General features: G+C 35.2%; 2 protein-coding genes and 3 pseudogenes across 2 annotated transcripts; 2 read left to right on the forward strand and 3 right to left on the reverse strand.

The window, feature by feature from the left end:
• The first annotated feature begins 20,409 nt into the window (after positions 1-20,409).
• LOC114732402 (probable galacturonosyltransferase-like 2) lies at positions 20,410-21,020 on the forward strand (annotated as a pseudogene).
• A 2,897-nt stretch (positions 21,021-23,917) lies between these two features.
• On the forward strand, positions 23,918-24,394 carry LOC114732403 (uncharacterized). Its single transcript, XM_028919686.1, has one exon. It carries the CDS (start codon positions 23,918-23,920, stop codon positions 24,392-24,394), a length of 477 nt encoding a protein of 158 aa, XP_028775519.1.
• Positions 24,395-32,528: 8,134 nt separating this feature from the next.
• Positions 32,529-36,091, reverse strand: LOC114732404 (polyphenol oxidase, chloroplastic-like; annotated as a pseudogene).
• A 5,006-nt stretch (positions 36,092-41,097) lies between these two features.
• Positions 41,098-45,710, reverse strand: LOC114732405 (polyphenol oxidase, chloroplastic-like; annotated as a pseudogene).
• A 17,576-nt stretch (positions 45,711-63,286) lies between these two features.
• On the reverse strand, positions 63,287-66,502 carry LOC114732384 (polyphenol oxidase, chloroplastic-like). Its single transcript, XM_028919668.1, has 2 exons — positions 65,523-66,502; positions 63,287-64,511 (listed from the first exon to the last, which is right to left on the reverse strand). Exons 1-2 carry the CDS (start codon positions 66,470-66,472, stop codon positions 63,623-63,625), a joined length of 1,839 nt encoding a protein of 612 aa, XP_028775501.1. The 5' UTR covers positions 66,473-66,502; the 3' UTR covers positions 63,287-63,622.
• Between the last annotated feature and the right edge of the window lie 5,587 nt (positions 66,503-72,089).

Below are 72,089 nucleotides of genomic sequence, written 5' to 3' on the forward strand. Positions count from 1 at the left end.
CAGTTGAAAATGCTCCAATTAGTATAAATAAAAGTGAGACATGCTTGAAGCATGAGAGATTAATCGGTTCCGATATAATTATATTGAACAAAAAGGAGCATGAAATTTAAAAGTTATATTAAGGAGGCATGTGCTCTAGAAGAGTACTAAGACATAACTAGTTGAAAAAAAAAAAAAGAGCCCCAGAAGAGGTTCAGGTACCTGAAAAGTAATGAAGAAATCTCAATAAGTTATGTCACAAGAGGAAAAATGGAACCAAAAAGATAAAGTTGTCGACAACGTTTTTGATAATAATATCACGTGATTTTAAAGAGGATCTTATATGAAAGTAGAAATTTGGCCAAAAGCAAAAGGAAAGGAGAAAAGATGCAATGGAAATATAATTATTATTTTAATATGTGAAAATTATGGACCCGCAGTCCAAACACATCAAATACAAAGTTATTATGTGACATATGAATATTTTTGTGAAAATAAAGAATTTCACAAAGGTCCAGTGATTATGATTAGGCATAATATTTTGTGATGGATGCAATAATTTTTGCATATATTACTAGTTTGGCAGTATATGAAAAATGAAATATGCGTCTGTTAGATATCGTTATAGCCTATACATGTGGCTCACTAAATAATGAAGTTTACATGAGAATTCTTGAGGGATTTAAAATGCCAGAAGCATTTATATAGAAGAAAATCATCCAATGCTTAAAATATTATGTTGAATAAGATAATCTGAGTATACATATCTGGCTTAGAAAAATGTATTAGAAATAAATAATTTCGTATCTTACTTGACCCGAAGATCAAGTTATTGAATGCATCAATGATTGCAAAATGATTGATTTTTTTATGATAATTTTGTTTGCAAAATATATTCAACTAAATAGATTAGAAGTCCCATATATTTATTCTATAATAATATTTACATATATTGTCAATATTATGGTAAAGATAAGTTTCTGTAGGTATGCATGTGAATAATGAAACTGAGATTGGATATGTAGTTCTATAAAATTACATGATATCATTTTATTCAAATTAAATTAATTATGTCGATACAAGATATATTATAGTATTTTTCAGAATAAACTTTCTTTGCAGTTTTCTCAGTGCAAGTAAAGAATATATTGATAATTCCACATATCTAGAAGATATGTTAGAGGAATACATTTCAATTAATTTGATGACGACGTACTATGCATAGTTAAGCTAAAAAGAAGATATGCTTGAAAAGCCATTGGACAACTTGAGAAATTAGTATACTCTATTATGATAAATGATAGAAAGTGATGCTGTTGACAGGGGGAGTAAAAGTGATGTTGTCATTAGATGGAGTAAAGATCATGTTGTACTCTTTTCCTTAGCCAAGATTTTGTCCCACGAGGTTTTTCTATTAAGATTTTGTAACGAAGCAGCTTCAATATATATTGTGTACTCTTTTTCCTTCACTAGGATTTTGTCCCACTGGGTTTTTCCTAGTAAGGTTTTAATGAGGCACAATATTTGTTTATGAACATCCAAGGGGGAGTGTTGTAAATATTATGTTGTGTGGATGTTCATAACTCCTTAGCCCTTTGGGATTCCTTCTCATGGTTAATGGCATTATACCTTATAACTCCCAAATTGAAGGGTTTCAAGTATTGATTTCCTATAACCTCCAATTGTACAATTATGTCGCTTAATTTCTTTCTTTATGTACTTGTAACTCTTTAGGTTAGTCTTCAATATTGGGGTCCTATAAATAGGAGATGATGTACACACATTTGAGACAATGAAGTAAATGAGAACTCCCCCTTAATTTCTCCTCTAATTTCCTCTTATTTTCTCCATCTCCCTCATCTCAATCTTTGTACTTTTCTCATTTTTCATAACAATCTCAGATTAATTCATGAAAATTTTACCTTTAGTTATCTTCAATTATAAAAATCTAAGAACTTAAATATAGAGTATCGATGTATTGAATATATGGGTAATTCTGATTAGGTAGAGACTTGTGATTGCAAAAAAAAAAAAAGAAAAAAGAAAAAAAAAAAAAAGAAAAAAGAAAAGAAAAGAACACAGCAGAGACCCACAACTTCCAGTAATCGATTGAGCTACATTTGGTGTTTTAGATCCCACGCTACACTCTAAGTGTGAATGCCTTTTGATTCTATTATACTCAAAGTGTTTCAAATCCTACATAATAGCAATTCCAGTGACCCAGAGCATATTTAACTGAATGAAAACAACAGCATAGAAGCAAAAAAAAGAAGAACTGCAAATCTGCAACCTTGAAGAACAAGGCGACGTGCAACGACTTGCAACGAGATCGAAGAAGAAGAGAAAAATAGAACAGCGATTGAAGGATTTGGGCAGCCCACTACCATGACAGAGAAGAAAACCATGGCTAGCAATTCAGTGATTTGGGCGACGGCGCGACGCAGTGAAGATTGAGGATTGAAGATGAGAGGCTAGGGATTTTTGATTTCAGATTTGGGGGAGGGAAAGAGAAGAAATGAACTATCGGAGGATTACGAGAGGCTGCCCGTTGCTGTTTTAATTTTTTTTGTTTCTTTCTAAATAAATAAAACGACGCCGTTCTCGAAAGGGGAAGCTTAAAAAAAAATTAAACCGGTAACCCGGGTTACCTGGTTTTCCCAGTTTTTTAACAGTTAGACTGGTTTTATACCGGTCTAATCATTGACTGGTTTTGGATCTAAACCAGACCGGACCAGAGACCGGTTCACCGGTTTTCCGGTCGAACCGGCCGGTCCGGTCCGGTTTTTTTTCAGTGATAATTTGTTATGTTCACGCAAGATGAGACGTGAGATCTTTATGATAGGGTCACGAGGGGAAGGCGATGAGCGAATAGGAGCACGGCCTTGTCTAACCTTATCCATACTCTGACCAATGTAGAAAGTTTTCTATTCATCTTATCCACTTGCTATTTTAATCAATACATGGAGAGTTTTTGGCACTTTGAAAAATCATATTGTCATTGAATTATTAAAATCCCATGTGTCCTTTAATATCGATGTTATTTCTAAATCTTATTTTCTTAACTTTAATTTTGCTAAAATAGGATTGTTAAGTATTTGTAACTTGTAAAAATCTTATTTGCTATGAATGTCATTTTGTCTTTGATTACCCAAAAAAAATAAATTAAATCCAATGTGTGGAGGTGAAAATTCCTTAATAAATAAAAGAATAAGAGAAAAGAAAATTAGTTGGGAGGCAAGAGGGATTATGACATTATATTTAGGATCAAACGCAGAAATTATAAAATCAACCTCATATTTAGAACCGGATAAACTATTTTCTTTATAATTTATTAACCCTACCAATTGAAACCAATTTATTTATATCATTCTAATTTTATCAATCTCACCAAGGAACAGATTGGAAAGAAGCTGGGACAAGGAGGGGGGGAAAAAAAAACTCCATGTGCGCGATTACCACTAGCACCATTATTGTAAGATAGTGAACAATAGTACATTATACATAGTTTACAAATATATGAAAGAAAATTCAAAATTATCTATTACTCTTCAGCTTACATACAATGACAAACGAGTTATCCCCATCCAAACATGCAAAGATAAGTTCTTAATGAGACTTTAATTCACAAAGATCATACACGTAAGTATCTATCAATTATTACTAAACGAATTATTTTAAAATTACTTTAAAACTACTCTAAATCTACTTTCTTTTCTTAAAGGCTATCATCTAAAAATCACTTCCTCTTTTGAATCCCTATATGTCTCTTAGGCGTGTTTAGCTCAATTAATTTATTAGAATAGTTAATTATATATTAAACTCTAATTCAATTCCCTGAAATTCCCAAATTTTGTATCCTTGATTATTCTAATCTAACTCAATATTACTTGAGTAGCAGTGGAGATCATCAAGAAATTTCTTATTAAAATGTAATATTGTTAGTCGATGATAGAAATCACCTTGGGATGGTAGGAATTTAATATTAACATGTGAAAGTCGTGAATATATAAAAACAAAGTTTGAAATTCATTCAAAAAAAAAAAACAAAGTTTGAAAGGATGGATTGTTTTTTCTTTGTTTGGCTTTTCAGTTGGAATACGGAATGACAGCTAAATATAAGACGTACTTCGCATGTGATACAGAAAAGGAGGAAGAAGACAAGACAAGAAAGACGAGAAGCACGAAGACAAGAGAACCGAATGATACAAACTACAAAAGAAGATTAGCAATAGCCATACGCAACGATGAGACGCACACATCAAAACAGAAGAGAGAGAAAAATATATGAGAATGGCTCTGACAATGATGTGGAATGATGTGGTTTTTCCCCCCTCTTATAACTAGGTTATTATTTTGATAAATAAAATCTAATACTCCTCCATTCCTTAATATAGGATCTAATTCTTGAGTTGGTTTTCCGAAATATAAGACTCATTTTTCATATTTATCAATTTTCTCTAAATTACCCCTATGGATATTCCCTCAATCATAATCAAGTAGAAAAAGGAGAGGAGGTATTAAGAAAGATAATTATGGTGTTTTAGGAAAAATGTGTCATTTTTCTTATAATTAACTAACTTACCTAACTTCTTTAATCTAATCAAATTACTTAAATGGATATTATATTAAGGACCGAAAGAATATATTATTATAGGAAATGTTTCTCTTCACCTCATCTTTACTCTGACCAACATTTAGAGTACAGATCACATATAGCGGGTCCCACATATATATTTTTTGAAATTACAATCAAGTCCAAAAAAATTACTGAAAAGTCCTATTATGCTTCTCTCTCATTTTATTTTTTATTTATAGACCAGAGAGAGAATATTTCTTTTATCCTTCATCTAAGTCATCTTATTAAAATTATTATATGAATATATAATTTTTTGAAAATTTCAGTTCTCACTCATTTCTAAAATTACAATCTGGCAATGTCTTAATCCTAAAATTTAATTTAATTTATCTATTGGTCCCAAATTGTTATTCCGCCAAAATCAAAGTTAACTGGAACGTGTCAAATTTCCTTGCAGCGTTTTCTACCCTTTTTTTCCAGGAACGAGATCTCATTTTCTAGTTCTAAAAGTTTTATATGTTGTGTAAAGAGTAAACAAGTATATGGACCCGATCTTGGGGCCCACACAATTGAATATATATTTTTATATATAATAATTTGGATTTTCATTTTATAGAATGCATCCTCTGGTTGAATTCGTTGGATCAGCGAAAGAGGAAAGTGCATCAACATTTTGGTTTGGACAAATGGAAAAGTGGAAGGAAAATTGAGAGGAGAATATTATGAAAGAAAACGTGACTTTGAAATTTTAATATTTTTAACAATTATTCCTTTCACTATTTTTTCCTTTAATTTTCTTCCTATCCAAATAAAGGATAAGAGATTTATATAGATGTAAAAGTTTTCAATTACGCCGTAGCACTATATTGTATGCCGAATTTTATGCTTATATATTAGCATTATTTAACTTGGTGTGGAGAGTTCAATAATTTACGTTTTGAAAGTTTGCTATTATCATTGACACGAAAATATATAATATGGCACATTATGGTAAGGTAAATATGTAATTTTATCTCCGATCTTATTTCTTATGCACATCTATCATCCTCATCTTTTTAAAGGTGCAGTTTCACTCGTAATTTTTTTTGTGTGTGTAATTTTACCCATGATAGTTTTTTTCTGTTTTTGTGTAAAATTTTACTTTTGATCTTATTTCTCACGTAAAAATAATAATAATTAATGCCTTGCAGACTTGTGACTTGCTGGTTAGGTGCCATGCTCTTGTCTATAAAGTCAAGAGTTTGAATAGGCATGGGACTGAAGAGAAAAAATAATCATAAATAAAATTGTACAACTAAAAAGACTAGGGTATTGGACTATTGGATGCATTTAAGAAATAAGATGAAGGATAAATGTTATATCGAAGAAATAATGAATTTTTTCAGTGTTTTAGTTTGTCAAACCTCTTTTATTTCATGATGGATCAATATATTATGTATTAATCATAATTGTTACTCCTCTGATATTTAATATAAGATCTAATTAACTAATTTGAATATATTAAGGATATTAGTTAAATTAGTTAATATGATATATTTTTTCAAAATATCCTAAGTATCTTCCGTAATTCCATCCCTTCCTCGTCCACTTAATTATTATTAGAAAAATATTAATAGTGTTAATTTGAGAAAAAAGTAGTACAGCTGTTATGTAATCACGGGAAGAACATAGTTTTAAAATTAGAAATTTTAGAAGAGTACAGCAAGGCTGTGGCAGCTGGCTTTGAGGCCATTATGGCCAATGCCTTAAGCCTCAAAATAATTACTTTGCAACTATTCATCCTTTAAAAATAAAAACCATTACATGTAGATAAAGCATACGTATATGTATTTAGAATGAAACTGTAATTTTTAAAGTATTCATTTTAATCCTTCAAATAGTGGTCCACCATACTTTTTATACATGGTAGTATTTATTCCATTAGTGGGCAGTTGTATTCCTGTATGCATTTACTACTCCTTGTTGGTCCTAATTCTAAGAGGAGGGCAAAGTTGATTATTTTATTTTATTTGATTGCTATTTAACTTCTTGGCGGTCCTAATAATTTATTGTATAATTGAACGTATTAAGAGAAGAGCTAGTATTAAGACATTACCTCATTCATACATTTTCAGAAATACAAAAAACTCATTTTAATAATAACCTAAAATTATATATATATCATGAATTTAAATGAAAATGGTTAACGAAATGTTTATGTACATATATATATAATTGTAATATGTATTAGTTGTTAAATTGTATAGGACTTATATATATCAGAACAAATTAGGTGATTGCAAATGCTTGTGGTTCTAACCTTTTCAGAAGTTTTGGTCAAAAGAGAAAACTGTTTTAGAAGCAATCCGCTCATCCCATTATTCTCTGTTTTTTTCCCCCTCATGACATTGTGCTGGTGCAATTAAGAATTGGAATTAATTAATTAGGGACAATGAAAATTTATGAAAGACGCCGGAAACAAAACTATAAAACCGTTGGATATGCGCTGAGTCACATGCTAGCTAGCTAGTGATGATGTAGTTGTGAAGCATTTTCATATAATACAGAACCTCCTATATTTAATACTGCCTCTGATTATTAATATAAGAATTAGTTGACTAATTTAAATAGATTAAGAAAACTAGTTAAGTTAGTTATTTATAATAAATATGTATTATTTTTCTAAAATATATTTGCTAATTAAGTATATTAGTTAGAATTACTATTATTATAAAGACTACCTTAGAGAAAAAAAGGATAGATACGAGAGATAAAGTAGATTGGGAATTTATATTTAAGACCAAAATAAATGTCAAATAAGCTCTTATATTAAGGACAGGAGGTAGTCCTAAATACAATATTTCAATCCATTTTTTTTCCAAATTTATATATATTTTAAAATATCTATGTGTGTTTGGATTGCTGTCTGCAACTCCAAAGCGTACATGGAAAAATATGCAACTATGGTTAGTGGCTTATTTTTAAAATATATATAAATTTGAAAAACAAAATGGATTGAAATATTGTATTTAGGACTACCTCTTGTCCTTAATATAAGAGCTTATTTGACATTTATTTTGGTCTTAAATATAAAATTCTAATCTACTTTATCTCTCATATCTATCCTTTTTTTTCCTAAGGTAATCTTTATAATAATAGTAGTTCTAACTAATATACTTAGTTAGCAAATATATTTTAGAAAAATAATACATATTTATTATAAATAACTAACTTAACTAGTTTTCTTAATCTATTTAAATTAGTCAACTAATTCTTATATTAATAATCTATAGGAGGTTCTGTATTATATGAAAATGCTTCACAACTACATCATCACTAGCTAGCTAGCATGTGACTCAGCGCATATCCAACGGTTTTATAGTTTTGTTTCCGGCGTCTTTCATAAATTTTCATTGTCCCTAATTAATTAATTCCAATTCTTAATTGCACCAGCACAATGTCATGAGGGGGGAAAAAACATAGAATAATGGGATGAGCGGATTGCTTCTAAAACAGTTTTCTCTTTTGACCAAAACTTCTGAAAAGGTTAGAACCACAAGCATTTGCAATCACCTAATTTGTTCTGATATATATAAGTCCTATACAATTTAACAACTAATACATATTACAATTATATATGTACATAAACATTTCGTTAACCATTTTCATTTAAATTCATGATATATATAATTTTAGGTTATTATTAAAATGAGTTTTTTGTATTTCTGAAAATGTATGAATGAGGTAATTTCTTTATAAATGAACTTCATCTTAGATTTGGTAAAACTATAACGAGCTAGTTAGAAACCCACAATACGTGGGAAAACAGTATAACTTATAAAAGAAAGCAAAACAAAGAATTAAAGAACAGAACAATAATGTCCAATATATGCTATCACTGTCTCATATATTATTTTTAACATATTCATGGGAATTCGATCAATGAAATTAAAGGACCAAGAGATTTGGTTAGAGAACAAGTCGTTTATGGGTATAACTTAACTCTCTCATACGCAGTAACTCACATTATTGGCGGTTTGGCATAAAGGGTAGGCTCTCATGCCTTAAATAGGTAATTAAGGGTATATAATGATTTATGAAAAAAAAAATATTTTAAAAGAAATTCTACATATTAAAAATTATAAACGAATATCAGATAAAATACCTCACTAGAATAACTGTTTTTAAGTATATTATTTAGAAGTGAATTAAGTAGCAACATCACAGTAGGTAAATAAATATAATTATAAAATTTAGAATAATTATATATGGGGTTATTTATATATGTCTAATCAGTATTTAATATTTAGATGACTTATAAAATAAATGGATTTAGATTTTGTTTATCAAAATAATAACCTAGTTTTTTTTTGGGGTTTTTTTGGGGGGGGGGGGGAATCATTCTCCTTTAATTTTCCTTCATTCCACACGCCCACATCATTGTCAGAACCATTCTCATATCTTTTTCTCTCTTTTCTGCTTTTGACATGTCGGAGCTGCATCTATTGCGAGTATAACTTGCTAATTAATATAAATGAACTATTGTGCATATGATAATTCTCCGGAATTTAATAAGCGAAAATGTTTCCACTTCTCTAAATTTTCTTCAATGACCAGCTGCTTTTATTGGACAATTTGTCATCTTACAAATTTCTTCTTTTTGTGTGTGTGTGTATTTGAAGTAGATAGTTCTCAGTCCAGAAGAAGGAAAAAAAGAAGACAGTTGTGTTTGTATTGTAACCAATTCTCGAGGAGGAATCTTTCTCCGTTTCTTGCGTATGAAACTTGATTACTGCTTCTCTTGTTTCTCTGTGACATACTTCCTCCCTTCTTTCTTGTAAAATGTGTTGTGAAATAATGCAATATGTGTGTCAAATAAAGTCCCACATGGGAAAGATGAGAAGAAGTCTAAGTGTATAAATGAGATCAAGCATCCTTGGGGGGGTAAATGGGCCAAGAGGGAAGTGGGCCTCGCGCACACAACAACAGGCCACCAGGAGGGAAACGCAGTTGTAAACCGGCGATTTCCCCCCCTGCGCGTGAATTAAACGCGGTAAAGCCTCATTTTACGAAAATTATTTTAAACTTTGTTGAATATTTTTTAATAAAATTATGCTTACCAGAAAAGCCTTATTTTGGACCTGTTAAAAGTCAAGAGGCTTACTGTTTCGTTTTGTGGCCGACCGGACGCGTCTCGCAGGGTGTAGGCGAACGTTGTGTGCACCAACGTTCGCGTCGTTCCGTCTCCAACAGAACCTTACGTTGCTTCGGTCGTACCCGCTCGGCGAAACAGAGGGATGCGTCCTCCGGTGATGTGGCCATTCGCGCCTATATAAGGGACTGTCCAGGCAGCGTGAAGAGACGCTATTCCATCCTCTTCCTCTTCTCTCCCGCGGGTGTTTGCTGTTACAATTGCTTTCGCTGTTCTGCTACCTTGCTTCGCAGGAAGGGTTCGTTTGATCCTGGGGAGTGCCGCTGCCTGTTACACCGAGGGGTTGCGGAATATCTCTAAAGGACAGTGTCCTTATGACGCGACTCGAACCGGATTTGCTATTCCTAATTTGTTGCCGCCAACAATCTTGAGAGATACCCTGAACAATGGCTGCAAACAACGATGCTGCTGGCTCCAGTGCTGTTCCTGTCAGCGTTCCCCTGAACGTCCCGGCAGCCATACCGCTTCCTAGGCCATTCCCTGACACATCCAAGATAGAAATGTTTGATGGAAGCAACTTTAGGCGGTGGCAAGAACGTGTCTACACAATTCTGGACATGCATGGAGTTGTCAATGCGCTAACTCAATTAGAACCTGCTGCAGATGCTGATCAAGGACAGAAGGATATGTGGCACCAGGCCAACAAAGTATGCAGGCACACCTTGATCAGTACACTCTCTAATGATCTGTTTGACATCTACAGCGTCTACAAAGAGGCCAAGCAAATATGGGAATCATTGGTTCTCAAATATACTGCTGAGGACGCTGGGAAGCAGAAATTTGTGGTCGGAAACTTCTATAGGTGGGAGATGACCGATGACAAAGACATCAAGCTTCAAATCAATGAATACCACAAATTACTGGAGGAACTTCGGGCTGAAAAGATCAATCTTCCTGACGAGTTCATCGCTGGGGTCCTGATTGAAAAGCTACCAACCTCATGGAACAACTACAAACAACAACTCAAGCATAAACAGAAACAATTGTCGCTTACCGGCTTGATCACTCACATCATCATTGAAGATACCAACAGAAGGACAATACAAGCAGCGAAAGAGAAAGAGACGGCTGCCAAAGCAAACCTAGTGGAAACAAAACCACGCAACAAGAGGTACGACCCTAACTCAAAGAAACAGAAAAATAAGAAACCTGATTACAAACCCAAAGGCACTAACTCCAAATTCAAGAAGAAGGGCAATTGTTTTGTTTGTGGCAAACCTGGACATTATGCAGCACAGTGCAGGAAGAGGGCTAAGGGAAGTTTTCAAAAGGATGAAAATCCTCCCAAGCCAAATGTGAATTTGGTTGAAGGAGATGACAGCGACAATGATGAAGTAATTGCTGCAATGCTTTCTCAGGCCCTCCTCATCTCTGATGTGAGAAAATGGGTGGTAGACTCTGGGGCTACCAAGCACATATGTGCAAACAGGGAAATGTATACCTCCTTCGAAGAAGGGGAAGATCAAATTTATCTCGCTGACTCCCGAACTGCAAAGGTTCAGGGAAAGGGAAAAGTGGTGCTGAAACTCACATCTGGGAAGTCTCTAGTGCTAAATGATGTTCTGTACGTGCCCGATATGAGAGCAAATTTAATTTCTGTGGCTCTCTTGGGAAAGGCTGGGGTGAAAGTGTCATTTGAGTCTGACAAAATTGTGATGACAAAGAACAATGTTCTTGTGGGGAAGGGTTACTGTAATCAAGGTCTCTTTGTACTGAGTGTCGATATGAATGATAATGCATCTTCTTCTGTTTACTTGGTTGATTCTTATGATCTATGGCATGCTAGATTAGGGCATATTAATAGGAAATACATCAAAAGGTTGCAACACCTTAAATTAATTTCTGAAACTAAAAGTAATAATATTGGTAAATGCGAAATTTGTGCAGAAACCAAAATGACGAAAAAATCACATTTTCCTACACAAAGAGAGACTGAGTTATTGTCATTAATACATACTGATTTAGGTGATTTGAAACAAACAGAGACTAGAGGTGGTAAAAGATACTATATCACTTTCATTGATGATTATTCTAGATACACTAGGGTGTACCTGTTAAGAAATAAAGATGAAGCCTTTGAAAAATTTATCTTATATAAGGCAGAGGTAGAAAATCAACTAAATAGGAAAATTAAAAGAGTTAGATCTGATAGAGGAGGAGAATATTTATTACTAAATGATTTTTGTGAAAAAGAGGGAATAATACATAAAGTAACACCTCCTTACTCACCTGAATCTAATGGAGTTGTAGAAAGGAAAAATAGAACTTTAAAAGAGATGATGAATGCTTTGCTTGTGAGTTCTGGTGCACCTGATAACTTATGGGGTGAAGCCTTGTTATCTGCTTGCTTTTTACAAAATAGAATACCTCATAGGAAAACTAACAAAACACCTTATGAGTTGTGGAAAGGTTTTGTACCTAATCTTAAATATTTGAAAGTGTGGGGGTGCCTTGCAAAAGTTTTATTGCCTGATTTTAAGAAAAAGAAAATTGGTTCTAAAACTGTTGACTGTATGTTTATTGGTTATGCTCAACAAAGTGCTGCTTATCGTTTTTTAGTTTTGAACCAAAACACAATTACTGAAACAAAGGATGCTGAATTTTTTGAAAACATTTTTCCATTAAAAGTTGAGCATATTCCCAAAGGTGTTGAAAATCCTTCTGCCTCTTTCCAAGAAAAAACAAATCAAGTTTTGACTGAAGAATTACGGAGAAGTAAAAGACAGAGAAAGGAAACATCCTTTGGAGATGATTTTTACACATTTTTAGTACAAAATGAACCTAGAAACTTTTATGAAGCAATCTCTTCTCCGGATGCAGAGCTTTGGAAAGAAGCAATTAAAGATGAAATAGACTCCTTAAATAAAAATAAAACTTGGGTTTTGGTAGACTTGCCTTCAGGAGCAAAACCTATAGGTTGCAAATGGGTCTTTAGGAAAAAATATTTTCCTGATGGAACCATAGATAAATACAAAGCACGGCTTGTAGCTAAGGGTTTTACCCAAAAGGAAAATATTGATTATTTTGATACATTCTCTCCTGTTACAAGGATATCATCTGTTAGAATCCTTATTGCTTTAGCATCAATTCATAAGCTATTTATACATCAAATGGATGTCAAAACAGCATTTCTAAATGGTGATTTAGAAGAGGAAATTTATATGGTACAACCTGAAGGGTGTGCTGTTCCTGGGCAAGAAAACAAAGTATGTAAGTTAGTAAAATCTCTATATGGCTTAAAACAAGCACCCAAACAATGGCATGAGAAGTTAGATCAAGTTTTAATGAGTGGTGGTTTCTCTACTGTCGAAGTAGAAAGATGTGTTTATACCAAAGTTATGAATAATGATTGTGTGATTATTTGTTTATATGTGGATGATATGCTTATTTTTGGAACCAGTATGAATGTGGTGCTTGAAACAAAAATGTTTCTTAATTCAAATTTTGATATGAAAGATCTGGGTGAAGCAAAAATAATCCTAGGTGTTAAAATCACAAGAAATGAAAATGGCATCTTACTTTCTCAGGAACATTATGTTGAGAAAATACTGAGAAAGTTTGAACATTATGATGAAACTCCTTTGAGTACCCCTTATGATGCTAGTGTGCATCTAAAGAAGCATAAAGGAGATCCGATTGCTCAATCTATGTACAGATTATTGGGAGTCTGTTGCACTTGATGAATTATACCAGGCCAGACATAGCATATGCTGTGTGCAGATTGAGCAGATATACTCACTGTCCAGGCAGTGAACATTGGGAAGCTCTGAAGAGATTATTACGATATCTGAAGGGTACCATGAATTATGGTATACTATATAGTGGATTTCCCGCTGTATTAGAAGGATACAGTGATGCTAATTGGATCTCAGATTCAGACGAGACAAAGTCCACTAGCGGTTATGTTTTTACATTTGGTGGTGGAGCTGTCACTTGGAAGTCAGCCAAACAAAGCATCATAACTCGATCCTCAAGGGATTCTGAGTTAGTTGCTATGGAATTGGCTGGTACAGAGGCTGAGTGGTTGAAAAACTTCTTAGCAAATATCCCATTGGGAGACAAGCCAACGCCATCAATATCATTACACTGTGATAACCAGGCATCAATAGCCACGGCCAAAAATAAAACATTTAATGGCAAAAGCAGACACATTCGATTGAGACACAATATTTTAAGGCAGCTGCTAAAGGACGAGGTGATCTCAATCGATTTTGTGAGGTCAGAAATGAACCTAGCAGATCCATTAACAAAACCCCTAGGGAGGAAACAAATTATCGAAACATCGAGGGGAATGGGACTAAAGCCAGTATGATTACGACAGCGATGGCAACCCAACCTTTGTGATTGGTGATCCCATGAAGAAGGTTCAATGGGTAAGAACAAGTCGCTCGTTAGTACTGCTAGCACTAAACCAAAATTACTAGTCCCTTCCTATGATGTGTGAGAAAGTGCTAGATTGCATATTGGAGGGTTGAGCAAAGCTCTTAATGATTTCAAATCCTACGGGATGGTGTATTCAGTGCAGGTACACTTAAATGAAATCACCTCTACGAATGTGGAGTGGGGCCGCTCCTATGAGATCATGGCAAAATCTCTAGAGCATTCGTTATGCACCAGGCACGCGCACGGCCGTTATAACGCGCAAAACCGTCGTTAACAGCGGAAATGTGGGGGTATAATCTGACTTTTAATGCCTCTAGTACACGCCGAAGAGATGACAGTTCATAGAAGCAGGCTTCACTGGCATCTCTGTGTACTAAGTGTTATCAGTCTAGGTCTAGTTCATAGTCGCAAGAACCACTAGATACAATGATTATACCCATGTGTGTAACTCTGGCTCTTTATTTGACACATGTGGGGGATTGTTGTGAAATAATGCAATATGTGTGTCAAATAAAGTCCCACATGGGAAAGATGAGAAGAAGTCTAAGTGTATAAATGAGATCAAGCATCCTTGGGGGTGTAAATGGGCCAAGAGGGAAGTGGGCCTCGCGCACACAACAACAGGCCACCAGGAGGGAAACACAGTTGTAAACCGGCGATTTCCCCCCCTGCGCGTGAATTAAACGCGGTAAAGCCTCATTTTACGAAAATTATTTTAAACTTTGTTGAATATTTTTTAATAAAATTATGCTTACCAGAAAAGCCTTATTTTGGACCTGTTAAAAGTCAAGAGGCTTACTGTTTCGTTTTGTGGCCGACCGGACGCGTCTCGCGGGGTGTAGGCGAACGTTGTGTGCACCAACGTTCGCGTCGTTCCGTCTCCAACGGAACCTTACGTTGCTTCGGTCGTACCCGCTCGGCGAAACAGAGGGATGCGTCCTCCGGTGATGTGGCCATTCGCGCCTATATAAGGGACTGTCCAGGCAGCGTGAAGAGACGCTATTCCATCCTCTTCCTCTTCTCTCCCGCGGGTGTTTGCTGTTACAATTGCTTTCGCTGTTCTGCTACCTTGCTTCGCAGGAAGGGTTCGTTTGATCCTGGGGAGTGCCGCTGCCTGTTACACCGAGGGGTTGCGGAATATCTCTAAAGGACAGTGTCCTTATGACGCGACTCGAACCGGATTTGCTATTCCTAATTTGCTGCCGCCAACAAAATGTGTCTAATTATTTACCTCACCATGACCACTAAAACTTTAATTGTTCAAATATAGAAAAAATTATATTCACTCATATTTAAAACTATGTATTATATATATATATATATTCAACTAGAGAAAAGCTATATATGGATAAAAAATTGCTTCAAATAAAAACTGATGCGAGAAAAGCTATGTTTTCAATTTTTAAAATATTGCCACGTGCTTATACAGAGTTATACATGAATAAGTTTATTTGGGTGAAGAGTGATAATTATTTTTTGAAGAAAATTACATCGTATGGCTCGTGATTTGATAAACTAAAAGCTCCATAGTTATAAGAATTACAGTCAATTTTTTAGGAGACACAGGGTTGAGGGTGTATATAGTTTGATTACAAAGAAAATCATTTTATAGTTACATATATTTTTCTTCAATTATTAATTTGATACTTATAACTTTTTATCTCTTGATTAAATCTTTTAAATTTGTTCTGTTAGCACCATCAATCACAGTAACTTTGATTCATTAATAATACTTTTAGCTCCTATACAAGAGCTGATAGTGTCAATACTAAAAAATTAAAGAACTTAATTAAAAAATGTACAGGTACTAAATTAAAATTTGAAAGAATATATATATATATATATATATAGGTACTAATAAAATGGGTTCCCTTTCATCATATTTTTGTCTTTTGAATGTGATTACTACTTATACTTCGTATTCTTTGTTAAGCTAAGCTTTTAAATATATTTTTTTACATCAAATTGTTGTCATACTCAACACCGCTACCTCTTACCAAGAACATGAAAAGAGAAAAATAAATACTGTCTCCCATCCTAATGCAAAAGTTATATAATTAATCTGTAGATATTAAAAAATTAGTTAAATTAATTATTTGTAATAAATTGACATTGATTATTTTTTTTTAAAAAAAAAAACTCTCTTGGATTACTATTCCTATAGATAAACTCCCTTCAAAATATGTAATTAGTATGGTTGGTTTCAAAAAAATTTATAAATTTGAGGAGTATATTTAATGGCAGAATCTTTTAACTAGCTTATATATTTACAATTGGAGAGGCTATTAGACTATTTCGTAATAAAACGTGTATCAGAATTGAATCAAGAGGGTCATCATTAGATATGGGATTGGCCAAAAGAGAATTCAATTCATTAACTATGGGACTAATACATCAGAGAGTCAATTGGGAAAACAAAACGTCAATAATAAAAATCACAAACGCAGGTTTACATTCAATTCATTATTGAAAGAAATACTCCCTCAATTTAAAAATTATACCAACTTTTTAATGTTTTAACACAGAGATTATGAAATGTAATTAATACTACTTCTGATCTTTAATATAAGAGCTCATTTAATTTTTATTTTAATCCTAAATATAGGATCTCAATCCACTTTATCTCTTATATTTATTTTTTTCCTAAGGTAGTACGTCCTTGTAATAATAGTAGTTCTAACTAATATACTTAATTAGTAAAGATATTTTGGGAAAGACAAAACCTATTTATTATACATAACTAACTTAATTAATTTTTTTAATCTACTCAAATTGGTCAACTAGTTCTTATATTTAAGGATTGAAGGTAGTACATTGCCAAAATATTGATCACATCGTCAGCATTTTTCTCAATTCAATGAATTAAGACATTTTCGCATTTATCATTTAGGTAAAGGGGTAATAGGAAAAATGCTAGCAATAAATACTGCTTTGAACTTCTGAAAAGATTTAGTAAAAAAATGAAACAAGAGTTTCCTTCTTAAAACACTTGTATTATATAAAACAGATAGAGTACATTAGCTTAAGCTTAAGCATGTTTCTAACCGACATTAATTAATTGCAAATTTCAACGAACAACAGTAACAATAAAACAAAAATGTATAATCTTACAGCTCATCAAATTATTATTTTATTTGTATATATAAATAATGTATATAAGTAACTGGCACATAATTTTTCTATGTTAATACTCCTCCGTTCCTCAATGTAAGAACTAATTGAGGAGTTGATCTTAGTTTTATCTGTAAAACCTATTTCATATGTTTATCAATTTTTCTCAAATTAACCCTGCTGATATTATACTAATAATAATTAAGTAGAAGAGGGAAGGAGAGAATTAAGGAAGATGCTTAAGGTATTTTGAAAAAACATGTCATATTAACTAATTTAATTAATATCCTTAATCTATTCAAATTAGTTAATTAGGTTTTACATTAAGTTTTGGAGGAGTAACAATTATGACTAATATAAAATATATTGATTCATCGTGAAATAAGATGGGTTGTCTAACTAAAACACTAAAAACATTCAGTATTTCTTTGATATAACATTTATCCTTGATCTTATTTCTTAAATGTACCTAGTAGTCCAATATCCTGATTTTTTTTTAGTTGTGCAATTTTATTCATGATTTTTTTTTCCTTTTCAGTTCCATGCCTATTCAAACTCGTGACTCTATAGACAAGAGCATCGCACCCTAACCCGCAAGTCACAAGTCTGCAAGGCATTGATGATTTTTTTTTCACATGAGAAATAAGATCAAAAATAAAATTGCACCCAAAAAGGGAAAAAATATCATGGGTAAAATTACACAAAAAAAAAATCATGGGTGAAACTGTGCCATTAAAAAGATCAAGATGAGAGATGTACATAAGAAATAAGATCAAGGATAAAATTATACATTTACCATTAATCTAATATGCCACATTTCGTGTCATTGATAATAGCAAACTTTGAAAACGTAAATTATTGAACTCCCCACAACAAGCTAAATGATGCTAATATATAGCACAAAATCGTCACAAAATATAGTGCTACTGCCTAATTGAAAACTTTTACATCTATATAAGTCTCTTATCCTTTATTTGGATAGGAAGAAAATTAAAGGAAAAAAAATACTGAAAGGAAAAATTGTTTAAAATAGTAAAATTTCAAAGTTTTCTTTCATAATATTCTCTTCTCAATTTTCCTTCCACTTTTCCGTCTATCCAAACCAAAGTGTTGATGCAGTTTCCTCTTTCGCTGATCCAACGAATTCAACCAAAGGATGCATTTTATAAAATGAAAATCTAAATTACTATATTTAAAAGGGTTAAGATATGCTCAGCACCTCAAACTATTTTCTTAGATGTGCTCAGTGTCTAAAAATAATTTTTGGTGCACCCAGTGTCCTAGAGTAATCAAAATGGTGCACCCATATCCTGGGTTAACTGAAGGACGAACTGTTAGTCACTTTAGGTCCACTTCAAAAATTAACCGAATTAATGTAGTACAGTGCACGATCCAAGTCGTATTCACTTTAAAGAGCCTCTAAAAAGAAATCCTAAGTAACTAAGTATGTAAAAAATAAAGAATTGATTTGGAAAGGGATTGATTTTCTTTTTAACTAACTAAATGGAAAAATTTAAAAGGATACAAAAAGAATAAGTAATTTTTGGATTTTTGGTTTATAAAATGGATATGAATGAAATAAACAAAGAGAATTAACAAGTGATAACAAATGGAATAGTAATCCTCTAATACAATGATTTAGGCTATCATTACTTCAATTAATTTGGGAGTTAGCTAAATTCAAAAGACTCCAAGGGCCACCCTTTAGACTCGATTTAATTTGAATAATCAACACTAAACCCCCTTGCATATAAATTACTCACAATTAAACTGTTTTAGCACAATTAGCTAAAAAAAATCAAAGAAATGCATTCAAACTCATAATCCAATAACCAAGCTACCTTGAATTACCACAAAATATTCTCAATAATCTCAATACATTAACTGCCGCCAGAAAATGTACTTGGAATTAAAGATACCAAAAGCCCAAAGTCAAAATGCAATTCAAAGACTCATAAGCAATATCCAAATTTCAACATATAAAGATAGAACCATTACAGCACATCCAAACGTTAGTAATCTCTTCCTGAGATCCAGGAATCATTAATACAATGAGAGGAATGAAAAATGGAAAAGTTGAAACTCCTCTTTGAAGCTCCAACTTCAAGCCATCACCACTGCTCTAGAGGATCATGGATCATGAAATTCAGCCACATCTCTGCATTATTGAAGCTTCACTGTATCCTTCAACAATCAAAGCCATGGCAGAAAATGCAGCAAAAGATAGATGAATGCTGAAGGATGGGTTTCGGTTGATGAGAGACAGAGAGGAGAGGCGAAGCCGAGACTGTGGAGGTTCAATTTTTTCGTTCAACTGCTCTGCTTCTCTTGCAACGCCTTTGGTCCCTAGTTTTCTGTTCTTTCAGTCGCATCGAGAAGAAGAAGAAGACGAAGTCGATGGTGATGATGATGATGGATGGATTCAAATTGATGGAGAAAAGGAATTGCACGAATGGGAGTGAAGAAAACAGAAGGTTGGAGAGATGATCGCCGTCGAGCTCGGTCTCTGGTTCTCTCTATTTGTTGCTGGTCCCCTCTCTCTCTCCTCATTCTGCTCACTCACCACTGCTCCTCTCGTCTTTGTCACTCCTCTCTGCCACCAGGAAGAAGACATGGAGAAGAAGGTGAAGGTGATGCTGTCAATAGAAGATGAAGACTCAGATTGGTGACTTCAGTCCTTCGTTCTCCTGCCGTCACTGGTCGCTCACTCTCGGTCTGCTCCCCTTTTCTCCTTTACCCCCGAAGATGGTGATGATTTTGAATTTTTTTAGGGCAGGTACCTGACCCCTCTTTTATTATTTTTTTAATTTTTTTATATTTCTTTCCTTTTTTTTTCTTTTCTTTTTTTTAATTTTTAATTCTTTCAAAAACCTGCAATTAAAAATTGAAAGATAAGTAGCATTAATTGTCCTTAAAGATCAATTAATTATAATTATGACAAATTTACCCCTATATTATGCACTAATTCAAGTTAAAGTACTCTAATATGAATTATATTCAAATAATACTATTAAAAACCAACAGTAATGATAAAAACCCACCAAAAATATATGAAAATACATGTAAAACATAGGTTTGTCACTGACATAACCGTTTTGTTTAAATGTTACCTCAAAATTGACCCCCCCTCTCTCTTCATTCTCAAAGTTGACCCTTCGCGGTTCCATGCATGGCCGCCATCTTCTCCATCCTCCAGCACTCCTCTTATCCCACAACATCGTCTTCCATTTCATCTCCGTCACCTCCAAGCCTTCCTCCTCCTCCATCCTCAACCACACTCTCTCTACTTCCTTCCCTTACCTCCGTTTCGGAATCTACCCCTTCGATGATACCTCAGTCTCTGGCCTCGTCTCCTCCTCCATATGCTTCGCATTGGACGACCCTCTCAACTACGGCCGCAACTACCTCCCCAACATCCTACCGCTGTCCGTCTGCGAAGTCGTCTTCCTGGACTCCAACTTGGTCCTCATCGACAACATCACCAAGGTTGCCGCAATGCCGCTTGGCTCTGATTTGGTCCTCGCCATGCCGGAATACTGCAACGCCAATTTCACCTACTACTTCACGCTGTCATTCTGGTCGAACCTGTCTTTGTCGCTCATGTTTACAGTCAGAGGGCTTGTTTTTTCGATTGTGATCGATCTATAGCAATGGCATGAGGGGGATTACACAAAGAAGATTAAGGACTAGATGGAGCTGCAGAAGAGAATGCGGATCCACGAGCTAGGATCATTGCTGTTGTTCTTGTTGGTGTTCGCAGGAAACATCATTCTGGTATAAGGGATAATGAAGAGAGAGAGAGGGTTAACTTTGAGGGGTTAACAGCTAACAAAACAGTTATGTTAGCCTAGAATATTGATGTACCGTTTTAATTACTTTAGGATATTGACTGTACCAAAAATTACTTTAGGATATTAGACGCAATTGAGAAAATGGCTCGAGGTGCTGGGTGAACTTTAATCCTATATAAAAATATATATTCAATTGTTTGGGCCCTAAGATCGGGTCCATATACTTGTTTACTCTTTACACAATATATAAAACTTTTAGAACTAGAAAATGAGTTTTCGCCCTGAAAAAAAAGGGCAGAAAATGCTGCAAGGAAATTTGATACGTTCCCGTTAACTTTGATTTTGGGGGAATAACAATTTGGGACCAATAGATAAATTTAATTTAATTTTAGGATTAAGACATTGGCAAATGGTAATTTTAGAAATGAGTGAGAGCTGAAAATTTCAAAAAAAATTATATGTTCATATAATAAATTTAACAAGATGACTTAGATGAAGGATAAAAGAAATATTCTCTCTCTGATCTATAAATAAAATGAGAGAGAAGTGTAGTAGGACTTTTCAGTAATTATCTTTTTTTTTTGGGATTTGATTGTAATTTAAAAAAAAAAAAGTGGGACCTGCTATATGTGATCTGTACTCTAAATGTTGGCCAGAGTAAAGATAAGGTGAAGAGAAACCTTTCCTATAATAATATATTAGTCAGTCAGAGTACAGATAAGATCAGATAAGGCTGTGTGAGTATTCCCTCATTCCCTTCTCCTCACGACGTTTTCATAAAAGATCTCACGTGCCATTTTATGTGGACATAAAAATTAGGAAAAATTCTAAAAAAAATATGTTTTGAATTTGAAAATCTTTGATCAGTTATTACTATGAAAATTTGTTGTTACTTACTTTTCAAGTGTAGTCAATTATTAACAAAATGTAGTAAATAAGACTAATTATTGACAAAAAAAAAAGTAATTTGAAATTTTGAAAGTCGAGATATTTTTTTTGGGATTTTCCACTTAAAATTATACATCTTGAAGTTTAATGATTTAAGGTAGCGAAAATAAACAATTGATTGAAAAAAAAAACTAATTGGAGCCGTGATGAAAGGAAATCAGTTTTAGTACTCATCCCAGTAATGAGCACTATAATACTTATCGCTATGGTGAAATCTAAACCAGACATGTTTTTAATGTTGTAGATTTAAAATTTTTAACTAGTAATTTTTAAATAAAAATTTATTTTTTAAGAAATTTACACTTAAGAGATTACATTTGTTTTGGATTATATACCTATTAATAAAAGGAAGAAATTTTTTTAAAAAAAATTAAATATTAAATCTTGGCTGTCCATATTAAATTTGAATGGTTGAGATTTGATGAGTATTATAATACTCATAACTATAATGAGTATTGAAACTAGTTCCCCATGGAAACATCACCGGATTAACTTTTGAGAAATCTCAGCCTGCAATAAGCTCAATCTTATTGATGCCTCTGATTGGAACCAAAGCCATACGAACACTATCATCGTCCTCGGCTTCTAAATCCTCGATCCAACAAATCATCAATCAAATATCAACCATATTCTTCAAATCTTATACTACCTCCGGTCCTAATTATAAGACCCAATTTGACTTTTAGTTTGATCCTAAATATAAGACCCCTATCCACTTTGTCTCTTATTTTTATTCATTTTTTCCCAAATTACCCTTGCCTGTATTACATTAACTATAGTCAAATATTACCATAATAATTTACTTAGGGAAAAATTTTACTTCCGCTCTCCACTTGTCATTTTTGAATTAAAATTTGATTAGGTTAGTTTTAATATTTTATAAATATATTAATACACTTTTAAATTATTAAAAAAATATATAAATGACTCAAATTGTTAAATTTTAATTTATATCTGAAAAAAAAAGAAAGAAAATGATAGAAAAATGAAGTCCTGGGCATTAAAAAATTGTTTTAAATTTATAAACTCGCGCATTATGACTGTAAGAAAATTCATTTTAAATCTATGAATAATTTATTTTAAAAATATATATAAACCACATAAAAAATTGTTAGATGGACTTTGTAAATTTGTAAATTCTCCAGAATTGATAACCATCAAATACCATAATGTGGTGGATTTCATTAATTTGAGGGGCTAAATAGTTCTTTGTGCACAGAATAGTATAAATTCTGATGACAGTATGAAAAGCCAGAACAATAAGTAGAACTGTCAAAAATATAGAAACAACCTTTATCAAAAAAAAAAATAGAAACAACATCAAGAAATACCTAAGCAATTCTGAACTTCCTATATCTTATGCATTTGTCAATCACTCTAGAATATCCATCATGTCAAGAGGTTTAACTTCATGTTGTTGTATTTGGGCTTGTATTGGGCCTAAGGTAGTTAGTCTAGGGCTTGTTCTATATAAGTTAGTGAAACAGGTCCTTCAGTGTAAGGTTGTATCGTCTTGGCCGCGTGGCCTATGTCAGTAATGAAAGAATTATTCAGTTTTCTCTGGTTTTCTGGTTCTTTACATGGTATCTAGGAGCCAGGTCGATTCGTTTGGGCTCACATGAATCAAAGTACTAATAATTTCAGTTAACCAGTTGAAGCCCAATCCATCCAACGGCGTCGTTGTGATTCTGTCATCCCTGTACTCTGTCCGGCTTGGTTAGAAGCCCTAGCTTGTGTTTGATTTCAGTTTCGAGAGTTCTTTCCTCTCTCTTTTCCTGTCAGAGAGCTTCATACCAGTCATCGTCCACACCTCCAGCAACGATTATCGGTAAAGAACTAGTCTTACGATTTCATTTCTTGTATTCTTTTGCCTTTCTTTTCTCCTTTCTGCGAACCCTCTGTTTCTTCTACCCTTCTTGCTTCCGATCTTCATTCGACATGGGCAAGGAAGATGGTACGGCATCTAGCACCCAAACTGTTGTGGATTTTACGCATCCTCTATATCTTCATCCGTCCGACACTCAGTCGGTCACATTAGTATCTCAAGTATTGCGAGGAGCTGAAAACTATGAGGTTTGGAGCCGGTCAATCACCCTTGCTCTGCTGGCCAAAAACAAAATGGGGATTATTGATGGCACATGTACCAGAGAAGATCAAGATCCCCATCTCTGTGATCTCTGGGATAGGTGCAACGCGATTGTTTTATCCTGGCTAATCAACTCGGTGGACAAGCAGATAGCCACCAGCATCGTGTTTTCGAATAGCGCTAGACTCGTCTGGCTCGATTTAAAGGATCGTTTTCATAAGGCTGATGGCATGCGTATTTTTACTCTGCATAAGATGATTAACTCAATCATCCAAGGCACTATGAACGTTTCAGAATACTACACAAAACTAAAAGATCTCTGGGAGTAGTTCGACGCCATCATGCCACTCCCCATGTGTAAATGTGATACTACACAACAGTATACCAAGACTATTCAACAACAGCGACTATTTCAGTTCTTGACCGGCCTGAATGATAATTTCCATCAAGCTCGCACACAACTCTTACTTCAGTCACCATTGCCCACTGTCAGCCAAGCATATTCTCTAGTTTGTCAAGATGAGTCACAGCAGTACATCTCATCACGGACCAATAATCCACCGTATGACAATGGCACCATGGCTGCCTGTGGTGGAAGACAAGGACGGGGCCGTGGACGAGGACGCGGTAGATCATTTGAAGAATGCTCACATTGTCATAGAAAAGGCCATAAACGAGAGAATTGCTATGAGTTGGTTGGCTTTCCCACTAACCTTCGAGGAAAGCCCGTCCAAACCACCAATACCAGTCATGTTGGTAACGTTTCATCCTCTCCCTCTCCGGCACTGAGTCAGACCCCCATTACTCAAGAACAGTACGATCAATTATTGAAGCTTCTGCGAAAAGATCAAGATGATATTGCAGTGGGGACAACTGACTATCTGGAAGAAACCATTTCAGGTATCGTTTTAACTGTCCCTAGATTATTTTATGAATCAAACTGGATACTTGACTCAGGTGCCACATGCCATGTTGTCAATAGTTTAAATATGTTTGCCACGGTAGATAAGTATGCAGGACCAATCAGAGTAATTAAGGTGCCCAATGGTGATAAAATGTTAATAACTCATGTGGGAACTGTTAAAATTCTTGATGACATTGTTTTGACTGATGTTTATTATGCTGTTGGTTGTTGTTATAACTTAATTTCAATATCTAAATTAACAGCCAGCAAGAAATTTGTGGCTTCCTTTTACTCTGATTATTGCACACTGCAGGACATCTCAACTGGGAGAACAAGGAGGATTGGTAGACTCTATGGGGGCCTTTACCTCATAGAACGAATTAACAACATGGATAATGTGTTGCATGTTTCCACTAAACAGACTATTTGGCATAACAGACTAGGTCATGTTCCTGTGAATAAGCTTCGCTATTTTGAACTGATTAGGAAAGAAGTTCCTGCTCTTACTGATGAGAAATGTATAGTGTGTTCCCGTGCTAAGCAAACCCGTTTACCTTTCCCCTCTAGTCATTCTGTTACTCGTTGCTGTTTTGAATTGATTCATGTGGATGTTTGGGGGCCCTATAGGGTTCCCAGTTATAAAGGATACCGATATTTTTTGACTATTGTTGATGATTTCTCTCGTTGTACTTGGACCTTTCTCATGATTAATAAGAATGAAGCTGTTCATCATCTCAAGAATTTTCTAATTTATGTTTCTAATCAGTTTGCTTATGCTGTAAAGAAAGTTAGAACGGATAACGGTTTAGAATTTGTTAATACAGAATTGAATACTCACTTTACTAGTAAAGGTATAATTCATGAAACCTCATGTCCCTATACACCACAACAAAATGGGGTTGTAGAGCGCAAACATCGCCACTTATTAGAAGTAGCTAGGAGTCTTCTCTTTCAGTCTCATGTTCCCCTAAAATTTTGGGGGGAAGCCATTCGGACAGCCACTTTCTTGATCAACAGAACACCCTCTTCCATTTTAGGTTATAAAACCCCATACGAAATTCTGTATAGTCACCCTCCAGACCTGTCATTTTTGAGAGTCTTTGGCTGTTTAGCCTTTGCAACAGTCTTGCATACTCATGATAAGTTTCACAATCGCTCTACTCCTTGTGTTTTCCTTGGGTACCCCAGTAATCAAAAAGGTTATTTATTGTATAATATTCAGTCCCAAACTCTACAAGTTAGTCGACATTTTACTTTTGAGGAATCTCGATTCCCTTTTAACGATGCCTTAGGTCCCAATCAAGGGGGAGATCGTAGCCAACACGTGATTGATCCCTTTAGCAATGACTGTAGGATCTATGATACTGATTTAGCACCACCATCTTTGGTTAAAGAACATAGTAGTCATGAACCAGAGATGGGGGATGCTGGGGATCCAGTACCTGCCGAGATTCCCCAATGTCCTAGAAGAACAGTCCGAGAAACAAGGAATCCAACCTGGATGAAAGATTATGTATGCCATGTTGACACTGCTTTTAGATCAATGATAGGCTATGCTTGCATTATGGATAATGATCAGATACCAACAACAAATAAAAGAATGGTAAGGTATCCAATGCAATCTTATTTATCTTATTCTCATATTTCACAAGACTATAAATGTGTACTGTCTAGTCTTGACAGCATTACAGAACCTACCAGCTTTGAGCAAGCAACCAAAGATCCTAGGTGGGTTGATGCAATGAAGGCAGAGATAAAGGCTTTGGAAGACAATGGGACCTGGAAAATCATGGAGCTGCCCAAAGGAAAGAGACCCATAGGCTGTAAGTGGGTCTATAAGGTAAAGTATAATTCAAAAGGTGAGGTAGATAGATTTAAGGCAAGATTGGTTGCCAAGGGATATAGTCAACAAGAAGGAATTGACTACTTTGAAACTTTTTCACCTGTAGTAAAAATGGTTACAGTTAGAATTGTTCTCAGTATTGCTGTAATGAATGGCTGGAACTTGTTTCAAATGGATGTTCATAATGCTTTTCTTCAAGGTGATTTGAAGGAGGAAGTGTATATGAGAATTCCACAAGGGTTTGGACAGTATGGAAACAATAATGTTTGCAAATTGACCAAATCCTTGTATGGTTTGAAACAAGCTTCCAGACAATGGAATGCTAAACTTAGTGAAGCTCTTATTCAGTGTGGTTTTAGGCAAAGTCTATATGATTATTCACTGTTTATAAGGAAAACTGAATCTGAAATGACTATGGTTCTAGTTTATGTAGATGATCTGGTTATTACAGGAAATTTGACTGAAAAGATTAATGAGGTAAAGAAGTTCCTGCATAACAGATTCAAGATTAAAGACTTAGGTCAACTCAAATACTTTCTAGGAATAGAAGTGGCTAGGTCAAAACATGGAATTATACTTAATCAAAGGAAGTATACTCTAGATACTTTGACTGACATGGGCTTGACTGCAGCTAAGCCTCTTGGTATACCTCTTGAGCAAAATATAAGACTCAGCAACAGACCGAAAAGTGAAAAGGATGATCATCTAATATCTGACCCAAGTGCATACAGACGGTTGATAGGTAAGTTATCATATCTCACTGTAACCAGGCCTGATATAAGCTTTGCTGTGCAGGCACTTAGCCAGTTCATGAATGCTCCAAGGAGGTCGCATTATAGGGCAGCAGTGAGGGTGGTGAGATACCTCAAGGGCTGTCCAGGACTTGGGATCAAGATTGCTGCAAATAGGGATGCTCAGCTGGAGTGCTATGTAGATGCAGATTGGGGAACTTGTCCAGATACTAGAAGGTCTGTAACAGGATATGTAGTGAAATTTGGAGGATCACCAATATCCTGGAAGTCAAAGAAACAGCACACGGTCTCCAAATCATCCACAGAAGCAGAGTACAGAGCACTAAGTAGTGCTGTTTCAGAGATTGTGTGGATCAAAAGGCTGCTGGAAGATCTTGGATTTACTAATTTAGAACCGGTGCAGTTGTTTTGTGACAGTAAATCTGCAATCTGTATAGCAAATAACCCTGTATATCATGAAAGGACTAAACATATAGAAATAGATTGTCATTTTGTTAGGGAAAAATTACAACAAGGAGTCATAAGTCTTGAGCATGTAAGGAGTAAGGAACAACAAGGTGACATATTCACCAAGGGATTAGGAAAACAAGATCATGACAGGATCTTGAGCAAGTTAGGGGCTGTAAACCTTTATGCACCCCAAACTTGAGGGGGAGTGTCAAGAGGTTTAACTTCAGGTTGTTGTATTTGGGCTTGTATTGGGCCTAAGGTAGTTAGTCTAGGGCTTGTTCTATATAAGTTAGTGAAACAAGTCCTTCAGTGTAAGGTTGTATCGTCTTGGCCGCGTGGCCTATGTTAGTAATGAAAGAATTATTCAGTTTTCTCTGGTTTTCTGGTTCTTTACACATCAAACAACACAGAATAAATCTTCAAGTTTTTAGAAACATATAAAATGAAACCCCATTCTTCAATCTCAATGAGGTGGTGACCGGTGAGTTCTTGTTTTGCATCAGTTAGTAGTTGAACCAAAGACCAGGTTGCCATTGAATCATCCAATATTGCCACAGCTATGAATTATCCAACACACAAAATTTAAGCACAATGCATACACATTAACCAAAAGAACAAGACAAAAAAAAACAGAAGAAATATTTAAAGAAAGGAAAAATTACCTCAAATACTCCATCACTTCTTGTACTTGGATCACACTTTATTTGATTTGGTAGTGGACCTTCCTTTTCCATGACTTTTTTTCTTATATGTGGAAGATCATATTTATTAGAACCTCTGTCCTTCAAGATTTCTACCATGCAACATTGAAGTGTTAAGAATATTTTGTTAGACTTAGTGGATGGAAATGATTCAAATGATCTAATCACTGCCTCAATCAAATCATCAGTTGTTTTTGGTGTTTCCTTGTACTGTAAAGATTGTATGCCATTAAAGAAGCCAAGATCTAGAATATTCAAGTCAGGAGAATTAGGAGGTTGGTTCATCAAGCGGATGCAAAACCCATCTTCTGTGGCAACTCGGTGGAACTCACTGTCATTTGGATCAATGTGACACCTTGCATTATCCTGTTGAATATAAATCGGCTCCCCTATTGAATCTCTAGGCCACTTTGCTTTTATAGCGGGCACAACATGTCCAATAAGAAACTTTCTACTAACTTCTTTGGTAATTGAAGTTATAGGCTTTGTTATCAATGAACCTGCAGGTCTATTGACACTCTTTCTCTTTGCTGGCTCTTTTGTCACTAAAGGAAAGACTCCAATTTTCCAGGAGAAAGTTTCATTGCCTCTGCAATCAAACCTTGGGCGGGCAACAGCAACCAAGAACATCACCTTTCCAATAAAGTTTTTGTTTTGCACAGTACGCAATGGATCATTTTCTATTGATAGCATGTAATAGTTCACAGTCTTTTTTGTCATATAGAACCATTTCTCATCAATGTGAACTACATTATACATGCTTTTAAAAGTTAGATCTCCTGGCACTGAACCATTTTCAATCATGGACAGACAAAACTTTAGTCGAGCAATCTTATTCTCTTCCCTCAAATATGGCTTAATGGCATTAGAGCGACGTTGGATAACTCCCTTCTTTTGAAGTCTAACTAAAGAGGTTTTATTTATATTCAGTGCACAGGACAAATCTCACAAGGTGGTTCTCTTAGCAAAAGGAACTTGAAGAAATTGATCAATGTGAAGTTCAACTCTCTTGCGACCACAATTTCTTGTTTTTTCATGACATGCACCATCCCCAACCTTTGTTTTTTGCCAAATACGTTTAATGACAGAACTGGATACTGAATACATTGATGCAACCTTCTTCTTAGCCCCTTTAATTAGTTTCCCATCTTGACTATACTGCAATAGGAGATAGGAGATGGCTCTGCGGTCTTCATTACTCAAGAACCTACGGTGTTTGCCTATTCCATGATACCCAATAGTACTTGCAAATTTTATTAACCAGGAGAGACAAAGTAACAAAGCATAAAAAAATTAAAATTAACAAAAATGAACATAGAGTAGAACACAGAGCAGCTCCAAATAAGCAGAACACAGAGCAGGACATAACCTCTATATATATATATATGATTACCACAAGAAGTCACAGTCTCAAAATTATAAAAGAAGCAAATAAAATGAAAAATCAGTGATGGATAGTAGCCTACACACACACACACTTATGCAAGTAATATTTGTACTGTGTATAAAGAAATACAGATAAAAATATTCCAAGTCATGCGAATACAATGTTAATCTAAAGATATAATTAGGTACCATTAGTTTCGGGTCCATAAATGTGTTCCTCCTCCATTTGATTTGGCAGTTTGTTCAGGTCTAAGAGAAACTGGCTACCATTAGTTTCAACTGCATGAATGTTTTCCTCCCTTTGTTGTTCAGCGTCATGTTCAGAGTCTAAAATTTCCACCGAAGGAACTTCCATTTCTTGAGAATGACTTGGCACTTGGTTCAGGTCCAAGAGAAACTTACCTGAAAGTGATCTCTCTTAAAGGAAACAAAATTAGTAACCAAATTAATGACATAAAAGCGAAGTGATTACAGAATTAGTAATTGAACTAGTGACTTATGCTCAAAAAGTTCTTAATCTTTGATTAAGATAACAATAAGCTGTAAAGTCTTGAAATCATATTAATGCCATCACCTGTTTTGGATTCACCAATTCCTTTGCTGTTCAAATCTGAGTTTATGGGCATTGAGAGATTGATTCTCAGCAGCGACTATGTACAGCAAGCAAGTCGAATGCCACATGCACTTCCAGAGAGATAAGCTCGTAATCTTATCGGCGACAGTAGAAGCGACGATCAAAACAAAAATCTGCAAATGAATCTTAAATAAACACAATGAATCAATAAAAACACATCGACAAAGGATAGAAGTTCTTAGATTGAGGAAAATCTGAAATTACCAAGTAGAAATTGGAAATCGTAGTACAGAGAGAGAGCTGATGGTCGGATTTGGTGCTGTAAAATTGAGGGTTCGCGTGGGTTCGTGTGGTTGGAGTAGGTGTTGGAGAATTGAGGGCTCGCGTGGGTTCGTGTGGTCCGATTAGGTGTTGGAGAACTGAGGGCTCACGTGGTTGGTAAAGGGGCTCGCGATCGGCAGGGGTATTTTCAAAAATTTGATAAGGGTATTTTTGGAAAACAGGTGCTATTTTTTAACCATTAACTAATCTAACTAACTTCCTTAATCTCTCCAAATTAGTCAACTGGGTCTTATAATTAGAACCGGAGGTAGTAATACCCAATTCGTTGGATCAGATAATATGAGATTTAAATATATTTAATTGATGAGATGTGAATAATACCTTAATTAAGATTTAAGTATATTGAATTAAATAGGAAATATTATAATTAAATGGGATTTCAGTTGGAGGCTCAAATGATAAAAAAAATTAATAATTAATTTTGGATTGTCTTAATTGAGATTTTAATATATTGAATTAAATGTAAGTATTGTCCTATTTCAAATCTAATCAAATATATCAGTCGGTGCGCTGTAAGAGGGAGAAATTTCTAGTTCAAACCTTAAAACATGTAATAATTTTCTTATTCTTGTGCTTGTGGGGCAGACCTTCTCCTTCTCCGGCCTCTTCACAACTCAAATATTTGGGACTCGAGAGGAAGAATATATATTTGGGGTACATATGATACGCAAATGTGCATAGTTGTGCAATCTCTGCACCTAGAGTTGTTGGCTGTATAAGTTGTTTAGATCTTCCACCATAAATTATGAAAAAACGTAAGTAGTAAATTATAATAAGTCGACGTCAAAATTAAATTTAAAACGTAATTGTGAAATCCTACAGCTAGACTAGGCACGTTATCTATCTAACATTTGATGGGATATATATATATATATATATATATTGAACAATTCAACTTTTTAATTTTACTTGGGTCGTTACAGAAGTTCTTCTCGGTAATACTTTTCTTTTATTTAGAAAAACATAAGGTCGTTTACTATATAGGAACAAATTAAACACTTGACATATCAGCACACCAAGATGTAGTAGAAGAAACACATACATACATACACATATAAAATTACATACTCCTGTGGTCGTATTTATAGCGTAGAGAGAGAAAACTTTTTTTGGTCCTATTTATAGGACACTGAGAGAAATGTTTGTATAAATGTATAATTTTACCCATCATTTATTATTATGTTGACTTTGTTTACATGAGGTATAATGTATATTAAATAGGAATAAAGTTGAAAAGTTATTAAATTTTAAATGAGAGTTAATGAAGTTTAAGATTTTCCTTAGTCTGTATGAAATATACTAGAAGTGCCTTATAAATAGGATTAGAGGAGTATATTATATTATCACTGACTGGTGCATAATCAGGATATTATTCATGATCATAACATCAAATATTAACACATGACTACCCCACATAACTAGAATTACTCCTCCACGAACGTACTGTGCATAGTACAAGGACCATATATAGAATGTCACAGACTTAACTAATATTATTACGTAGCTTAATTTCATGCATCTATATACTCAATCTTGATACCTTCAACGATGATTCGTCCCTTCCCAGCCTGAGGCACAAGAGTGACACCCACGCGCTCTTTATTATCAGCACCCAAATCCTCCAGTAACTCGGTAATCCCAAGTCTCAGATTATTCTTCATGGTCTGCCTCTTGTGAAAATGTCGCACGCTCACAAAACTCCCCGCCCACTCAGTAGTCGTGGGCCCACCGTCCCCGCTGAATTCGCCTTCGCGGTGCACGTACACATCAAACTTCACCGGTGAATCGCTCGTAGAAAACTCAATCCCTTCAATCACTAACACCTCCTCCGTCGCTTCCTTCTCCTTCTTACTCCTTCCCTTCTTCTCTCTTTCCACAGTAATACTCACAGCGAGCGCAAAGCAGAGGGAACTGTACCTTGGCGCCATCGAATTTTTTCCCTTGACTTTTCAAGAACTTTCTCCTGGAAGGTGTAGGCGTGGCATCTTTCCACGGGATTCCAACATGCTGGTACGTGTAGCCTAGCTTTGTGGTGTCGAGGCAATCCTCAATTTTGACGCGTACGAGGTCCTTGTTCTCGTCGTAGAATAAGAACCCAGATTCCAACCAATCTGAGTCTCTGATGTCCCGTCTATATCCACCCGGCAGAGTCTTCCAGATCTCCCACATTCGATCGACGTTGGCATGATGGGAATAGAAGATGGGGTCTCTCGCGGCGGAATACAAGTTTCCCATGTTCTCACTGTTTGGCTGGCAGTCATCACCAGTCCAATCATGCACCGTGTTGTGAGGAACCTGCTCTATTTTTCCGGGCTCGCCGGAAACCTTTCCAAAGAATAGGGAAGGCTTGTTCGCCCCGCTCACCATTTGTTTGTACATTGTTTTGAGATTTGCATCCACTTGATCATACCAGCTTCTCTGTTTGAGATCTGCATCCGCTTGATCATACCAGCTTCTCTGTGTAAAACCAAAAGAAATTGATGCATTGGTTGTAAATTTGTGAAATCAATGATAGTAAAAAGTTCAAATGAAAAACAAGCAGTTCCCCCCCCCCCAAAAAAACAACAACAACAAACTTAAAAAATTCTAAAAATTGTAGCTATGGGAATTGAATGTAATAGTTCTACTCTAAATCACAATAAAACTTATACTTGGCTTTCGGAGTGACAAACTCAATTATTTTTATATATTTTGGTATCTTTTATATGAGTTTTGTCAACTTAATTGGTCCCTTTTTGCCTTAATTGATTTAATTTATTTTATTTTGAATTATTATTTTATAGGGGCAAAATTATCATATTTTGGTTTAATTATGACTAATTGATTTTTTAGAACAATTAATGCTACCTTATCTTTGAATTTTTGCTTGCAGATTTTTGGAAGATTTTGAAGAAAAAAAAGAAAGAAAAAAAATAAATAAAAAAGAAAAAAAATAATAAAATAATAAAAGGGGGAGCAAAACGCTGCGTTTGCTCCACCCCTAATATCCAATAATCACCTTCGGCTTGGGGGAAACCGAAGAGCTAGGCGGCGGCAACGAAAACAAAGGCCGAACGAAAACTCACACACGAGCGGAGGCACGAACAGAGCAGGACGAAAGCGGCGTGAAACACAGAGACCAGCGACGGCGGAGAAGAGAGGGAGAACACGAGAATCATCATCATCGGCGATTTCACCTTCCTCTTCTCGGCGTCAACAGAACCAGATCAGCGAACAGAACGAGACGCAGCAAAACCAGCAGGCTCGACGGCGTCGTCTGCTTCTTCTTCACTGCTGCCAGCAACGAAGAAGAAAGAAATCCTCCACTGTTCCATCGGGCTTCATGGCAAACCGTAACAGAGCTCTGATTATGGCACTTTTGATGGCAAACCGTGGCTAGCTTCACAATTCTCTAATTCAACAATAATGGCAGGAGCTTAGATCATCAAAGGGGAGTTTTAGTTGCTTTAATTTCCTACTCAATAATTGTTTAACAATTCCTAGGTCTTAGGATAGTTTTTCTGATTATTGGGATAATTTTATTGCTTAATCTGATTATATTTGGAGATTATTGTGACTGAATTATTGCTTAGCATTTGACATTGGGCTGTTTATAGCTTTGATTTTAATTATAATGTTGTGGTTATGACATTTGTATTGATTTTGGAGTTAATATATTGTGATTTTCTAAGGTGGCTTGGAATTTTGGATCATATTGTCTCTTGCTAGCTTTAATTCTGTTATTTTGGATTTAAGAATTCTAATTAAGTATTGGTTTTTAGCATCCTTAATCCCATTTTACTATTCTGGTTGCAGTTAGTAAGTTGGGATTTTAGGAAAATATTTTGTGGCAACTCGAGGTGGCTCGGTTGTTGGATTAAAAACTTAATTATAATTCTTAATTCACTGTTTTAACTCCCACATCTTTTAGAGTGATGATTGCCTGCGTTGTTGAATTGAAGGATTGATTTTTATCAGTGTTATTCGTGTGTTCATTTTCATTTCTTTTATCTTCATTTATTTCAATCATTTCTATATATATAAAAAAAAGAAGGTTTTTTAATTTCAATTTAATTCAAGGCATTTAATTAGCAATTTTTCAAAATCAAATTAAAAATCCTTTTTATAATTTAGGTTACTTGCATTTATTTACTAGGGTTTAATTTCGTTTTCGGCTCCTCAAAGTGAATACGACCCGGATTGTGCACTATATTGCATTAATTCAGTTAATTTTTGGAGTAACCCCAAAGCGACAATTAAGGGCAGTTAACTTCACGGAGACATGGAAGTTAAGATCCACAAGTGTTGGCGGTTGATGATCGGGGTTTCTGAGAGAGTCGTAAAGTGGCGAGTAAGGATCCGTATACATTTCCGGAATCACCATGCCTGCTGGTGAATCCCAGTTCCAAAATGGTAGAGCAAAACTAGGGTCATCGATCAAGCTGGACAATATTTTCTCATAGAAGTAGAGGTACCAACGATGGAAGGGAAAGAAGAGCCAAGAACCATGGACTTGAATGTCCAAATCAGGAAACCCTACTTCCTGATAAGCACCGTCACAGTAAGCACAGTGAACGTTTGCTTGTTGAGTGAAGTTACGAGGATCGTCCGGTGGGAGCGCTTTCATGCGACGAACAGCTTCTTCGTATTTCTCTTTATAGCCTTCATCAACTAAATGAGCAGCTGTTCTGATCTTAATCTTATCGAATAGTGATGGAAATTCGAAGTCTTTTATGTATGGCGAGGGTGGGGGGCAACAATTGGTTGGTTTAGCACATTTGGGGAGGTTCGGCCGTCGACAATCTGCGATGTCCGGCGGGAGGGTCGGTTTGGCGAAGGCAAACGGGTCATTGTGGTGAAGAGAACCGCAAAGGCCTCCTAACCCTAACAGGAGGTTTCTTCTGGCAAGGTCAGGGACTAGTACTTGGTGGTGGGTTTTAGGGTTTTTTGAGTCGAAGTCATCATCATCCTTTATGGCTTCGCATGCCACTGATCTGGAGGCGCGGTTTGGAATCCTTACTAATTTGATGGCTTTGGGGTTGTTGTTTCTGAAGGAGGGACGAGCAGAGACAAGTGAAGGGTATAGAGAAGCCATGAATATCCCAGGAATTTTCTTGCTTGCAATTGTGTACTGTGCCTGAACGGAATCTGATCAGACTTTAATAATGAAGGGACAACATCTAGTTCGTTGTCAAAAAATATTTACATTTTAAGTTCTGGCAAAGAAGGGACCAAAGGTCACGTGCAATAGTTGTCTGTACCAATAATTAACAAAATATATTCTTGGGACCAAATAGGAGATATTAACACTTGCATCCGCCTTTTTCACATTGTCTTGAGTAAATTTTCCTATGATCAAACTTAAAAATTCTTCAATTTTTGTCCCCATACTAAATGATTACGGGTCTCGTGAATAGCGTGGAGATTGAGACAGGCAACTTGATGAGAATTTCATATTGTGAGCATCAAATACTAATAATAATTTTACGTAAATTAATATAATGAAATCAATTAAAATTATTTATTTCTTATAAAATATCATAATTGGTTTCGATAAAAGTCATTAGTTATAGGAATTTGGTTAATTAGCTCAGAATTTTTGTAAGTTAGTAACACTATGTGAAAAATTAATATTTTAAACAAAATATGTATATAATGAACTATGTTAGAAATAATCCTTATAATAAGTGCCAGAAATAGTAGCGTATTGATATTTGCATGCCGATATAGAAACCCTGATGTAACCTGATGACAACTTGGGCTTTTTTCTTTTCTTTTTTATTTTTGGGGCTCTGGCACATACATCTGTTGAGGCTCTTGCATATTCTGACTTTTTTTTTTTTATCTAAATATATATTCCCTTTTCAGCTAAATATATATATGGAGAGGGAGAGAGATATAGATATTCTACCCAAACAATTTATATTGAGAAGGAAAAACTAAGAAAATAAAATATGAATGAAATAACTCCAATTTTGATAACAATTTATCTTACGCTCTTTGAAGTATCCGAGAAAACATGTTTTGCTATTATGACATGGATGCTAAACACATGAACAACAATTCTTCTTTCCTCTTTGCTACGATCAAAGGTTGTTTAATTCGCTTGGTCAATGAAATCATAGGTACATAGTTGGTCAACATATCTGTACACACTACAAAAAAATTGACTTTCAGCGGTGACTTTTGTCGCCGCTGAAAGTACAAAAGTCGCCGCCAAAAGTTTTTTGCGGCGACAAGTCGCCGCTGAAAAGTCGTTGCCGTAGCAGCTGTGGCTGAAAACTTTCAGTGGCGACTAAAAAGGTCGCCGCTAAAAGATACTTTCAGCGGCGACTTTTAGAAGTTTCGACGGCGACATTGAAAACACTTTCAGCGGCGACATTTGTCGCCGCCCAAAAGTCTTTCAGCGGCGACAAAAAAGTCGCCGCAGAAAACACTTTCGGCGGCGACACTCTTGTCGCCGCTGAAAGACTTTTTGGCGGCGACAAATGTCGCCGCCGAAAGTGTTTTCTGCGGCGACTTTTTTGTCGCCGCTGAAAGTAATGTCTAAAAAGAATTAGCTTTACCAATGCCACGTCATCGCCGTCGGTGCCACGTCATCATCTCCGGCCGCCCACGTCATCACCGTCGACCTCCATGTCATCGCCATCGGCGGCCACATCATAACCGCCGACCGCCACATCATCACTAGCCACCTCCACGTCATTGCCACATCACTCCTCCTCGCCACGTCATCGTCCAAATATTTTCACCTTAAATGTGTCTTCTTCCAGGTTCGAACTCGTGACCGCCTCCTTTCGTGTCCAACCTTCTTGCCGCTGAGCCAGATTGAATTTGTTTATTAATATTGTAAAATAAAATATATATTATTATATTATACTTTCAGCGGCGACAAAAAAAGTCGCCGCTGAAAGTCCACTTTCGGCGGCGACAAAAAAAGTCGCCGCTGAAAGTCTTGGTTTCAATGGCGAACTTTCAGCGGCGACCAAAAAAGTCGCCGCTGAAAGTCCACTTTCGGCGGCGACAAAAAAAGTCGCCGCTGAAGGTCCCCTTTCGACGGCGACAAAAAAAGTCGCCGCTGAAAGTCTTGGTTTCAATGGCGAACTTTCGGCGGCGACAAAAAAGTCGCCGCTGAAGGTCCACTTTCAGCGGCGACACTTTTGTCGCCGCTGAAAGTCTTGGTTTCAATGGCGAACTTTCAGCGGCGACTAAAAATGTCGCCGCTGAAAGTCCACTTTCGGCGGCGACTAAAAATGTCGCCGCTGAAAGTCCACTTTCGGCGGCGACAAAAAAAGTCGCCGCTGAAGGTCCACTTTCAGCGGCGACACTTTTGTCGCCGCTGAAAGTCTTAGTTTCAGCGGCGACTTTTTGGTGTCGCCGCTGAAAGTGGACCTTCAGCGGCGACTTTTTTTGTCGCCGCCGAAAGTCGTCGCCTAAAGTCTGTTTTTTTGTAGTGACACTACATCCTATGGTTGATAAAAGAATTAGATAACTAACTTCAAGATATTTAAAAGTTAATTAAATTGGTTATTTATAATAAATGTGTCTTGCCTTTCTTAAATTATTATATTTAATCGTGTGTATTAAAACTATCCTCTAGTAGGACTAAGAACTTATTACAATAAATAGAGATATTTTGAAGAAATAATATACATTTAAAAACAAAGTGGATTGAAATATATTTAAAACTAATTAAATTCAATTCTCTAACTAATTTTTATATGAAACGTAGGAGGTATTTTTCTGCTCTTTAATATAAAACCTATTTACCTAGTTTGATTATATTAGAAAAATTAGATAAGTTGGTTAATTATAAGAAATATGACATGTTTTTCCTAAAACATCATAACCATCTTTCTTAATATCTTTGCTCCCTCACTTACTTAACTATGGTTGAGAGAGTATCTATAGGAATAATTTAGAAAAAATTGATAAATATGAGAAATAAGTTTTATATTTAGGACCAAAATTAACTTAACAATTAGGCCCTATATTAAGGACTGAAGGAGTACTATATTATATGAAAATCCTTCACAATTACATCATCACTAGATAGCTAGCTGTGACTCAGCGCATATCCAACGGTTTTATAGTTTTTTTTTCCGGTGTCTTTCATAAATTTTTATTGTCCTTAATTAATTCCAATTCTTAATTGCAACAGCAAGAAAAATTTAAAATAGAATAATGGGATGAGCGGATTGCTTCTGAAAAAGTTCTCTTTTGAACAAAACTTCTGAAAAAGTTAGAACCACAAACATTTGCAAGCACCTAATTTGTCGTACTATATATAAATCCTATATAAGATAACAATTAATACATATTACTATCTCTAATCTTTAATATAATAGCTAGTTTGACTTTTATTTTGGTCCTATTTATAAGATCTTAATCTACTTTGTTTCTTATATTTATTCATTTTTTTAGAGTAGTCCCTATAATAGTTGTACATATTAAAGTTTTAGTCAATACACATTATTAGTAAGGGTAATTTACAGAAGACAAAACATATTTATTATAGATAAGTAACTTAACTAATTTTTTTAATTTTTTAAAATTAGTCAGCTAGGTTTTATAATAAGGACCAACAATTATATATGTACATAAACATTTCGTTAACCGTACCATTTTCATTTAAATTCATGGAATATATATATAATTTTGGGTTATTATTAAACTGATTTTTATATATTTCTGAAAATGTATGAATGAGGATAATACCTTCATAAATGAACTTCATCTTAGATTGGCAAAACTATAACTAGTTAGAAACCGACAATATGTGAGGAAACAGTAGTATAACTTATAAAAGGAAACAAATTAAAGAGAGAACAATAATGTCGATTATATGCTTTCATTGCCCCCTAGATTTCTTTTTAATATAATTCTTTTAGTAATAATTGATAGATATATATACTTAGGCATATGATCTTTGTAAATTAAACTCTAATTAAGAACTTATCTATGCATGTTTGGATCGGAATAACTCTTTTATCATTGTCTGTAAGCTGAAGAGTGATAGATAATTTTGAATAGTCATTCATATATTTGTAAATTATTACCATCGGTTTAGATAACTAATTTTGTGATATTACAGAAATTTTGTTTAAGTTAGTTATTTGTCACAAATGTTTGTTGGCATCCCTAATTTATCATCTTAATCATGAGTATTGAATGATTGGAATTATCTTTTGGTAGAAATATTTTATAATCAATAGGGATATTTTAGGAAAAGATGAAAGACAAAAGTGGATTGAAATATTATATTTTGAATCAAATTCAACTCCTAATTAGCTTTTATATTAATAACCAGAGGTTGTATGTATAATGTAGTATTTTATTGTTCACTATCTCCTCAAATGACATCGTACAATCTTCTTTTTCATAATCGGCATCGACTTATAGATATGATGATAATCGTGCATTCTATGATAGGCTACTCATGGAGCTTTTTTTATTTTTTTTGGCCCCCCTGTCCTAGCTTGTTTCCAATCTGTCCCTTGGTGGGATTCATAAAATTGGTTAGATATAAATAAATTGGTTCCAATTTGTGGGGTTATTAAATTACAAAAAAATACTTTATTCTGTTCTAAATATGAGGTTGATCTGAGGATCATGGTCCTAATTAATGTCATAACAACTGTTGCCTCCCATACTAATTTTTCTTTTATGTTATTCTTTTATTTGTTGAGGAATTTTCACCTCTACACATTGAATTTTAATAATTCAATGACAATGTTGTTCTTTAAAAGTGCCATAAATTCTCTGTATATTGATTAAAATAATATGTCGGACCCACTGTATATGATTTGTACTCCATATGCATTATATAAGACGAATAGAAAGCTTTCTTATAGTAGCATATATATTGGTCAGAGTATAGATAAGATGAGATAACGTTGCACTCCGATTCGCTCATTCCCTTCCCCTCATGACCCGCTCATAAAAGATCTCAGGTCTCATCTTGCGAGAACATAACAAATTATACATCTTGAAGTTTAGTGATTTCAGCTGCAAAAAATTAAGGTAGCCAAAATAAACAACTGATGAAGAAAACGACTCGGAGCCGCCATGAAAGTTCATCAAATTAACTTCTGAGAAATCTCAGTCTTCAATAAGTTCAATCTTGATGCCTCTGATTGTGACTCGCCCTTTCCCATACCTCGGAACCAAAGTCATACGAACACTATCATCGTCCTCGCCTTCTAAATCCTCCACAAATCACTTAACCCCAACCTTAAATATGTAATAATCTTCTTGTTCTTGTGCTTGTGCGTGTGAGGCACGCTCACGAAACTTCCTGCGAACTCTGAGTTATCTGCTCTTATAACCTTATCATCTTCATCATCAACAAACACATCAAACTTCACTGCTTCATTTCTCTCAAACTCAATCCCTTCAATCACCAACACCTCCTCCTTCTCTTCCTTCTCCTTCTTGCCCCTCCCGTTCTTAGGCCTCTTCACATCTGTGCGCACTGTAGACTCCAGAACCACAGGGAACTTGACAGATTTTGAAGAAGTCTCAGCAGCTTGTGCAGCTCCAACACCAAAAAGTTGACGAACTAGGGCTGCCTTTTGAGCTCTCGAAGACCTGCGACGACGTGTGGGCTTAGATTTCAGCCATGGAAGGAAGTTCGACTTCTTAATAGACGGGTACGAGGTTCTTGTTCTCGTCGTAGAAGAGGAAGCCGGAGTTCAACCAATCTGGGTCGGAGATGTCTCTCCTCTTGCCTCGTAAGGTTTTCCATGTGCTCCATTCATAAGTGGACCGGACCGTGAGGGATGTTCTCGATCAAGCCTGCGCCGGGTTCCGGGACGTCTCTGGCTCGGTAGGCACTTCCGAAGAATAGTCTGTACAGTAAAATAAAGATAAGCATGAGAGATATGAAAACTATAGTATATAGGAAAGAGAAGAAAGACCTTTCGTATATGCCAAACAAGGGCGCTGAAAATCAAAACCATGGGATGGAGAAGTGGGCCTATGTATTTAGAAGGGAACTGTAATTTTTAAAGCATTCATTTCAAGCCTTCGATATAGTGACCCGCCATACTTTTTAGAGTATTATTTATTCGATTAGTGGGCACAGTAGTATTTTGTCCTATATGAACCGATTTATTATTCCAATAAGAGGGCAATATTGATAACTAAATGTATTAAGAGAAGAGTTAGTATATAAAACATTAATACATTTAAGTGATTTTTGGTGTTAAATGGCCAAAAATATATTTTCTAAAGTTAAGAGACTAAGTTAAAACTTTGTAAAGTTAAAGGAACAAATGCATATTTTAACCAAAAGATTATATTAATAATACATGCATTGTTATCATTGAAAAAGGTTTTCCAAAATTTAAATTACTTAAATCTTATTTGTGATCAACTTTACTTAACATATTACATGACTGCTGAATGGATTAAGCTTATTTTTTATTGAGTATAAATGATTAAAATTGATGAATTATACTTATACTAGGTCGGTCCCAACAATTTCACCTAATATAATAAGACCTTGGGATTCCCTAGCAAGGCCATGATACTAAGGGCAAAGCCTTCAGGGTAGCGAGAACCCCAAACAAAATGGTTTATACCAGTTACGTTCATTTGAGTTGACTACTTATTTTCAAAATATCCTCTATTTAACATTTTTATTAAATGTAAAAATATATTTAGCATGATTGAAGTATTTTTATCTAAAAAATAAATAAATTGGACTAAGCTCAACCAGATAGATCCGGCGGGCCACAGGTGGTTAGGTCCGGTGGGGACACCGGAGCGGCAAAGGCAACAGGGTTGGCGGCAGTGGCACAAAGTCCTCCAAGGGCAAGCACAACACTTCTCCGATTAGCTAGCACACGAGGTAGTTGTTGATCTTCTGGGGAGATAATTTTAGGGTTTTCAGAGTCCTTATGCATGGCTTTGCATGAGAATTTGGAAACATGATAGCGTTTTGCTTTGATATTTCGGGAGGGCCGTGGATGAGAGAATGGAGACAAGGAAGAAGTAGAAGAAGAGGCATTAATGGAGGACCAAAGGGAAATTAAAGAGATGATGATGAGATGGAGGCCATGTTTTGTTCAGTTGTTTGAGATGATAAGTGGAACCGAAGGCGCGCTTTTATAATGAGATTGTGAAGACCAGTTCAAATTTAAAAATTAAATGTGTGTACTCTAAATATTGGTCAGACTAAAGATAAGGTGAATAGAAACCTTTCCTATAATAATATATTAGTCAGCCGGAGCATAGATAAGATCAGACAAGGCTGTGTGAGGGTGAGGATTCCCTCATTCCCTTCCCCTCATGACCTTTTGATAAAAGATCTCACGTGCCATTTTATGTGGACATAAATATTTTAAAAAATTTAAAAAATATATACCTCTTCACGTTAAATCAAGAATTACTATAAAAATATTGTGTTGCTTTTCAATTGTAGTCAACTACTATTAAAGTATAGTAAATAAGATTGATTTGAAGTTTTAAAATTTCAAATATAATTTTTTTTGGGGATTTTGCCTAAAAATTATAATTCCTTTGGTCTAGATGTTGATTAGGAGAAAATCGTGTTATAAGATATAAAACATTGTCAGGATAATTAATGTAATTTTTTTTTCATTTTTGCCCATATTAAATACATGAGAGAGCAGAGAAAGATGGAAAAAATAAAAATATAACATTAAAAAACAATTTTTTGATTTTTTTTTCAGAAGTAAAATAAAAAACTTCATTATTTTAGTACATATTTAATGATTAAATTTTCATGTGAGAAAAGTTAACGACAAGGAGTACATCTTGAAGTTGAATGATACAAGGTAGGGAAAATAAACAACTGATGCAAAAAAAACCAATGGGAGCCGCCATGAAGGACCACTAGATTAACTTCCGAGCAATCTGAGTCTGCAACCAGTTCAATCTTATTACGCACGCTTAATGAGACATGACAATAAGCTAGAAATACACCATTAATTTCATTCATTTATATACTCAATTCTGATACGTTCAGTGGTAATTCCCTTCCCAGCCTGAGGCACAAGAGTGACACCCACGCCCTTGTCATCATTAGCCCCCAAATCCTCAATAACTCTGTAATCCCAAGTCTCAGATTAGTCTTCATGGTCAGCCTCTTGTGATGATGTGGCACGCTCACAAAGCTTCCCGCCAACTCAGTAGTCAGGGGCCCACCGCCCCCGCTGAATTCACCTTCGCGGTGCACGTACACATCAAACTTCACTGGCGAATCCCTCACAGAAAACTCAATCCCTTCAATCACTAACACTTCCTCTGTCATTTCCTTCTCCTCCTTACTCCTTCCCTTCTTCTCTCTTTCCACAATAATATGCACCTGCGAGCGTAAAACCATAGGGAAATTTACCTTGCCTTCATCGAATTTTTTCCCCAGTTCTCCCAAGAACTTGCTCCTAGAACGTCTGGGCTTGGCCTCTTTCCATGGGATTTCAATATCGCGGTACGTGTAGCCAAGCTTTCTGGTGTCGAGGCAATCCTTGATTTTGATGCCTACGAGGTCCTTGTTCTCGTCATAATAAGAACCCAGATTCCAACCAATCTGGGTCTCTGATGTCCTGTCTTTTTCCGCCCGGCAGAGTCTTCCAGATCTTCCACATTCGATCGACATTGGCATGATGGGAATAGAAGATGGGTTCTCTTGCCGCGGAATACAAGCTTCCCATGTCCTCACCATTGGGCTGGTAGTTATCACCGGTCCAATTATGCATCGTGTTGTGAGGAATGAGCTCTATGGTGCTGGCTCCATTATTGGGATCGCTCTGTCCTGCCCGGTAAGCCGCACCAAAGAATCGGGAAGGACGTTTCCCAACGCTCACCATTTGTTTGCACATTGTTTTGAGATTTTCATTCACTTGATCATCCCAACTTCTCTGTGCAAATATAAAAAGATTGATGCATGCATGGGCTGTAAATTTCTGAAATTAAAAGAATAAAACTCATACTTGCCATTCGTAGCCATTGAAATGAAGATCCACAGGTGTTGGCGGTTGATGATTGGCATTTTTGAGTCATCATGCCTGCTGGTGCATCCAAGTTCCAAAATGGTAGAGCAAAATTAGGGTCATCGATCAAGCTGGACAATATTCTCTCGTGGAAACATAGGAACCAACGATGGAAGGGAAAGAAGAGCCAAGAACCATGGACTTGGAGGTCCAAATCGGGAAACCCTACTTGGTGATAAGCACCATCACAGTAAGCACAATGAACGTTTGCTTGTTGAATAAAGTTACGAGGATCGTCCGGTGGGAGCGCTTTCATGCGACGATCAGCTTCTTCGTATTTCTCTTTATAGCCTTCATCAACTAAATGAGCAGCTGTTCTGATCTTAATCTTATCGAATAGTGATGGAAATTTGAAGTCTTTTATGTATGGGGACGGTGGCGGGCAACAATTGGTCACCGCAGCACAGTTGGGGAGCTCTGGCGATCGGCACTCTGCGAGGTCCGGTGGCACGATCGGGTCGGCCAAGGCAAACGGGTCATTGTGGTGAAGAGAACTATAAAGACTTCCTAGACCTAGGAGGAGGTTTCTTCTGGCAAGTTGAGGGACTAGTTGGTGGTGGGTTTGTGGGTTTTTTTTGGTTTGAAGTCACCATCCTGCTCTGTGGCTTTGCATGCCACTGATCTGAAGGCATAGTTTGGAATCCATACTAATTTGAAGGGAAGAGCAGAAAGAAGGGGAGGGTGTAGAGAAGCCATGAATATCTCTCAGGAGCTTTCTTGCAATTGTTTGTTCTTCAAAGGAAACCTATGAAACTAAATATTCATGGCCGATCCACTTTCTGTATCATCAACTTATTGACTTAGCTTCTTTGGTTAGGTCAATGAAACTTCTACTTTTAAAACTACGTTCTTCCCCATAATTAAATAACAGCCGTAATTTTTATAATCTATTTAGTTAAAATTTAATGCAAGTAATCAACTCAAATTAAAGTAACTTGGGGAGTTTTTGGTGGGTTGGGGTTCTCACTACCTCGAAGGTGTCATGCACAAGGGTCCAGACGACCCAACATGAGTGCAGGGTCCATCTGGGGCCCATGGCCCAATGAGCATACAAGAATCTAGAAGGAAGAGTCAGAGAGCACGACGTAAGACTTGGAAGCTGAGAGAATTGGAGGATTCTGCATAAGAAGACAAATACGGTTACAAGTGGGGGGTGTGATTAGCATTTTGGGAATCTCTTCGTCTCTGTGGCTCTCTTTCTCTCTCCGGCTCTCTCTCCATCCTGCATTTCCGTTCTGTATTTGTTATCATTCTCTTATATTTCTTGCATTGTTTCTTGATTAATATCGATAGAATGATCATGGCTGAGATGTATGTGGAGCTCAAATATTAATAGAAGTTTTATCTTCTGCTCTTCGAATACTTCTTGCGATCATAACAGTTGGTGCTCTCGTTGAGAGGGTCCGAAATGGCAGATAACACACGGATAAAGGAATTGCAAGCTGAACAAAAGAGAACCAATGAGTTTATTGATGAAGCTCGCGGTAGATTTAATAAGCTCGAAGACATGATGGAAGCATTGATGACCCGAATGGATATAATGAGCCAGAGGTGGGACGCTAATACTAAGGAAGAGACGAGCGATCCTGCGAAGACTAATACTTAAACGGTGTCTTACGTTCATACTACGGGGAAGCAAATTAAAGTGGACTTCCCAAGATTTGACGGGTCCGATGCATTAAACTGCATCTTCAAGGCTGAACAATATTTCAAGTACTATGAAATGACTGATGCTCAGAAGATAGTCATTGCCTCTGTCACGGGGAGGTGTTACCCTGGTTCCAGATGTTAGAAAGGACGGGAAGGGTCCCCACTTGGTACACCCTGGTCAAGGCTGTCGAAGCCCAGTACGGACCGTCGGAGTTCAATTGTGCAAGGTCACAGTTGTTCAAACTTGTGCAGCGGGGCCCCCTTGACGAGTACAATGAGAAGTTCATCTCATTGGCCAACCGGACAGAGGAGATACCGGAGTCTTCTCTTTTAGATTGCTATCTCGGGGGACTGAAACCTGAATTGAAGAAAGAAGTATTGGTGCAGAGACCACTCACAGTGCTCAAGGCAATGTCGATTGCTCGCTTATTTGCAGAAGCATCAGAGCAGAATGTGGTTACTAAAACCCGAAGCAACGCATACTATGGGGGTGGTGGATATCTGAGTAAGGGAGCTGGGGCCCATTCTAATACAGCAGCAGAATCCTTGACAAATCTGAGTGGAGGAGGAAAAACCAATCTACCGCCATTATTACCCACACCTAACCGCCCACCGATCAAGAAAATCACTCCAGCAGAAATGCAAATCCGGCGAGAGAAGGGGTTATGCTACACATGCAATGAGAAATTTTCCCCAACGCATAGATGTGCCAACAAACAATTAATGATGCTCCACAGTGAAGAAGATTCGGAAGACGTGACTGAAGAGCACGACGAGGTCCCTGTCGAGAGTACCTTCCATCATTTATCTCTCCATGCACTAAGAGGAACACAAGGGCCAGCAACTATACAGTTCAATGGATCAATATATGGCACAAATGTGCAAATCTTATTGGATGGAGGGAGTTCTGACAACTTACTACATCCGAGGATTGTGCAACACCTGCAACTACCGGTAGAACGGACTACAGAGATCCGAGTATTAGGGGGAATCGGACCAATAAAAAGAACAAACCAAGTGGTTGTTAACGTCCCTGTCAAGATCTGTGATTACACTCTCAGTATGACTATGCTGGTGCTACCCGTGGCTGGCGTGGATATGGTTATAGGAGCGGATTGGCTTGAGACTTTGGGGCCCCACGTAGCCGATTACAGTAACTCTACTGTAAAATTCCTGACCAATGGGCAATGGGTCACCTTAAAGGGGTTCCGAGGGAAACCGATGGCTCAGGCAACCTTTCATCATTTAGTACGAATCCATCAGACGGATTCTATGGCAGAATGTTTTATGGTAGAAGTAGTAGACCCTCAGTTCGTAGAAATTTCTGAAGACCTCCCATCAGACTTGGCACTCGTACTGAAATCATACAGCTCAGTCTTTCAGAAACCCAAGGGGCTGCCTCCCACTCGGGACCATGAGCATTGCATTGAATTACTACCAGGGACACAACCGGTTAACGTAAGGCTCTACCGATATCCGGTGAGTCAGAAAACAGAGATCGAGCGAATAGTAGAGGATCTCTTGAACGAAGGTTTAATACGACCCAGTAGTAGCCCATTCTCAGCGCCTGTTATCCTGGTAAAAAAGAAGGATGGAACCTGGCGTTTCTGCATTGACTACAGAGCGTTGAACGCAGTAACGGTGAAAGACGCATTCCCTATGCCTACAGTGGATGAATTGATCGACGAACTCCATGAATCTGTCTTCTACTCAAAATTGGACCAACGTTCTGGATACCATCAGATCCTTATGCGTGAATCAGAATGGGAGAAAACGGCTTTCCGTACTCACCAAGGGCTGTACGAATGGATGGTCATGCCCTTCGGCCTTACAAATGCACCGACCACATTCCAGTCCCTAATGAATTCAATTTTCCGGCCATATCTACGGTGGTTTGTTTTGATATTTTTTGATGATATTTTGATATACAACAACACGTGGGAGCTACATTTAAATCATGTTGAATTAGTCTTGGACACCCTAGCTCGACACCGGTTTTTGCAAAACTGGGCAAGTGTGCATTCGGGCGGCGTCGGATCGAATACTTGGGTCACGTAATATCTGAAAGAGGGATTGAAATGGATGAGTCCAAAGTAAAAGCCATACAAGATTGGCCTCAGCCAACTACCACTACACAACTCAAAGGCTTCCTGGGTCTAAGTGGGTATTACCGTCGTTTTATAAAGAAGTATGCTCAAATAGCTAGCCCATTAACAAAATTGTTGGGTAAGGATGCTTTTGACTGGACCAACGAAGCTCAATGTGCTTTTGAAACACTAAAGGAAGCTATTACCCAGGCCCCAGTGCTTATTCTTCCAGATTTTGCGAAACCCTTCATCTTGGAGACTGACGCATCCGGTATTGGTCTGGGCGCTGTGCTTAGCCAGGACGGTCACCCTATTGCCTTCTTCTCTAAGAAGTTGTCCCCTCAAATGCAAGCACAATCAGTTTATGTCCACGAACTTATGGCCATTACAGAAGCGATTTCAAAATTTCGTCATTATCTCTTTGGTCATTACTTCATCATTCGGATAGATCACGCCAATCTCAAGCATTTGGGGGACCAAGTCATTCAAACGCCAGAACAAGAAGCTTTTCTACCAAAACTCTTAGGGTATCAATTTGATATTGAATATAAGCCAGGACGCCACAATCAAGCAGCCGACGCTCTATCACGAGTGTCCTGTATGGCCATTACTTCTTTGGGATCCTCTTTCATGGATCGTGTGTATGAGGTAGCAAGGTCCTCGGCTCTGATTCAACAGCTCAAAGACAAGATCAAAAATGGAGTTGCAATGGATGGGGACTACCAATTGAAACAATCTGATTTGTATTAGCGTAATCGTTTGGTTATTCCCCATGACCAGCCAGATCTGATTAAGGCTATCTTAGATGAATTTCATGCCTCTGTTATTGGGGGACACGTCGGCTTCCTTCGCACTTTGCACAGAGTAGCTCGTTTATTTTTTTGGCCTAAAATGCGACAAGATATTCGCATCTATGTGCAACAATGTCGGATCTGTCAACAAGCCAAAAGCTCCCAACTTCATCCAGCGGGCTTACTACAACCCCTTCCTGTTCCAGACCGAATATGGGAGGACATTTCAATGGATTTTATCACTGGCTTACCAATAGTTAAGGGGAACTCTGTTATTCTGGTAGTAGTGGATCGCTTATCCAAGTATGGCCACTTTATTCCGTTGCCAGCGACTTTTTCTAGCACGTCGGTAGCTGAAGTTTTTGTCCAACACATCGTAAAGCTACATGGGATTCCTAAATCCATTGTCACCGACCGAGATAAGGTCTTTACGAGTACCTTTTGGCGCCACCTAATGAAACTTCAAGGTTCACAACTTCATTTTTCGACTGCTTACCATTCCCAGTCTGATGGGCAAACAGAGGCTTTGAATAAGAGTCTGGAACTATATTTACATTGCTTTGTTTCTGAACACCCTCGTCAATGGTTGGGTTATCTGCCATGGGCCGAGTTTTGGTATAATTCCTCTTTTCAGACATCGATTGGTATGGTTCCCTTCAAGGTAGTCTATGGTCGGAATCCGCCCCCGGTGCTTCGTCACTCCTATCTTGAAGATACACCGCTGGACATTCATCAACAGTTGATTCGACGAGATGACGTACTGGATACTCTGAAACAGAATTTATTGTGAGCACAGTGTCGCATGAAGTACTATGCCGATCGCAATCGCTCTGATGTGGAGTATCAAGTGGGTGATATGGTCTGGGTCAAACTCCGACCTTATAGACAACATTCCGTTGAATTGCATAAATTCCACAAGCTTGCACTCCGTTATTTTGGCCCCTTCAAAGTCCTGGAGCGCATTGGCCGTGTTGCTTACAAGCTGGATCTACCTGCTCACACCTGGATCCATCCTGTTTTCCACATTTCTGCTCTGAAGAGGTTCTATGGCGAAGTGGTCCCGCCTCCGTTTGTGCCATTACCATTATTGTCGGTTCCTGAGGGACCTTTACTGCAACCAGTGGCTGTTTTGGATTCTCGTATGGTTCAGCACCGGGACAAATGGGTCAAACAGTTTCTAGTGCAGTGGGACGGTCCAAACGAAGAATCGTGGGAGGATGCCGCTGCTTTAGAGTCCCTCTATCCTTCCCTGGACCTTGAGGACAAGGTCTCCCTTAATGGGGGGAGTGATGTCATGCACAAGGGTCCAGACGACCCAACACGAGTGCAGGGTCCATCTGGGGCCCATGGCCCAATGAGCATACAAGAATCTAGAAGGAAGAGTCAGAGAGCGCGACGTAAGACCTGGAAGTTGAGAGAATTGGAGGATTCTGCATGAGAAGACAAATACGGTTACAAGTGGGGGTGTGATTAGCATTTTGGGAATCTCTTCGTCTCTGTGGCTCTCTCTCTCTCTCTCCGGCTCTCTCTCCATCCTGTATTTCCGTTCTACATTTGTTATCATTCTCTTATATTTCTTGCATTGTTTCTTGATGAATATCGATAGAATGATCATGGCTGAGATGTATGTGGAGCTCAAATATTAATAGAAGTTTTATCTTCTGCTCTTCGAATACTTCTTGCGATCATAACAGAAGGTTTTGCCCGAACCTATTAATTATTATCAATACTCTAATTTATCAACTTTTATATCATTCATCTCATTGTGTGTTGAGTTGTAAAATCATTATAAAATTTTTTATGTATAATGAAATCGTTCTACATTTTACTCTCATTAAAAAATACGCTTAATCCATATTGGCAGCCATGTAGCACATAAAATTGATCTTAAATAATATTTATGTAATTTTAATTTTGAAAAATGACATGATCTTTTGATATAGCCTAATGTATCTATTGGAATATTAATGTCTTGTACTAGCTCTTCTCTTAATACGTTCAATTATACAATAAATTATTAGGACGGACAAGAAGTTAAATTAAATAGCGATAAAATAGAGATAATCAACTTTGCCCTCCTCTTAGAATTAGGACCAACAAAGAGTAGTAAATGCATATAGGAATCCAACTGCCCTCTAATTGAATAAATACTACCATATATAAAAAATTATGGTGGACCACTATTTGAAGGATTAAAATGAATACTTTAAAAGTTACATGACAAACTCAATTATTTTTATATATTTTGATATCTTTTATATGGGTTTTGTCAACTTAATTAGTCCTTTTTTACCTTAATTGATTTAATTTATTTTATTTTGAATTATTATTTTATAGGGGCAAAATTATCATATTTTGGTTTAATTGCGACTAATTGATTTTTGAGGACAATTAATGCTACCTTATCTATGAATTTTTGCTTGCAGATTTTTGAAAGATTTTGCAAATAAAAAAATAAAAATAAAAAAAAAAGGAAAAAAAATAAAATAATAAAATAATAAAAGGGGGAGCACAACGCTGCGTTTGCTCCACCCCTAATATCCAATAATCACCTTCGGCTTGGGGAAAAACCGAAGATCTGGGCGGCGGCAACAAAAAAAGAAGACGCCGAACGAAAAACACACACACGCTGAGGCGAAGACGCAAGCGGCACCAGCGGAAAAACAAAAAGGTCGAACGAAAAACGCACACACACACGGAGGCGCGGCGGGAACAGAGAGACGAACAGAGCAGGACGGCAGCTGAGACGCACACACGAAGAAGACGGAAGCGCAAGGGGGAACTGACGGCAAAAACCAGCTTGACGGCGCTGGAACACGAGACACCGAGAGCTGAGGTGCGGCGGAAGCGGAACGCAAGGTGGAGACGCTGAATGAGCTTGGAGGCGGAAGCGGAACAGAGGAGGCGGCACATGCGACGCTGAACGAGCTGGGGCGGTGAGCGACACACTCTTCATCATCATCTCCAGCGTCCCTTCATAACCATCGTCTTCTTCCCTTCTTCTTCTCAACGCGACCACAGAACCAGAGGTGAGCAGGAGCTGGACGGCACGAGCACGACAGATTCAGCGTGAACAGTGTTCTTCCATGGGATCCTGTAGCAAAATACTGATTGTGGCATTTTTCATGGATATGCGTGGCTAGAGCTCTGAAATCCTCTAATTCAACAATAATAGCAGGAGCTCGAATTTTAAAGGGGAGTTTTAGTTACTTTAATTTCCTATCTAATAGTTGATTAACAATTTCTAGGTCTTAGGATAGTTATTCTAATTATTAGAAAATTTGTATTGTTAAATCTGATTATTATTTGGAGATTATTGTGACTGAATTATTGTTTAGCATTTGACATTGAGCTGTTTATAGTTTTGATTTCAATTATAATGTTGTGGTTATGACATTTGTATTGATTTTGGAGTTAATATATTGTGATTTTCTAAGGTGGCTTGGAATTTTGGATCATATTGTCTCTTACTAGCTTTGATTCTGTTATTTTAGATTTAAGAGTTCTAATTAAGCATTGATTTTTAGCATCCTTAATCCCATTTTACTATTCTGGTTGCAGTTAGTAAGTTGGGATTTTAGAAAAATATTTTGTGGCAACTCGAGGTGGCTCGATTGTTGGATTAAAAGCTTAATTATAATTCTAAATTCATTGTTTTAACTCCTGTATCTTTTAGAGTGATGATTGCCTGCGTTGTTGAATTGGAGGATTGCTTATTATCATTGTTATTCGTGTGTTCATTCTTATTTCTTTAATCTTCTTTCATTTTAATCACTTTTATATAAAAACAAAAAAAAGTATTTTAATTTCAATTTGATTCGTAGGATTTAATTAACAGTTTTTCAAAATCAAAAATCCCTTTTATATAGTTTAGGTTACTTGCGTTTATTTACTAGGATTTAATTTCGTTTTCGGCTCCTCAAAGTGAATACGACCCGGATTGTGCACTATATTACATTAATTTGGTTAATTTTTGGAGTAACCCCAAAGCGACAAATTAAGAGCAAGTTAACTTCATTACAGTTTCCTTCTAAATACATATATATATATATGTGCTTTATCTACATCTAATGGTTTTTATTTTTAAAGATGAATAGTTGCAAAGTAATTATTTTGAGGCTTAAAGCATTGGCCATAATGGCCTTAAAGCTAGCTGCCACGGCCTTGCTATACTCTTCTACAACTTCTAATTTTAAAACTATGTTCTTCCCTAATTAAATAATGGAAGAACTAATTGAGGAGTTGGTCTCGATTCTATCTGTAAGACCTATTGTAATATCCCACATAAAACTATGTCATACTTAAATATACAAGTAGCACATGCGTATGTTTACTAAGGTATATAAAAGAAGAATCCTAACTTTCTCTTCAGTTCGCTGAATAACCATGATATATAAAAAGAAATACCCTACCCAAGCACATATCATGGTTATAAAAAGAAAATATCATACTTCTTCGCCTTAACCATGTTAGGAAAGAAAAAAGGAAAAAAAAAAAAAAGCTCAACCCTTAACATGGTTATTTAAATCCCCAACATACCTGGTTAACATAGACATTATATAAAATAAATCACAAGAAAAGCACTACTAAATGACCCACTTATTCAAATGCAATTGACGCAATGTTCAGCTGTGGGTCTAAGGCCCTTAGAGCAATCAATAAAAATATCCATAGCTAAAGAAGCAAAATAGTCTAGTAGTAATAACAAGTCCAAAATAAGCCACTAACAGTCTAAATAAAATCATGGCTCCTAGGTGGCAATTAAACATAAACCAAACATAAATTCTAGAATCGAAACGCAGTCACTAGTGTGAGTGACCTAACGCTTATAGTGCCTTCCCCGCTGCATCTCCCCTACTGCTCTCACCTGAAATTGATGAAGTAATGGAATGAGACCACAGTCTCAGTAACATAAATCCTACCCACCTTACCTACTAGTACCCTTACAAGATGCCAGGTATGACTAATAGTTCAAAATCAATAGTTACTAACAGCATATGGATAGCAAGCAGATAAGCATATCATTTAAGATCACATTATATCATCATATTCAAATTAAATAAAATACATCATAATTGTCACATTATCATAATATATTAACTTTCCAGTTCCACCTTATAACCTCCTTATAACTGCCAACTGAACCCATGGACTAATTGCTACCCACGTCATAACTGACTCTCGCAAGCTTTCCACAAGTGTGATGCAAACCGGCCAAAGTCGACAGAGCACACAGGGGCCATGGGTTCCTCCAGAAAGGGGTTACTGCCCCAGGATACCTCTGGAGTGTCGCAAGCCAAGGGTTACTGCCCTAGTAGTATGGGCCAACCATAAAGCACCATATAGCGGCCTACCACATGGTCACAATGTCACACCATATCCCATCAATCCTCCACCATATTTATTTTCCACAGTTATATTTTATAATCATAAAATATCACAACAATGGCATATAGTATAGTAGTTCATAGGATCAGATCTCAAGGATCACAATATGTAGCATTACGACATATAACCTAGCATGCATCAACAACAACCAAGAAAACTAATTATGAAATAGTAAGACTCAACTATGGGTCATTTCCCAAAAAAAAGAAAGAAAAGAAAATCATCTCACAAGGCTAGTCTTTGGCTCCAGAAGAATATTTCATGATTTCTAGCAAATCTTTTCTCAAAATGATAAAGACATGTCTCCAAAGATTCCATATTTCCTAAAGGACTCATAGGAGTCACTAGCAAGTAAAGTAGGTAAAAATCTACATTACCTGTTATCCTCTAGCCACAAATAGTTAAATAGAAATTTCAACAACCAAGGCTCTCCGTGAGAGGTTACAAAAATCACATACATATGATAATATTAATATCCATAGCTCAGAACTATTAAAAGTCTATCCTAGACCTGTACCAAAGTTTCTCCAAAGTTATCCCAATGTCTTATAATTTATCCCTGGAAATATAAATCTTCTTTTAAATTCATATTGCTTCCTAATTTAATTAGTTCACTATAATAGTAAATTATATGAAGGTCTTGAATTCTTTTAGAACTTTCCAAACCTTCAGATTTTTGCTTATAAACTAGATTGATGTTGTATATTGATAATGATTATTTTCATAACTAAATAGGTATAGATTTTGAAATATATTTAGTAAAACCTGTGGATAATTTATACCTATTTAATTATCTATTATAGATTTTCTTCTTTTAAATCAATTATAGGACAAGAGATGATATTGTATATAATCTACTCAAATCTTTTATTATTATTATTATATATTTTTCCTACAGGAGATATAAAATTATTGAGAGGCGAAAATATCATGTATATGTACATATATGTATTGGAGAAAGAAACAATGACTAGCCGAAAACGAGTAAGTTATCTCTAATCCAAAATCATTAGTTATGTGTTTTATTCTATTTGTTCACATTTTGAGTTTGAAACATAAAATAGGCAAGGTAACTAAATTATTCTAAACATTCATATATATATATAAAAATAGATACATAGCCCTGAAAACTCTACCGAACTCCATCCTTTTGATCATAGCTCACGCCATGAGTGTTTTACTTCATTCATGTAATACTAAATTATCTGCGCGCGCGCGCACACACACACACATATGGCTACAACTTGATGATTGGACGGGTATATAGTGATCGACACATACCCGAACACATATTGAAGGAGGGAAGATTGTAGAAAAGAAAGAGAGGGAGCGGTGGGGATATGCGCTCACGTGTATATATATAAGGAGTGTGTGAGAGAGGAAATAATATATGTTTATATACCTTTGAGAGAAGACAATGGCTGTGATTTGTCGATTGCAGAAAGAACAAGGAAGGTCGATCAAGATTGCTGTGAAAAAAAAAAAAAAGAGGAATAGAACAAGAGACAAGTAGACTGATGGTTTGGCTCAAAAGGATGGAATACATAAGAGAAGAAATACAAAAGAAAGGGAAGGACAAAGGAGAAGGTACCTACAGAGTGATCAGGTTTGCGTTGCGGCAGCCACCAATGAGATAGAAACGAGGTTCTTGGGTATTTGTAGAATTTATAAAATTTAAACTCCATCCCCTTTTCTGATCTTAACTTATTATTCTTATTATTATCAAAATCCTATCAGATATGATACATTTAAAATTTAAATCATTCTTTCCTAAATATATATATTTTTAAATATTTGATCCCCTTTTTATTTATCTTTAAATATTTATACATAGCTCTCTTTAATTATTTCAGACTCTTATTTTCTATTTAATCTTTACATATAAATATATTGTTTCCCTTCTCTTTTATTTTATAATAATTTTTATACATAACACTACCCGTACCGTACTAAGTCCCCAAACAAATAAAAAATAAATTAAAAAAATGGGATGTTACATGTATGACCTATTTCATATATTTATTAATTTTTTTCAAATTAACCCTATTGATATTTTCACAATAATAATTAAATAGAAGAGAGAGGCAGGGAATTATGGAAGATGTGGAGTATTTTGAAAAAATATATCATATTAACTAATTTAACTAATATTGTTAATATACTCAAATTAGTTAATTAGATCTTACATCAAGTATCGGAGGAGTAACGATTATGACTAATAGATAATATATTGATCCATCGTTAAATAAAAGAGGGTTGACAAACTAAAACACTAAAAAAATTCAGTATTTCCTTGATATAACATTTATCCTTGATCTTATTTCTTAAATGTATCCAATAGTCCAATACTCTGATATTTTTAGTTGTACAATTTTATTTATGATTATTTTTTCTCTCCAGTCCCATGCCTATTCAAACTCGTGACTTTATAGACAAGAGCATGGCACCCTAACCAGCAAGTCACAAGTCTGCAAGGCATTGATGATTTTTTTTTTTAACGTGAGAAATAAGATCAAAAGTAAAATTTCACACAAAAACAGATAAAAACATCATGGGTAAAATTACACAAAAAAAAAATTATGGGTGAAACTGCACCTTTAAAAAGATGAGGATGATAGATGTACAAAAGAAATAAGATTGAAGATAAAATTACACATTTACCCTTGCCATAACGTGCCATATTATATATTTTCATGTCAATGATAGTAGCAAACTTTGAAAACGTAAGTTATTGAACTCTCCACAACAAGTTAAATAATGCTAATATATAAGCACAAAATTCGGCATAAAATATAGTGCTACCGCGTAATTGAAAACTTTTACATCTATATAAATCTCTTATCCTTTATTTGGATAGGAAGAAAATTAAAGGAAAAAATACTGAAAGGAAAAATTGGCAAAAATAGTAAAATTTCAAAGCTACGTTTTCTTTCATAATATTCTCCTCTCAATTTTCCTTCCGATTTTCCATTTATCCAAACCAAAATGTTGATGCACTTTGCTCTTTCGCTGATCCAACGAATTCAACCAAGGGATGCATTCTGTAAAATGAAAATCTAAATTATTATATATAAAAATATATATTCAATTGTGTGGGCCCCAAGATCGGGTCCGTATACTTGTTTACTCTTTACACAATATATAAAACTTTTAGAACTAGAAAATGAGTTTTCTCCCTGAAAAAAAAAGGGTAGAAAATGCTGCAAGGAAATTTGATACGTTCCAGTTAACTTTGATTTTGGGGGAATAACAATTTGGGACCAGTAGATAAATTAAATTAAATTTTAGGATTAAGACATTGCCAAATGGTAATTTTAGAAATGAGTGAGAGCTGAAAATTTCAAAAAATTATATATTCATGTAATAAATTTAATAAGATGACTTTGATGAAGGATAAAAGAAATATTTTCTCTCTGGTCTATAAATAAACGAGAGAGAAGTACAGTAGGACTTTTCAGTAATTTTATTTTGGGACTTGATTAATTTTAAAAAATTTATGTGTGTGGGACCCGCTATATGTGGTCTGTACTCCAAGTGTTGGTCAGAGTAAAGATAAGGTGAAGAGAAACCTTTCCTATAATAATATATTAGTCACTCGGAGCATGATTTAAGGTAGCGAAGATAAACAATTGATGGAAAAAAAAAAAACCTAATCAGAGCTGCCAAAGGGAACTAGTTTCAGTGCTCATAAGCACCATGATGCTCATCACTGTGATGAAATCTAAACCATTCAGATATGGTTTTAATGATATAGATTTAAAATTTTTAACTAGTACTTTTTAAATAAAAAATTTATTTTTTAAGAAATTTACAGTTAAGCTATTACTTTTATTTTGGATTATATACCTATTAATAAAAAGAAAATATTTTTTTTAAAAATATTAAATATTAAACCTTGACCATTCATATTAAATTTAAATGGCTGAGATTTGATTAGTGTTATGATGCTCATAATTGCAATGAGCACTACAACGATCACCGGATTAACTTCTGAGAAATCTCAGTCTGCAATAAGCTCAACCTTATTGATGCCTCTGATTGGAACCAAAGTCACACGAACAGTATCATCGTCCTTGGCTTCTAAATCCTCGATCCAACAAATCATCAATCAAATATCAACAATATTCTTCAAATCTTATAATACCCAATTCATTGCGTCAGACAATATGAGGTTCGAATATATTTAATTGATGAGACTTGAATAATATCTTAATTAGGATTTGAATGTATTGAATTAAATGGGAAACATTATAATTAAATGGGAATTTCAATTGGAGGCTCAAATGATAAAAAAATTAATAATTAATTTTGGATTAAAATAATATCTTAATTAGGATTTTAATATATTGAATTAAATATAAGTATTGTCCTATTTCAAATCAAATCAAATATATCAGTATGTGCATCACACGGGGGAGAAATTTCTAGTTCAAACCTTAAAACATGTAATAATACTTTTTTGTATTTAAAAAAAATAAGGTCGTTTACTATATAGGAACAAATTAAACACTTGACATATCAGCACACCAAGAGGTAGCAGAAAGAACACGTACACAGACACATAAAATTACATATATCCTATTATCACTGAGTGGTGCATAATCAGGATATTATGCATGATCATAACATCAAATATTAACACACAGTTACCCCACATAACTAGAATTACTCCTCTACGCACGTACGGTGCATAGTACAAGGGCCATATATAGAATGTCACAGACTTAGTATTATTACGCACGCTTAATTTCATTCATCTATATACTCAATCTTGATACCTTCAATGATGATTTGTCCCTTCCCAGCCTGAGGCACAAGAGCGACACCCACACGCTCTTCATTATCAGCACTCAAATCCTCCAAGAACTCTGTAATCCCAAGTCTCAGATTATTCTTCATGGTCAGCGTCTTGTGATGATGTGGCACGCTCACAAAACTCCCCGCGAACTCAGTAGTAATGGGCCCACCGGCCCCGCTGAATTCACCTTCCCGGTGCACATACACATCACCGGTGAATCGCTCGCAGAAAACTCGATCCCTTCAATCACTAACACCTCCTCCGTCATTTCCTTCTCCTTCTTACTCCTTCCCTTCTTCTCTCTTTCCACAGTAATACTCACGGGGGCGCGTAAAACCAGAGGGAACTGTACCTTGCCCCCATCGAATTTTTTCCCTTGACTTTTCAAGAACGTGCTACTGGAACGTGTAGGCTTGGCATCTCTCCACGGGATTCCAACATCCTGGTACGTGTAGCCTAGCTTTCTGGTGTCAAGGCAATCCTTAATTTTGATGTGATATTCACAACCTTTCTTTCAGCATCAAAAGCTAGAAAATCGGACGTGATTTTGCTGCGGCATCACCAAGTTTTTATCCACATGCATAGAGGATGGGATAAAGCTCATGCGCACTCACCTGAAAAAATTTTATAGTGTTCCTCATTATCTCAATGTTCATATCATCCAGGTCCTAGAAAGAAAGAATTCACAAGAAGGAATATGAGATGTGAAGAAGGAGATTTAGAAATAAATTGTTCCCACTTTTGCCATAGGCCCATATCACTAAATACCTTAAGCTAAACATATGCTGATTGTGGACTTAAAACTCTGAACAAATTTGAGAGCAACAAGGACATTTCACAAGTATAATTAAAATTATGCGGCCAGCGTGTTAAGCTTCCGGAAATTCTAAGCAACTGCTAAATCCCACTTCTTCAATTTTTTAAATCGAGTTCATTAAAATTTTCCTCTCTTCCCCTCTCCTCCATTTCCCCCATTGCAAACGAACTCTTAGTGGGAACTTATTATAATCAATAGACATATTTTTAAAATATATATATTGAAAAATAAAATAAATTGTTATATTATATTTAGAACTAAATTTAATTTTGTAACTAACTTTTATATTAAATATAGGAGGTTCTATATTATATGAAAATACTTCATAATTACATCATCACTAGCTAGCTAGCATGTGACTCAGCGCATATCCAACGGTTTTATAGTTTTGTTTCCGGCGTCTTTCATAAATTTTCATGGTCCCTAATTAATTAATTCCAATTCTTAATTGCACCAGCACGATGCCACATGAGGAGAAAAAAAAAGAATAATGGGATGAGCGGATTGCTTCTCAAAAAGTTTTCTCTTTTAACCAAAACTTCTGAAAAAGTTAGAGCCACAAGCATTTGCAAGAACCTAATTTCTTGTGCTATATATGAGTCCTATATTATAGAACAAGTAATATATATTACAATTATATCTATGCATAAATATTTCGTTAACCATTTTCATTTAAATTCGTGAAATATATATAATCTTAGGTTATTATTAAACTGAGTTTTATATATTTCTGAAAATGCATGAATGAGGATAATGTCTTTATAAATGAACATCTTAGATCTGGTAAAACTATAGCTAGCTAGTTAACTAGAAACCCACAAAATGTGGGGAAACAGTATAACTTATAAAAGAAAACAAATCAAAGAATTAAAGAACAGAACAATAATGTCCATTATATGCTATCATTGCCTCGTAGATTATTTTTTTAACATATTCATAGGAATTGGATCAATGAAATTAAAGGACCAAGGCATTTTGTAGAACAAGTCGTTTTATGTGGGTACAACTTAACCCTCTCATACGCAGTAACTCATATTATTGACGGCTTCGCATAACCAGTAGACTCTCATACCTTAAGTAGGTAATTAGGGGTATATAATAATTTATGAAAAAAAAGTATGTTTTAAATTAATTCTATATATTAAAAAATTATAAACGAATATCGGATAAAATACCTTACTAGAATAACTGTTTTAAAGTATATTATTTAGAAGTGAATTAAGTAGCAGCATTACAGTAGGTAAATAAATATAATTATAAATTTCAGAATAATTATATATGGGGTTATTTATATATGTATAATCAGTATTTAATATTTGGATGATTTATAAAATAAATGGATTTAGATTTTATTTATCAAAATAATAACCTAGTTATAAGAGGGGGGAAAAACCATATCATTCTCTTTGAAATTGCCTTCATTTTTTTTCATGCCACACGCCCACATCATTGTCAGAGCCATTCTCATATCTTTTTCTCGCTTTTCTGTTTTTGATGTGTGTGTCTCATCGTTGCGTGTGGCTATTGCTAATCTTTTTTGTAGCCTGTATCATTCAGTTCTCTTGTCTTCTTGCTTCTCGTCTTTCTTGTCTTCTTGCTCCTTTTCTGTATCGCATCTGAGGTACGTCTTATCTTTAGCTATCATTCCGTATTCCAACTGAAAAGCCAAAGAAAGGGGAAAAAAATCAATCCTTTCAAACTTTGTTTTTATATATTCAAGACTTTCACATGCTAATATTAAATTCCTATCATCTCAAGGTGATTTCTATCAGCGACTAATAATATTACATTTTAATAAGAAATTTCTTGATGATCTCCACTGCTACTCAAGTAATATTGAGTTCGATTAGAATAATCAAGGATATAAAATTTGGGAATTTCAGGGAATTGAATTAGAGTTTAACATATAATTTACTATTCTAATAAATTAATTGAACTAAACACGGCTAAGAGATATATAGGGATTCAAAAGAGGAATTGATTTTTAGAGGATAGCCTTTAAGAATAGAAAGTAGATTTAGAGTAGTTTTAAAGTAATTTTAAAATAATTCGTTTAGTAATAATTGATAGATACTTATGTGTATGATCTTTGTGAATTAAAGTCTCATTAAGAACTTATCTTTGCATGTTTGGATGGGGATAACTCGTTTGTCATTGTGTGTAAGCTGAAGAGTAATAGATAATTTTGAATTTTCTTTCATATATTTGTAAACTATGCATAATGTACTATTGTTCACTATCTTACAATAATGGTGCTAGTGGTAATCGCGCATTCTAATTTCTATGATAGGGCTACTCATCATGGAGTTCTTTTTTTTTTTTTCCCCTCCATGTCCCAGCTTGTTTCAAATCTGTTCCTTGGTGAGATTGATAAAATTAGAATGATATAAATAAATTGGTTTCAATTGGTAGGGTTAATAAATTATAAAGAAAATACTTTATCCAGTTCTAAATATGAGGTTGATTTTATAATTCTGCGTTTAATCCTAAATATAATGTCATAATCCCTCTTGCCTCCCAACTAATTTTCTTCTCTCTTATTCTTTTATTTATTGAGGAATTTTCACCTCTACACATTGGATTTTAATTTTTTTTTTTTTTTGCAATCAAAGACAAAATGATGACATTCATAGCAAATAAGATTTTTAAAAGTTACAAATACTTAACAATCCTATTTTAGCAAAATTAAAGTTAAGAAAACAAGATTTAGAAATAACATCAATATTAAAGGACACATGGGATTTTAATAATTCAATGACAATATGATTTTTCAAAGTGCCAAAAACTCTCTATGTATTGATTAAAATAGTATGTGGATAAGATGAATAGAAAACTTTCTACATTGGTCAGAGTATGGATAAGGTTAGACAAGGCTGTGCTCCTATTCGCTCATCCCCTTCCCCTCGTGACCCTATCATAAAGATCTCACGTCTCATCTTGCGTGAACATGACAACTTATACATCCTGAAGTTTAATGATTTTAGCTGCAAAAAAATAAGGTAGCCAAAATAAACAACTAATGAAGAAAATCACTCGAAGCCACCATGAAAGATCACCAAATTAACTTCTGAGAAATCTTAGTCTTCAATAAGTTCGATCTTGATGCCTCTGATTGTGACTCGCCCTTTCCCATACCTCGGAACCAAAGTCACACGAACACTATCATCGTCCTCGGCTTCTAAATCCTCCAATAAATCACTCAACCCCAACCTTAAATTTGTAATAATCTTCTTGTTCTTGTGCTTGTGCGTGTGAGGCACGCTCACAAAACTTCCTGCGAACTCTGAGTTATCTGGCCTTATAACCTTATCATCTTCGTCATTAATGAACACATCAAACTTCACTGCTTCGTTTCTCTCAAAGTCAATCCCTTCAATCACCAACACCTCCTCCTTCTCTTCCTTCTCCTTCTTGCTCCTTCCCTTCTTCGGCCTCTTCACATCTGTACTCACTGTAGACTCCAGAACGACAGGGAACTTGACAGATTTTGAAGAAGTCTCAGCAGCTTGTGCAGCTCCAACACCAAAAAGTTGAGGAACTAGGGCTACCTTTTGAGCTTTCGAAGACCTGCGACGAGGTGTGGGCTTTGATTTCAGCCATGGAAGTTCGACGTCTTGATAGAAGTACCCCAGTTTTCTTGTGTCGAGGCAATCTTTGACTTTGACGCGTACGAGGTTCTTGTTCTCGTCGTAGAAGAGGAAGCCGGAGTTCAACCAGTCTGGGTCGGAGATGTCTCTTCTCTTGCCTCCTAGGGTTTTCCATATGCTCCACATTCTGTCGACGTTGGAATGATGGCCGAAGAAAATGGGGTCTCTGCCAGCTGAGTAAAAGGTTCCCATGTCTTCGTAGTTAGGCTGGGTGTTGTCGCCCGTCCATAAGTGGACCGGACCGTGAGGGATGTTCTCGATAGAGCCGGCGCCGGGGTCCGGCTCATCTCCGGCTCGGTAGGCACTTCCGAAGAATAGTCTGTGTATTAAAATAAAGATAAGCATGAGAAATATGAAAAATATAGTATATGGGAAAGACAAGGGAGACCTTTCATATATACCAAACACGGGCGTTGAAAATCAAAACCATTGGATGCAGAAGTGGGCGCACGTACTTAGAAGAAAACTGTAATTTTTTTTTTTTTGTGACAGAAAACTTTAATTTTTAAAGTATTCATTTCAAGCCTTGGATACAGTGACCCACCATACTTTTTAGAATATTATTTATTCAATTAGTGGGCACAGTGGTGATTTTTTCTTATATGGACTGATTTATTATTCCAATAAGAGGGCAATATTGATTATGTCTATTTCACCGCTATTTGTATAATTAAATGTATTAAGAGAAGAGTTAGTATATAATACATTAATACATTTAAGCGATTTTAGAGTTAAATGACCAAAGCTGTATTTTCTAAAGTTAAAAGACCTAGTCAAAACTTCGTAAAATTAAAGAAAAAAATGCATACTTTTAACCAAAAGATTATATTAATAATACATGCATTGTTATCATTGAAAAAGGTTTTCCAAAATTTAAATTACTTAAAGTTTATTTATGATCAACTTTACCCAACACATTACATGACTGCTGGATGGATTAAGCTTATTTTTTATGGGGTATGAATGAGATAAAAATTCACGAATTATACTTATACTAGGTCAGTCCCCAACAATTTCACCTAATATAATAAGACCTTGGGATTTCCTGGCAAGGCCATGATACTAAAGGCTAAACCTTCAGGAGAGTAGCGAGAACCCCAAACCAGATGGGGTATACCAGTTTCGTTCATTTGAGTTGACTACTTGATTTCAAAATATCCTCTATTTAACACTTTTGTTAAATGTAAAAAATATATTTAGCATGATTGAAGTATTTTTATTTAAAAAGTAAATAAATTGGACTAAAGTCAACTAGGTGAGATCGGCGCATATATTTTGAAACGTTTGAAAAATTAAATTAAATTTTACGTACATAAGTGAGAAAACTTACGTTGGAGTTTTAGCGTTGGAGACCATTTGCCTATACATGATGGTGAGATTACTGGAGATGACGCTACGACCGTTGTTACTGTTCTGAGACGTGGAACTGTCGTCGTCGATGTTAAAGTCAAGGTCCGTGATTGCCGGAGGTTGGTGTTTCGCACTACGAAGAGCATCATACAGAGATGACGCAGAATCTGTGTAAATCGCCGGAATCTGCATTCCGGGGGGAGAATCCCAATTCCAGAACGGCAACGAAAAACTGGGATCTCCGATCAGGTTCCCTAAGATTCTCTCGTGGAAATAAAGGTACCAACGATGAAAGGGAAAGAAAAGCCAAGAATTATGGACTTGGAGATCGAGGTCAGGGAACCCTGCTTGGTGATACGCACCGTCGCAGTATGCGCAGTGAACGTTAGCTTGTTGTGTGAAGCTACGTGGGTCATCGGAAGGTAAAGCTTTCATGAGCTCAATGGCTTTCTTGTACTTTGCTAATTGGTCGGCGGTGACCAAGTGAGCCGCCGATCTAACCCTAAGGGGTTTAGAGGGTGGAAACTTGAAGTCTATGATTTTTGAGGAAACTGGCGGGCAACAATTGGTTGGTTCAACGCCAGATGGTAGATCCGGAGGGCCACAGGTGGTTAGGTCCGGTGGGGACACCGGAGCAGCGAAGGCAAAAGGGTTGGCGGCGGCAGCACCGTAAAGCCCTCCAATGGCGCCAAGGACAACATTTCTCCGATTAGCTAGAACATGAAATAGTTGTTGATCTTCTTGGGAGATGTTTTTAGGGTTTTCAGAGTCACTATGCATGGCTTTGCATGAGAATTTGGAAACATGATAACGTTTTGGTTTGGCATTTCTGGAGGATCGTGGCTGAGAGAATGGAGACAAGGAAGAAGTAGAAGAAGAGGCATGAATGGAGGACAAAAAGGAAAGAGACGATGATGAGATAGAGGCCATGTTTTGGTAAGTTGGTTTGAGATGATAAGTTAAAAGTGGTGGTATCGAAGGCTTTTATAATGAGATTGAGAAGACCATTCCAAATTTAAAAGATAGAGGCACAGAGATTTAGAAGACTTTCTATTCCGAGAGTTTTCGTAGTGGTGATGATATCAAACAAGAAATTTGTTTGAAAGCCTTTAATTTTGACATTTCAGAGCTGCATTTATTGCGAGCATAACTTGCTAATTTAATAATCGAAAATGTCTCCAGTTACTCTAAATTTTCTTCAATGACCAGTTGCCTTTATTGGACAATTCATAACTTCATTTTACAAATTTCGATTTTTTTTGGGTATTTAAAGTAGACAGTTCTCAGTCCAAAAAAAAGAAGAAGCAGATAATTCTGATTGCACTATAACAAATTCTCGAGGAGGTAATCTTTCTCAGTTTCTTGAGTATGAAACTTGATTACTGTTTCTTTCGTTTCTTTGTGACATACTTCCTCCTTTCTTTATTGTAAAATATACGTCTATTTATTTTATTATATAAAAATACGTCTAGTTATTTACCTCGCCATAGGAAAAAAAATTATATTCACCCATATTTAAAACTATGTATTATATATTCAACTAGATAAAAGTTATATATGGATAAAAAAAATTGCTTCAGACTTTATTAAATAAACACAATCTTAACAAAAAAAATATAACCAATACTCATGACTTATAATGGGGATCATTTATTTCTTTATAGAATACGCCCTCATGATAAAAAAAATGATGCGAAAAAGGTATATTTTCAATTTTTAAAATATTGACATGTGCTTAGACAAAGTTATACATGAATGATATCAAAGAAGAAATATGTTTGAAAGCCTTTAATTTTGACATTTCAGAGCTGCATTTATTGCGAGTAAAACTTGCTAATTAATGTAAATGAACTATTGTGCATATAATTAATTCTCCAGAATTTAATAAGCGAAAATGTTTCCACTTCTCTAAATTTTCTTCAATGACCAGCTGCTTTTATTGGACAATTTGTCATCTTACAAATTTCGATTTTTTTTTAAGTATTTGAAGTAGACAATCCTCAGTCCAGAAGAAGAAAAAAAGGAAGACAATTCTGTTTGTATTATAACTAATTCTCGAGGAGGTAATTTTTCTCCGTTTCTTGCGTATGAAACTTGATTACTGTTTCTTTCGTTTCTTTGTGACATACTTCCTCCCTTCTTTATTGTAAAATATGTCTAATTATTTAACTCACCATGACCAATAAAACTTTAATTGTCCAAATATAGAAATAATTATATTCACTCATATTTAAAACTATGTATTATATATATATATATATATATATTCAACTAGAGAAAAGTTATATATGGATAAAAAAAAATTGCTTCAGACTTCACTAAATAAAGACAGTCTTAAAAAAAAAAAATTAGTACCCTTGACAAGGATCATTTATTTCTTCATAAAATGTGCCCTCATGATAAAAACTGATGCGAGAAAAGCTATCTTTTCAATTTTTAACATTGCCATGTGCTTTATGCAAAGTTATACATAAATAAGTTTAATAAAAAAAATTTCGAAGAAAATTGCATCGTATATATTGCTCGTAATTTGATAAACTAAAAGTTCCATAGTTATAAGAATTACAGTAATATATAGTTTGATTACAAAGAAAATTATTTTATAGGTACCCATATTTTTCCGTAATTATTAATTTGATACGTATATCTTTTTATCTCTTAATTAAATCTTTTAAATTTGCTTAGTTAGCACCATCAACCACGGTAACTTTGATCTGTTAACAGTACTGTTAACTCCTATATAAGAGCTAATGGTGCCAATACTACAAAATTAAAGAATTTAATTAACAAAGGTAGAGGTACTAAATTAAAATTTAAAAGAACACACACACATATATATAGACGTTCTTATAAAATGGGTTCCCGTTAACCATAGTTTTGTCTTTTGAATGTGATTACTACCTATTTTTTAGATTCTTGAACCTAAATTTTTAAATATTACCTTCGATTCTAATTATAAAACTTCTTTTATAGTACACAAATGAGGTCTTATAATTAGGACCGGAGGTAATATACTTTTACTCCCTCCGATACCAAATGTATGTTATCAGATTGTTGTCATGCTCAGCGCTGCTGGCGCTGCCCCTTACCAAGAACATGAAAAAAAACTGAAAAATAAATACGCTCTCCCATGCTAATGTAAAGCTATATAATTAATTTATGGACATTAAAATATTAATTAAATTAATTATTTATAATAAATGTGTGATGATTTTTTTTTAAAAAGTACTCTCTTTGATTATTATTCCTATAGATAAAACTCCCTTTAATATATATGATAGGTATGGATGGTTTAAAAAAAATTGTGTAAATTTGAGAAATAAAATGAATTAAGATTTAATATTTAAGAGCAAAACAAACTATTCAAAAGCTATTAGACTATTTTGTAATAAAACATGTTTTAGTAATTTCGTATAGTTTTAGAATTGAATGAAGAGGGTCATTGTTAGATATTGGACTGGCCAAAAGAGAAATTATTACCTATGGAACTAATCCATCACAGTCAATTGGGAAAACAAAAACGTCAATAAAAAATATTTCGATTTTTTTTGGTTTGGTATTTGAAGTAGACAGCTCTCAGTTCAGAAGAAGAAAAAAAGAAGACAGTTCTATTTGTATTATAACTAGTTCTGGAGGAGGTAACCTTTTTCCGTTTCTTGCGTGTGAAACTTGATTACTGTTTCTTTCGTTTCTTTGTGACATACTTCCTCCCTTCTTTATTGTCATGTCTAATTATTTACCTCACCATGATCAATGAAACTTTAATTGTTCAAATATGGAAAAAATTATATTCACTCATATTTAAAACTGTGTATTACATATACATATATATATTCAACTAGAGAAAAGTTATATATGTATAAAAAAATTGCTTCAGACTTCATTAAATAAATATAATCAATACCCATGACAAGGATCATTTATTTCTTTATAGAATACGCTCTCACGATAAAAACTGATGCGAGAAAAGGTATATTTTCAATTTTTAAAATATTGCCATGTGCTTATACAAAGTTATACACGACTAAGTTTATTTGGGTGAAGAATGATAATTTTTTTGGGAACAAAATTACATCGTATGGCTCGTAATTTGATAAATTAAAAGCACTAGCTTTTAGGAGAGACGGGGGGATTGAGGGTGTTTATAGTTTGATTACAAAGAAAATCTTTTTATAGGTACATATATTTTTCTTCAATTATTAATTTGATACTTATACCTTTTTATCTCTTGATTAAATCTTTTAAATTTGTTCTGTTAGCACCATCAATCGCAGCAACTTTGATTCATTAACAATACTTTTAGCTCCTATACAAGAGCTAATAGTGTCAATACTACAAAATTAAAGAATTTAATTAAAAAACTGTACAGGTACTAAATTAAAATTTGAAAGAATATATATAGGTACTTGTAAAATGGGTTCCCTTTCATCATATTTTTGTCTTTTGAATGTAATTACTACATATATTTCATATTCTTTAAGCTAATTTTTTAAATATATTTTTTACATCAAATTGTTGTCATACTCAACACCGCTACCTCTTACCAAAAACATGAAAAGAGCGGAAAAATAAATGCCCTCCCCTATCCCAATGCAAAAGTTAGATAATTAATTTGTAGATATTAAAAAATTAGTTAAACTAATATTTGTAATAAATTTTGCATTGATTTTTTTTAAAGAAAGAACTCTCTTGGATTACTATTCCTATAGATAAAACACCCTTCAAAATATGTAATTAGTATGGTCGGTTTAAAAAAAATTATAAATTTTTGAAGTAAAGTAAATTAAGATTTTATATTTAATAGCAAGATCGTTTAACTAGCTTATATATTTACAGTTGGAGAGGCTATTAGACTATTTCGTAATAAAACATGTTTTAGAATTGAATCAAGAGGGTCATCATTAGATATGGGACTAAAGAGAATTCATTGCCTATGGGACTAATGCATCAGAGAGTCAGCTGGGAAAACAAAACGTCAGTAATAAAAATCACAAACGCAGGTTTACATTCAATTCATTATTGAAAGAAATACTCCCTCAATTAAAAAACTATACTAACTTTTTAACGTTTTAACACATAGATTATGAAATGTAATTAATACTACTTCCGATCTTTAATATAAGAGCTCGTTCGACTTTTATTTTAGTCCTAAATATAAGATTTCAATCTACTTTATTTCTCTTTTTTTTTTTAAGGTAATCCTTATAATAATAGTGGTTCTAACCAATATATATTTAATTAGTAAAGATATTTTGGAAAAAAAAAACCTATTTATTATAAATAACTAACTTAATTAATTTTTTTAATCTACTCAAATTAGTCAACTAGTTCTTATATTAAGGATTGACGGTAGTACATTTGCTAAAATACTGATCACATTGTCAACATTTTTCTCAATTAAATGACTTAAGACATTTTCGCATTTATCGTTTAGGAAAAGGGCCAATAGGAAAAATGCTAGTAATAAATACTGCTTTGAACTTCTGAAAAGGTATAAAAAAAAAAATGAAACAAGAGTTTTCTTCTTAAAACACTTATATTATATAAAACAGATGGAGTACATTAGCTTAATCTTAAGCATGTTTCTAACCGACATTAATTAATTGCAAATTTCAACGAACAACAATAACAATAGAACAAAACTGTATAATCTAACAGCTCATCAAATTATTATTTTATTTGTATAAATAAATATGTATATTAAGTAACTGGCACAGCTAGAATAGAAAGTGATTAATAATTTATTTTCCTAGAAGCTTCGGTTTAAATGTGAAGAGATTAACGTTGAGTTTTATACAATACACATCATTTTTTTTTTGCCAGCGTACTATACACATCATATGTATTTAGATTATTGATGATATTAATATAAACTTGCAATTAAAAATATAGAGATTAGACTTAAGTTCAAAGTGACTTGGAAATACTCTTATTTATAACCAAATAATATTTTTTAGAATACTCTTAGTTTTGAAAGAAAAATTAATTATTTCTGTATCATGCAACGGTGTTTTCAAAAACCTTTAATATATCTGCGTCAAATGAAAACGGTGGTCGTTTTTCCTCCAAGAATTAAGAAATATTTATAATATCACATGGGGCTAGCCTAAGAAATAAAAATAGGATGACATGGGTAAAGATTCGAATCCGAATACTTTCTATGTAACAAAAACAAGGGAAATATAGATGATACTGTTAAAAAGGGACATTATACATTTTAAAATTGAGTCATGCGTATAAAAAGAAATGGAGTGATTAACTTGACAGATCCCCCCTTTTTTTAAAGGAAAAAAATCTTGGTAAGTAAGTGTTTTAATTAGTTTAATCAGTTACTTATCTAAGCTAGTTGTAGATCTAACACATAGCGTAAAATATAAGATTCATTTTATTTTTAGTTTCTTAAGCATAGAATCATTGTGCAAAGTAAACTAGTGCTCGTGGAGTGGAAAAGTTATACGCAGCCAATAAATTGAAAGGTAAAAAAAAACTAAATAGTTTTAAGTTTAAATTCTGAAAAAATCCTTATTTGGAGGACTTTAATTTTAAA

The sequence above is a fragment of the Neltuma alba genome, unplaced genomic scaffold (genome assembly GCF_004799145.2).
Source record: "Neltuma alba isolate B1F8T4 unplaced genomic scaffold, ASM479914v2 tig00012910_pilon, whole genome shotgun sequence".
Classification (NCBI taxonomy): Eukaryota; Viridiplantae; Streptophyta; class Magnoliopsida; order Fabales; family Fabaceae; genus Neltuma; species Neltuma alba.

Coding starts and splice junctions, on each gene's coding strand:
- LOC114732403 (XM_028919686.1), top strand. CDS start 23,918: ATGGGCAAGGAAGATGGTACGGCATCTAGCACCCAAACTGTTGTGGAT.
- LOC114732384 (XM_028919668.1), bottom strand. CDS start 66,472: ATGGCCTCTATCTCATCATCGTCTCTTTCCTTTTTGTCCTCCATTCAT. Junction 64,512..65,522: donor TCCAACGCTAAAACTCCAAC/GTAAGTTTTCTC, acceptor TTTAATACACAG/ACTATTCTTCGGAAGTGCCT.